Genomic DNA, 72,089 nt, shown 5'->3' with positions numbered 1-72,089 from the left:
AACTGGAAAAGAGCTCTTTCAGTCTGGCCTTGTAGACAAGCTTTAAGTCTTTACTGTGGAGCCCTCCAAGATGATTGGCCCTTTGAAGCAGCAACAGGCATAAACCTAGAGGGATTATGACCACAACAAGAGGCCCTAGCACAGAGATTCAAGTCAAAGAAAGCTCTAGCTTTTGCAAATATGCACTTGAAAGCATTCGATGATTAGCTTACAAAGGCAGAACCAATTAAATCCATGGACATTTTAATACTCTTTTCGTGAGACGATAATTAAAAGAGAACGATGCAGGGATGATATACATCAATAAAGCAGTTACTAACCTAAGTTAGTGGAAGAAATTTTGCTAAATGCCCAGGTCCAAGCCTTCTTCTATAGCAGAAGCAACTGGCAAAGCCAGCTATAAAGACTAAACTGTTTAAGCTGGAACAGGCGGAGCACACTACAGCCGCCTTCCCAGAACACTGCCATACTGACTGTCCAGGAGGAGATGGGAAGTAGAAAGGATGACTCCAGAGAAGAAGAGGGAGATGTAAACTTATGATTATATACAATATGGTAAGTCCTATGTGTACATAACATGGGCTTTTAAAACAATGCTTTACCTGTAATTCACAATGACCTTTCTATTATCCCCATTTTACAGATAAGGAAACTGAGGCAGAGACACATTTAATAACTTGCCCATTAAGTTGCTATATACAAGGTAGTGTGGAATCCCAGTAAGATGGGGAGATTGGTGATCACCAGGGAGGACTTCTGGGAAGAAACTTTGAACTGAGAGTTTGGGAGAATGAGCAAGAAAGAAAAGAAAAAATATTCTATGCTGAGGAAAGTGTAGGAGTGTCATACAGAGGCATGAACCTGTTTGCCATCTAAGGAAAGATAGGTTGCTATAACTTGGAGGTATAGCAGAAGATGAGGCTAAAAGTAGATCAAGAAGTTTCAGCCTCATTTTAGAAGCTAATGGAGTCATTGAAGCTTTTTAATTAGAAGAGTGAGATGCTCGATTCATGATTTGGAAAAGTGACTCTGTGCAGCTGTGAGAGGAGGGATCAGAGAGTGCCAGGATTGGCAGCCAGGAGACCAATCACCCAGGTTAGAAGCCCTAAGTCTTGAGCCAGGGCAGAGGTTATGAAAGTCAAGGGGAGTGCTCAGAGATATTTAGGAGACAGAATCTACCTGACATAGAGATTGATTGGACTAAGGGTAAGAAGGAGAAGAAAGGGTCTATGCTATTAATTATAAAATTTCTGTGTATGCCTCTGTTGAAACATATGTTGAAAAACACAACTGAGTTATCATCATTTTCTTTTAACTATGACATTTAAAATGGACTTTAGTGAAATCATAGGTGAAAATAGATGTTGTTTTATATGTCTTTTATTCATGCATTATTTATTTATTTACTCTTTTATCAAATAATATGCACCAAGCACAATGTTGGACACTGTGCTACATTGTGAATGAATGAGATTAATTTGGTCTCTGCTGTCACAGAGATGTTATGAGTCAGAGCCATTCGATGTGACAGAAACATAGACATAAATAAAATAGGTGCCTGTGTAATTTTCTGAATGATTTCCTAGGATGAATCTTATCTAAAACTTTATTTCCTATGCCACAAGTTCAACAAATGTATATTGAGGACCCATAATATAGCAGAGTTTGTGGCAGGGATAAAGAAAGCATGAATAGACGAGATACTTTTGAATAGTAATGAGTGCTAAGAAAACAAAAAAAGCAATAGCAGTGGCAGGGCAGGAATAAGGTGAGACTCTAGTTTGGGTAGTCATCAGGGACAGCCTATCTGAGAAGGTAACAAAAAACAAAGACCTGAGTGGCCACAACAGGAATCAGCTAGGCAGTATCTGGGGGCAGAACATTCCAGGCGGAAGGTTCAATCAGTGCCAAGGCCCTGAGTTAGCAATGAGCATGTGCTCGTGAGACAATAAAGGTAAGTGTGACCAGACAGAAAGAGTCCATGGCTTACATTAGAGTTCATTCTTGCTGTTGTGCATTGCGTGACCTTGGAAAAATGTACAACGATATGTATTTACCATTATAGTATCATGCAGAATAGTTTCATTGCTCTCAAAATCCTATATTTCCTTCTGCTGTGGATTTAGGCTGTAAGCATATTAATGTAGACTCTGGCTCTCATTTTGATCAGGTTTGTTTCTGGCTTCCATTGCAGCTTGTCACACAAATGATCAACCCTTTCTTCCTTTACTGTGGCTAGAATTAGGCCAATTCACAAACTGTGTTTTCGTTATGTGGGTGGTTTCTGCCTTTATACTGTCATTCCTGCAAAGACACCCATTAAATATTCAAACAGAAAGGTTAACTTAATAGAAAGTCTTCTCAAAATCTCCACCACTACCTTTAACCCCTGTGATTTCTGACGGTGTACAAGACAGGAAGTCTCAGGAATGGTCCAAGTGCCTACTTGACCTGTTGGGGACCTACGTTGTCTTCCATCTCAGGGTCCCACTTTACTCTTTATTGGAACTGGTCACACTAAGGAATTTCTCACACTATACTTTAGGAAATGAAAGTCAAAATGTGTAGTGTGACTACTCAGCTGAGCTTTCTCACATGGCTCTTATGTAAGTTCTCTCTCAGTCTCTTTCTCTCTCTCTTCTCCTACACTTGCACACCATTTTGCACTTCTCGAACTTCTCATCTAAATGGAATTTGTATTATAATTACTCTTTCATGTATCTCACTCCTTGAAAGAAAAAAAACTATACATCTTACCAATGTTTATAATTTAATAAATAATAATTTATAATAACATATTTACATAGTGAATCATATGTTATCTCTATTTTTTAAATATAATAAAGGGAGACTCCATTTAAAGAGGAACTCTAACTTAAAAAACTAGAGCATTTTTATAAAGTACCTTTCAAATACTGATTATCACTGCAAAAGACATTTCACTTATAACAGGTAAAAATGCATTGAAATATTATATTCAAAATTAATATATAAAATTGAGAAAATTTTATGGAACCCCGGGGGTTGTGTCCATGACTCCCAAGAGACTCTACTCCCAGTGAAAGGAGCACCATCCAGGAGTGTCAGCGGCAGAGGGACCAGGTCTGTAGACTCCCAGGGGTTGTATCAGAAATAATAACAATGATAGGAAGCAGTTGGATCTCGTTCAGTGCTTTCCAAACTTCTGCTGTCTGTGTGTTACCTTCACAGTGTTTGCTACACAAGCACAGCCTTCTTCTTATCATGATCATGATCATTATTATTATGAAAGCAATTTTTTAAAATTTCAATCTACTTGCTTTTTCTTACTGAAACAAATTTATTTCAAAGAAAAAGACATGTGACAAGTTTATTACACTAGTAGTTTTCTAATGTTCGTTATAATAAATACATATTTGAAAGTGTTCCTTCTTCTACCAAAGTCAGCTCAGGTAACTCACTTTGGAAACCCCTGGCTTATTGATAACAGGCTTGATCTTTGGAGTCATACAGGCTGGACTTCAATATTAATTTCTGCAACTTATTAGTCGAGTGTTCTTGAGAAGTTATTTAACTGCTATGAGTCCCAGTTTTTCTCATCTATAGAATAGGAATACTCAAACCTACCTCAGAGGCTTGTTTGAAGGACATAGGAAGTGATGTATGTAAGGCATTTGCCATGCAGCCTGCCACATGAAAAGGCCTAAACAGGTGGCCGGCGAATCATGTTTTAACAATTTGCTCTTATTTGAGAAGGACTGGGAAAGGCGGCTTAGTCTGGGCCAGTGGTGGGGAGATATGGGACAAGTGCCCAGAAATTAAGAATCCCTGAAGACCCATCAAGAGAGGCTTTGAGTGAGAATCATGGCACCAGGGTACTTAGCATACCCCAGAACTTGAGTCTGAAGGACTTTAATAGAAGCTCCCAGAAAAAAAATTTTAAAAGGTGGGGGGAGGGTTACTTGACTGAATACATTTTGGAAAAACTGAGTTAAGCAAAGATAAATATTTCTATAGGCCAGGCATTTTGAAATCTTTAAGTTTAATGCACAATGAGAATCTTCACTTCCGTATTTTTTTTTCATTTTCTTTCTTTCTTTCTTTCTTTCTTTCTTTCTTTCTTTCTTTCTTTCTTTCTTTCTTTCTTTCTTTCTTTCTAGAAAACACTATGAAAGTAGGGTGTGAAGAACATACTTTAGGAAAGTGTTTTAGACCAGATTTCCCCTGAGACCACGTAGTGGATAGGTTCTGAAACCTTAAGAAACGATGCATAACAAAACCAATTTCACCATAGGCTAATTGATATAAACAAGAATTAAGTCTCGATGGCATCTCATCAACATTGTGATGAAACTTCAGTTGAACAAAATGACCTATTTGAGGACCTTGAGACTCTCCCGCACAGTGATGAAAATTAGAATTTTAAATCCATAAATCCTAAGGATTATGGGGTGATAATGGTAGAAGACTACTTGTTTTAATGCAGCTCTAAAGACTATTCAAAAAGATAGTCTACTTTGTATTCCCTAGAAATGTATATGTGAATGTACACTATTGGGTATATGAACCAGGAGTAGTAGGAGGGAGAGATAGAGAAGGAAGCAAGGAAGAAAAGATTCTAGTTCAGGTTTGCGCGGCTACCCCACACAGATTGTTTCATCCCAGAAAACCCTCTAAGAACCATAAGAAATGCATCTTAGAAGTGCCTCAGAGTAGAAAGGGGAAGGTATTTATTTATCAGCTCCTATCTTCCATTTATCAACGGTTCACCGAAGGGGTGTTAATTCCCCCTCATTTCTAGGATTCACACAAGAAGTCAAATGGGTTCCTCTGGTGACTCACAATTCAGTAGACCCAGGGCAGGAGAGAAGAGGTGCAGCATGAGCCAGAGGCACAATGTTCCAGGTCACACTTGTGCAAAGCTGGTGGGAGCCCACAGAGAACTGTCCCTGTGGCAGTGGCTGGCATAAGAAACAGATGAGGCTGAGAGGATCTGAAGTGCTTACAAACACTCATCCCAGGATCAACATGCTGTCTCTTCCCTGGCTGCCTGTTGAAATGCCAACATTGAGCTCATTCCTGCTGAATAGAAAGGCATTCTACTCAGAAAAAGTCCAGGATATAAGGAAACGAAGTCTATATTTGTCTCAGGGCCCTACAATATAGAAATGTGCTCTCAGTCTCCATATCTCACTGCAGGTGTGAACCATCTGCAGCCACCTATCTTCCATGGCTTATCCATTCAGCCCTTGTGCACAAGTTGCTCTGTCCTTTGAATCCCTTAAACAAGGTTTTTGAAGCCTGAGCCTATATCTTAATGATCTTTTCATCCCAATCAAGCACAATTCCTGACTCCTGGTAGATTCCCAATAAATATCTGTTGAACTGAATGGAACCATCTTAGGTGAGCCCAGTTCTGAGGGCCCCCTGTGTGCCCAAAGTAGTTCATTTTGCATCTGTTCCTACACCTCTTCCCAGGTGGAGACTCTGAGAAAAGGAATCGAGTAATTAAGAGATAGTGGGAAAGAGGAGCCGACTAAAGCAGGGATCACCTCAAAGGCGTCACCAAGCTCCTCTTACAGGGAAAGGTTGAGATGAAAGTCAATTTGCAACCTGTTTACAGTTAAAATTATAATTTATACTACTTCTTGGCCTTGAAGTTTGCTCTCTTGTCTCATTGCTGTTAGAACACATCATAAGATAGTTTGGGTTTTTATATCCAGCATTTCTTGACTCAAAAAAAAAAAAAAAAAAAGGAAAGAAAAGGAAGAAGTAGGAAAAAAAAAGAAAGAAAGATTGATAAGACACAAAGCAAGACCATTAGCTAACTATCAGTCTACATGGCCTTCCTCCACAGTGGCTCTCCAGATCTAATAAAAGTTTCCGGAATCCAAAGGGAAGTCACTAAGAACATGATGGTCTGCCTTCTAAGAGGATAAACTTTTTGTTTTCAGCTGCCAGAAGCATGGAACCTCTAAGTGACTGACAGGAGCTCTGAGTTCAAGTTTTAGTTCCATCATGTCTGAGCTGTGGGATCTTAGACCATTCAATCTCACTGGTCCTCAGGTTCCTCGATGATAAATGAGAATCTAGACTGCCTGCCCCACCTTCTTCCATTTTCACTGAACACATTTAAAGCTCTCTTTATATAGACCTCTTTTGGAGAACACATCACATTGGATCGTGAGTATTTTACTATGAGTACTGGATCAATTAGTTTGATTAGATTCTGATAAGCAGAGAACAGGTTACAGTTCAGGTTAGTTCTGAGCTCCCAGTGCTTAGCACAGCAGATGCTCAGTAATTATTTGTAAAATAGAAGCTGGGGAAGTACGGGACAAGTTACTTAAAATCTGGGCGTCCATGCAACTTTAATGATACCCTTTAGCCTTTTGCCATTTCCATGCTAATAATTCAAGCCAGTAGAGAGAACTTTGTATGGACACTGAAATGGGTTAAATGTGGCCCCCCAAAATATACATGCAGGTCCTTACCCTGGTACCTATAAATATGCTCTTATTTGGGTGGGGGGAACAAAAAAGTACCCTCTATTTGTAATTTAAAAAATCCCAAGATGAGATCATCCCTATTAACTGGAGTGAGCTCTAAATCCAGTAACAAGTGTCCTCAGAAAAGACAGAGAGGAAAAGGCCATGTGAAGACAGAGGCAGAGATCAGCATTACACAGTCATGCCCAAGGAGCACCTGGAGCCACCAGGAGGAGCATCCAGGGGACCAAAGCCCTTAAGACACCTTGACTTTGGACTTCTGTGAGAGAATAAATCTCTATTGTTTTAAGCCACTAAATTTAGGGTAATTTCTTTCTGCAGCCACGGGATCTAATGCAGCCCCACACCTTGGAGGTTTGTCCCTGCCTGATCGGAGTTCCTGTTCCCACAGCAGCCATGGGGAAGCACAGTCTTCAGAGGCCATGGGCATTGTCACCAACAACTGGGGTCCTTGGAAGCCCAATCTCCCTGCCATGAACACAAGTGATCAAAGTTTCATTCATTGTTTTCAACTACCAGCTTTGGAGAGAGTTAGAAAGCAATGGAGAATTCAGAGTAATGTGATTTGTCATCCAGGGAAACGATTAGATGAGAAGTCACCAATTATTGGCTTGCTCAGCAGAGGGAAATGAAAAATAATTGTTGGAAATAACACAAAAGCCCTCAGAAACTGAAGTGCTCTCATTTGTGAGTCACCAGCATTTGAAAAATCTTCTGGTGTGAAATTGCTTCTCTGCATATTGCTAGAAAGGTCTGTATGTTTTAAATCTGCCAAAGGAAAATTGTGTTACCTGGATTTGTGTGACTGTTATATTGGTTGATATTCAACATTAACTAATAGCTCCTGAGTGATTAGTTGATTCCCTCTAAGCCTCAGTTTCCCCATCTGTAAACTGGAGACAATAGTTCTTGATTCACAAGTTTTGGGTAGAAATAAATAAGATAATTTTTATAAATGGTTAGCACAGTCATAGAACATAGCATCCAATAAGTGTATCCACTATAATTATTAGTCTTACTATTGTTGTTATCTGTGTCAGAAGATAGTGAAGCAAAAGAACAAGGTAGTTAAAGCTCAGGCAAAGAAGTAGACAGTTACAGGTTTTATGCTGGCTCCAGTACAGTGTGGTACTGAAAAAAACTACTAAGCCTTTATATTTTTATCTATAAAATGGGGTAACAACAGTTATCCATCTAAATCATAGAGTTGTTAGAAATTAAAGTGATGATTGTAAAGGATTTAACATAATGCCTGGCAATAGTCATTCAGGTTCCATCTTGCTCACTCTTAGGGATTAAATTTTATTTATTTATTTATTTATTTATTTATTTATTCATTCATTCATTCAACAAATATTTTAATGAGTGCTTATGCTTTACGGCAGACAAGTAATAGGGGTTTAGATGTGGACAAGAGAGTCACAGTGCCCACTGGGAGCTTACCTTCCAGTGGGAGAGGCGGTAGCTAATCATGAAATAGATGGAGGTGACTGCGTGTATCAGAAAACCATTAGAGACGGTGCTGTGTTTTTTTTGAAAGAAATTCATTGACATGCCTGCTGGAGGTAGAGTATATCAACTAAATGAACCTGGATGTGGGCAGAACCATTTGTGATCCCTTCTGCCCCTCCCCTCCGGTTGAGTAAAACATGAGAGTACGGTGCCCGGGAGACTCTGACATCGGTTGTGCACTCCAAGATTGTTCCCTGACACTCTCCACCTCTTTAATCGGGTTCTAAATAGGGGATCTATTTGAGGGCAAGCGGATTCTCTTTTGGTGCAAACCAGTGAAGAGCCAGTTTACATATTTACATCTAGGTTATAAGAGGCTGGGAAACAAGATGAATAATCTTGACTGCACACCCTAGAGCAGGAAGAGGACACAACAGGAGTAAATGTGGAAATTAGGGGCTGGGCCAAGTTTAACTAGGTCTTCCGGAGGTGAGATGAATCTAAACCACAGAAATGAGTTTCCTGCAAGTAACAATTTGAAAATAATGTGTTCAATATAATTGTGCTCAGTGTTACAAAAGCTGCCAAGACTTGGTGGAGTGTCTAACATGGTGAGAAATCAAGGCAAAGCCTCAGAGGAGGTGTTGCTTCCATCGTGATAGAAAGGATGAGATGGGTCAGCCCATGGAAGCCTACCTGGCGGCAGGAATAGCAGGAATGGGCTAAGGCTCTAGGACACTGAGAACCGAGTGGTGAAATGCTGAGCAAAGGAGAGAGTGATATCGGAGGAGATCAGAGATATATGCGAGGGCTGATCATGCAAACATTCGGAAGCCAAGGCAAGGAGTTCACATTAATGACCTCTTAAGGGCAGGACATCTCAGAAACCTATAGAGGGCTGGAGTCCTGGGATGTCTCACAATGATGAGGTGTCAGAATAGAGTTATAAGAAATAGAGTATACTACAAATATTTCCATGTAACAAATTAATACTTTCGTCACCAAAAATTACAATGATATCTAAATGTCTTGTTTACAAGATAATGAAAGGATTTAGTTTTAAAAATTGATGCATTCATAGTGAATTACAGGTTGTGTGGCCTGGAAATGGGATACATGTTTCAAGATGTATTATGAATGTCTTTGCTCCATCTTATGATATCTCTAAAATGTTACTTAAAGAAAAGGTCAGAAATCCACATTTAAGGGCCTTGGCTACATAGCCCTCTCATGCAGGTCATCCATCCCTGTTGCTGGCCCTTCGATGGGGCCTTCTTTTAAGGAAATTGAGCCCTAAGGGTTTGCAGGAAAAGATGAATTGTCTAAAGAGCCTGTGACTCTGTAGCACTCACCACTAAGCTGTGGCCAGCCACTTGCATAGTTCAGAGCCCACACCAAACGCTCACTAAATGTTTGATGAGTGAATGAGTAAAACTATTCACAAATGACTGGATGTTAGCACAGCTCCTTCCTGTACAAAAACCTATCCTATGGGACATGATTGACTTCCCTATAGCAAAAAAAAGTCAGAAAACAAAACGAAAGTCAGACACTATAAACAGTTTGGATGCCCCAGTCATGTCTTTAAATTGTCAGTTTTTCCAAAACTGTCTCTTTCCCTTTGCAGCTGTGGTTTGAAGTGGAGAATGTGGTTTGAAGTGGGCTTTAAGAACCAGCACACAACCAGAGAATTCCATTTGGTGTGTCTGCTGCCGAGCGTGCCTGAGCCCTGCTAACTTAGGCCCACAACCCCAGGCTTCTCACCTTAGGCAGAGGGTAGCTTTCAAAGAACATAATGTTACTCAGAACTGTGTTCTCCTTTTGCTGTGTGGGAGAGGAGGTGAAAAGACTTCAATGTTCAATCTCACATAATTTATAGGGATATCTCATCTCTGCTCTGAAACTCATTTATGGAAGTTGTATCTTTATTAACTTGCTATGTGAACTTCGGCAAGTCAGTTAACCTCTCTGGAATTCTTGATAAAGTCCAAATTATATAGAATTTACCTCGTGAGACTGTTGTCAGGTTTCCATGAGAAAAGCATTTAGTAAATGGCTGATAAATTACAGGAGCAGATCCAATATTTCTGGAGACTGAGGTAAATACAATGTGGAGGGCCCTCATTAAGAAAAGGAATTTAAAATCATTAAAATCAGGTACAAAGTTTTAGAAGGTGTCTGTGTAAGTAAGAAAACATGAATCTTAAACTTTATGGCAATTTTACCTTGGGGAAAATGATAATTAGATGATAATCAAGAATTATTAGCACAAACTCTTTGGGTCTTTATAGAAAGATATGGGCTTTAAGGGGGAATTTCTGACCATGCCGCCATCTCTCAGAGTAAAGAAAATTTGCATTTCCTAAGAGGGTCTAGGTGATTTGTACTGCCTAAAGTTCCCTTTTTCTCAAGGTGGCCTCAAACTTCAAGTTCTCTCCTATGAGGACAAGCCCTGAAGGAATGTCTCAGGGCATGATTTAATATGATTCAATCCAGTGAATGTCTCTGGCATACAATGCAAGAAGACATTGTGTTTTTTACTGTGAGGCTGACATAGGGGAGGAAGATTCAGAAGGAGCGTGGGGCAGGGTCCCTGCACTCAAAAACTTGCAGTCTGGCTAAGGAGATAACCCTGACACACAGTAAATAACCAGAGAGTATGATGTTTAGTATCATGGTAAAATGGAATTTATCAAATTCTCACTCTCTTTTCGGACAAGCTTAAATAACTCTTATAAAGTATGTCCTGGCCTCTCAAGCCCTCCGCCTCACTCATGTCATGTGAAGAGCACTCATGTGACATGTCTTCTATCTCCTTCTGCAACAACTCTTGTGTTGTTGTCTTGTTATTTGAGAGTGTGTGATATTGTTGTTGATGATGATACTGATGTCTCCTCAACAAGATGATCAGCTCTTTGAGGGCAAGAACTAGGTAATTCACTTCTGTATGATCCCACAGGACCTGCTCTGTCCTGATAGAGGAATGACTAGGTATCAAATGTTAAATAAGACATTCAGACTTAGCTCATAATGTGCCATGGGCTGTTAGAAAGAGAAAATGAAGATGTTGGTCAGAAGAAACAGAGACGCTCTCAGGGAGGAAGTCAGGTTCGATCTTCATGAACTTCATTTCTCAGAGTTGGTGCATTTCTCCCCAGCTATGCAGCTTGTCATTCCCACTTTTCAGCCTCATGTGCCAGTTTGGACTTCTGCAGGGAATCTGAGAGAGAGAGGCAGCAGGGTGATTTGCTAACCTGGAAAGGGAGGTTGTTCAAATCAGGGGGTGACCACAGGAAAGTGGCAGAGGTAGAAATTAAAAGAGGATATGTTGCAACCTCATTTTAAGCTTCCTGGGATAAACGAGGATAGGCTAGGGATCCAAGAGTCATCAGACATGAGGGGGTCTGGTGAAGGCCAGTGTAGAGTCTATGACTGAGATTTTTAAGGGCACACACTATGGAGACTCACTACAGCACTGGACAGAAATGAAAGGGCAAATCATGTGGTAGTCAAGAGAAGAACTTATTGCAAGAGAGCAGTGCTCCACTAAAAGCAACTGCAACCACGGCTTTACTCAATGAATGCTGCAAATGGGAGTGCGAATGTTGGGGGTTGGGGGAGGGGAGCTGACCCAGCAATCATTCTTGTCACCGCCGAAGGATTCCATCTCTCCAGGCAGAGCAATGTCCTCCTTATCCATGGATCTGGCTGTGGGCTGCCTCTGTATGTCCTGAGGTCAGTATAGGAATGCCTATCCTCAGAGTTCTCACCTTGCAGACACCTCCTGAGCCACTTCTGCTCAGACTCTTCCACCAGCCAGCCCATCTCAGTCTCTGAATCCTGCCCTATAGGACTGCCAGCAGGAAGGACAGCTCCCGTAGCCTCTGCCTAAGAATGAAACTTTTCTCTCATTGGAATGGTGCCCTTTTTGGCAAATGGAACAATGGGAGGAAGAAAGTGACACCAAGCCAGCCAATGAGATGATGCGAATCATCAACCCTGGCAGACATGGCATGACTGACGACTCTATAACATGAATCTCCTATCCCAGCCCAAGATTGTCTATATCTCTCATATTTACACTCAATAAATACTACACTTCTTGGCATTGTTATCTAAATATCTCAAAGTTTAGGCACATAGGAGCCACTCACCAAATCCTTACTGAACAAATTGGGAGGAGGGTTCCATTAGCCTTTCCCAACAATAAGACCCTAGGGGTTGAACACCTCCCCTGCTGTAGGAAGATCCCATTTTCTCAGTAGGCTGATTTCTTTCTATCACCTTCATGTACTTTACCCAACAAGGGCAAAGCTCCTCTTTAATGAAACCTCATTTGGCACTAGGTAGGCTATCAGGGACATCCGTTTTGCAGTATCTTCTCTTTTTGATTGTCTCTTCTGAAGGGACCGCTGGGAACTGCAAGAGAGGATTGTCGACAACCGATAAATGCAGTCTTCAAAGCCACTCATCCATTCTTAATGGACAGCCCGTTAATTTGAGGTCTAGGTCATGAATTTGAATGCTATGCACCGAACACCTCTTCAGCAAGAAAACCTGGTTTTGCCTCAGGGTAAATGGTGATTCATTAATTGTAATTAAATTAGGCTGGTGGCTTAAACTAGATGTGACAAAATGAAAATCCCCATATAAAACCTGAGATGCATATCACTGGCCTTCTGTCAATAACATCTAGTTTTTGTCTAAGTGGATTTAAAAGGAACAAGATGCCTCTTTTTTAAGGGGAAAAAAATCTGCTTCAGTTAAATAGGAAATAAATAACTTCTGAAAGTTTCTCTATTTCTTATTCACTCAGGGCCTGGTGCAAAAACCACAAAGGACAAATAATAAGCGTTTAGAGTCTTCCTACACTACTAGGAGGGAACCAGCAGCATTCTCAGTTTAGCCCCTTCTGGGTGACCATGAAGCTGGTCTACCCACCTTCATCTGGCCTTGGGGAATCATCGGAGTTCTCGTAGCATAACCAATATAACTGGCTTTTGAGACAGTAGATATATGGGTTAAATTCTTGAATGGAAGTTTGGAGTCCTGAGATATTGCGCCTTATTCAGTGGCTAGTTATTAACTTTGGGACTCTTCGTCCTTGAAGTTACAGCAGCTGGGGGGAAATAAATAAAACAGGACATGAAGTAAGAGAGAGTCAGGGCAGACTGGAACCCATGACTATCAGTTATTATAATCTTGATGACGTGGGCAACCTGCAGAAGTTGGCACCTTCACCTGTGGGACTGAACTCACACCTGGCCCTGAAGAGTGGAGTAGATCCAGTAGGACCTGGAGGAGCTGCAGGCCTGGGTGCTGCATCCCTGGGTGCTGCCCCATGCTGAGAAGGTGAGCCAGCAGGTCAGCAACAATATATATAAACTGTCAGTGTCGACAGACATCTCCAGAGCACAAAAAGGGCTGCTGCTTAACTTTGTCCCTAAAATCTTATGTAAATATCTCTTCTGGCCTACCCTAATCCAAAATCATACACGAAAGATAACTCTGGGAAACACAAATCCAGTTTAGCCAAGTTAACAAAATAGAAAGCCGCCAGTCTACTCCTTGTCTACATAGTTTCCATACACAGTTGTTTAAATACACATAGTATCCAAATGTTTACAACTAACATGATGCAGCTATTCCTCTTCCAATCAAAACATGTTAACCCTCTCCATAAAAGGGGACAGGAAATCATTTTCTTCATATATGGCTGATGTCCTTTCTTCTACTGAGTCACACTCTTTTTTGCTAGCCTGTAATTTACATTCTGAGCTATGAGATGAGCTACTATTATTAGCTACTATATTTTTCCATATTTATTGAGATACAGTTGTCATATGACATTATACTAGTTTTAGTTATATAAGATAATGATTTGATATACGTAAATATCGTGAATTACCAACAAGTTTAGTCGATATCCATCACCTTATATATTTTCAATTTTTTTTCTTGTGATGATATTAACACATCTATGTTAGAGAAATGGGAAAAGGGGAGACAAATTTGTCTAACATAGATGCAAATATATTTAGATCAAAATATGGAAGAGCTGTTTGTAACTATTTCAGTCTTTGTCCCTTCAACTTGTCCCTGGTTAGACTTGGTATTTAGAACTACCTTCTCCTATTGCACGTTCCATATTTCTTTGCCTTTGGCAATCACCTTGGCTAGAGGTGTTCCTTGTCTGGTAGGGTGATCTAAATCTTTATTCTTGAGGAGTTCAATCCTGTAGCAGTCCTACCCATAGTGAGCTGTCATAGCTTTCCATTGACTTTTGTCACAGAGAAGTCTAGGAGGGGAATTTACAATATACATTTTTGTTAGTGTAGTAAGTTCTTTCCTCTAAGGGACCTATTCCAGGAGTTCTGTTGTATGGGGGCTTGGTGGGCTGCAACTCTCCATTGCGGTAATTCAATCTAAGTTTTAGTCACCAGACACAGAGTATTTTCTCTTAAACAAAGTAAATAGACTGCTTATCTAATGCAATTCTCGAGTCACCATAATCAATTAGCCAAAGTCAAACATATCCTGCATTCTGCATTTACAGATAATGTAATGATAAAAACCCTCGTGTAGGCATCTTCGCATACTTGCATACTTGTGCAAGTATAGGACACATTTTTAGAAAGGAAGGCATGGAACATTTTCTTTTAGGGCTTCCCAGTTGCTGATTATTTGCTTATATATTTTTTCATCTGTCTCAACAATCATTCTTCTAGGTCTATAGTAATAATTAAAATCATCATCATTATCATTGTCACGTTTAGCATTTACTATTTGCCAGGATCGTTTCCTATAGTATCTCATTTAATCCTTTCAACTAGGCAAATAATAGGATTCCCACTTTACAGATGAGGGAATGCTCACAATTCCAGGAGCATATACAAGTGCAGGGTCTGTGGTATAAAGAATGTCAGAGGCTTGAGCCAGATCTCACGGCTAATGATTGGCAGAGCCAGGATTTAAACTTTCTCTTTCCCAAAACCATTTTTCCTCTCTGTTATGACCCAGAGAAAAGATAAATAATTCATACATCTCTTTTAATAATTTTAAAATTATTTTGTGCCCTTGTTATGGTCACAAACCTGATTGGAGACCAGACGAACAATGGGAACATTAAAAGCATGTGGACCAGACAGCTCAGTCAAATGGTTGCCCAAAGTTGTTTTAGAAACTGGGAGGTTTCTGGGAATATGGGGAACAGTAACATGACAGAATTGAAAAAATATAGCTTTTACTATTGGTGTAACTTTGCTCATCAATAATCCTCATTTCCCCATCTGTAAAATGGGGGAAATAATCAAATTTATTTCACAAAGATGCTTCAAAGGGTTGACAATATATCTAAGTGCCTAGTACCCTGTGAAGTGCTATACTAAATGTCATCATTAGTGCTGCAGCAGGCCTAATAGCCCAACCCCAAATCTGCAGTAATTAGGGTGTCCATATGTGCATGTCCTGGTTTATCTAGGGCATTCCTGGTTTATCGCTCTTGACACAGTGTCCCATTTGGTTAAACACTTTTGGATTATCAAAAGTAACCTGGTTAGAACAATAAGTTATATGGAAACGAACAATCAGTATTGGAACAAGTCAACTGTTCAGCAGGTGCAGAAGTAAACCACTAGCACGGCTTCTACTCCCTGTTACTCCACTTCCTCTGGAGAGAACTAAACCTAAGTGACTCCAGCCAAGAATACAGAGATATCAGAAAGCTGACAGTCCAGCTGATTTCCCACTGCTCGTTGGTAAACCAGACCCAGCAAATACCACGCATTACAAAATAGCAAATGCTTATGTTATACTAATTATGTGTGAGGCACACTAGAAAGTGCTTTATATTATCAACACATTTAATCCTCACAACAACCCAATAAGGTGGGTTATCATACCCATGTGACAGATGAGAAATGAGGAACAGAGAGAGAGTTAGGAATTTTGTCTAAGATCACACAGCTAGCACGTGGCAGAGATTGGATTTTTCAGAGTCCATGCTCTGCCTCTCACCTGCTTGAGTCTAAAGGTGCGGAACATCAAAAACCATTGTGGGCAGCATGTTAAGAGCAGGAACTCCTCCAGTGCCCTGAAGGAAACTAGTGAAATTTCAACCTTTAGATGAAGAGCAGCAATTCTTTCCCATTAGTGAACATGGTACTCTATAGCATGTGCACAGTGCCCCTATACATAACGAGGCGCTGAGGTGTCTTGTCTTTTAATGATTTGGAGCCAGGGAACATGCATGGGATAATTTGTGAAAATCTTCTCTGTTTCAATACTAATGAAGGTGTTGCCAAGGTAAGCTGAGTGAGTATTGCTAATCATACTGGTTTAAGAAAAACTTTTGCAACTCGCTGCTGTTGAAGGGTTTGTAGGGAGGAGATGGGATAGAAGACAGGTGAACGGCCCATTGCTTGGTTCTTTGAGCAAACACTTCGGGTAAGATAAACTCTGGAAGAGATGAGAAAGGTAGCCCTTTTCGATTAAATTTAGGTCATTAAGGACATTAGGGACATTTGAGTGATAGTGCTATTCTGAGCGGGCCATGCGATGTCAGATATCCTGTGCCATTTAAGCTTTCTTTGTACTCCCTAGCACACAAAAGTTTTCTGAGGAACGAGAAAAGACTCAGAAACCATTTTAAAATGCCCCAGGAATGTGAAGACCCTGGAAGAGACCTCGCAGAAGGAAAAGCATAAAAGATAAATGTATCAGAAGAATTGTAGTACAATGAATCAGAAGGAACTAGAAATCAAGCTGGTACTATTGAAATCCAGATTTTTACAATTTTCTTATTTAAATGTTTCTCCAATCATGCATACTCAATGTAAAGAAATGGAAACTCTGGTAGTCTCACTCAGAGTAACGACTTTGAAAGAAACTCTGTCCACCAGGCCACTTTTGACTACCTCACAGTCGATAGTCATATCCCTCAGGTTGTCAGGACACACCTCTCATGCAAGCGACCGTTAAGTCTCCCTTCTCACCACTAACTTCTATTAAAACAGCCAGGTTGACCTTTCCACCAAGAAACCCCACTCTGCTTCCCAGCCTCATATCTTCCTTTAGCTTAGAAGGAAGCATTTATAGAATGCTACTAGAGGAACCTTTAAGAATAGAGGGACAGTGGCAGGCACAATGAAGCAGTATCTCAGGGACAGTCATCCTGACTGTGAGCGGCAGCACTAGCTGGCAGTCTGGGAGGGGCTGAAGGGCTGGGAATGTGCCCACAGCCAGCTAGAGATCCCAGACCCTCAGTGTCAGCTTGTTGCTTGGGGAAGTGGCTTCCCAACCAGGGACTGTGTGTCTGGCATTTAGGCGTGGCTGTGCTACTAATGTTCATGAATGGAAAGTGGTCAGAAGTGATGCATGTCCCTTTTGGGCCTGAGTGGATAAGAAATAGATATGCCTTCCCCTTGCTTTGTTCCCCACTTGTCAGGGACTGGACAAGACTCTGAGACCCTAGAAGAAGCAGGAACCACAGATGGAAGGAGCCTAGGTCCCCGAATGACTATGTGGAGTAAAGCCACCTCCAGACAGGAACATCTCACTGGACTTTTGCATATGTGAGAAAATTGTCTATTGTGTTAAACCACTGAGATTTGCCAGTTTGTTTGGTTCAGCCCTGAGCTAATATAGTCACTAACATACTTAGAAAATGAACCCTGTAGGCCCCAGTGGAGTTCTCATTTTTGCCTCTGAACAAATGAGTTCTGAAAACACACAGTCCAGCATAGGACTGCCTAGCCACACAGAAATGACACGTACCTGCTTTAAAAATCCCCATTTTCTCTGGCCAGTACAGTGCCCCTCTCGCAGGCCTCTGTTAACCCTTCCCGTGCCACATAGTGCTAAGGGCAGAGGGGGACCAAAGGAACTTGAACCTTTCTGATCACCAGAGTTCAGCTGGGTTTGACAGAATATGCTCCTAGGCAGCCTGAATTAATAGCCTGTCCCGCCCTGAGGGAAGCTTGGTGAAGGTCATTCAATTAAAACTCTTCCCATTCTCACTAGATAAGCTGTTTGGGGCCTCATCTTTGGGCTTAGCTCATAAAAAGTGGAACAGACCACTACCAGTTTTATCATTTGATTTCAGTAAAAATTGAGCCCGAATGGATGAGTGTCAGGAAGGGGAGGGGTTACAGTGTTATTCCTCTGAGTTAATTTTGATTTTGAAAAATGTTCATGCTGGGGAAGATGTCTGAGCATTGCCTTCCTGGTTTCGCCTCCAGCTCCTGCAAGCAGTCCAGGAGCCATCAATCTCCTTCCAGCTCCTTTCTGGCAAGGCCTCTGCAGTACATCTTAGAATCCTGAGACTGGCCCGCGAGGTCTGCTGGCGCCGGCACAGGCTGCGTGTGTTCAGGTGTTCGGGGCGCCCTCTCATCACAGCTGCCCATGATACCCAAGGGAGAGCAGCTGCCTGCCTTTTCCTCGCTAATTTCTCTTCTGTGCTGAGCTACATGGGGGAGAGTAATTGCCTTCACTCTGAGCTCTGACATTCCCACATTCAAGCACCTGCTCTCCCACTGTTTTCCCAATAGGAAGACAATTTCTGCCACACTTGGTGTTTCCTTCACAGCAAACCTGCTGATTAGAGAGACACACTTTAGAAGAGACAGTTAGGAGCCGGCGAATATGGCCAGGGCCAAAGCAGCATTTTGGAAATCTGGTTGGCATTTTTCCTTGGTAAAATATGAACCATGGTGGGAATTACCCAGGCTGCTGGGCAGAGAGTAGGATTCTCTGGAGCTGCTCAGCCCTATTGCATTCTCATAATGTCAGTAGAAACAAATTAAAAACAACAACAACAACAACAACAACAACAACAAAAACCTAATTCAAGTGAAGAGGAAAACCAAGTCACAATCATTCAATGATACTATGCTCAATTTATCAGAAGATTTCTCCAAGATTTTTAGTTATTCTATTGCTACTAGAGGGCTAGAATTGATTGATCCCTTTTAGGGTGTGCATTTTCATTCTAGATTATAAAGTGTTATTCTGTAGCAGTTATTAATCCTGGCAGGGTCAGGGGGCCAGTGCAGACGCATCTCCCAAGAGAGGGGCAGGACACTCTAAGACTCTAATACTTCCCTCTCTAGAAGTAAGCCAAAGCCTTAAAGAAACCATAGATACAAGAGAGCCAGCTCTTGTTGTCTTCTTTTCTTACCCCTAAAAGAGCTATCATGTCTTAAGATTACCAATGTGTCCCAATTGTTTTTATTTTTACATCTATATTTCTTTTCTTTTCTTTTCTTTTTTTATATTTCTTAATCAGGCAAGTAATAGACTTTCCATGTGGAAACATTAGAGCAGGAGTTGCCAGACTATGATCTGCAGGTCAATTTGGCCCTCCACCTAGTTTTGTAAATAAAGTTTTATTAGAACAGAGCCATGTTCATTTGTTTAGCATTGTCTGTGGCTGCTTTCACACTATTGGTTGAGTGTTGAGTAGAGTTGAATTGCCACACCTGTATGGCCTGGAAAGCCTAAAATATTTACCACCTGGACCTTTACAGAAAAGTTAAAAAAAAAATAAGTAAAAAGAAAAATAAATCTCTCATAATCCCATTACCCAGATATAGCTAATGTTAATGTCATCCATGCCTCCCTTTTATTCCTATGGAAGCCACTCTTTAGCAAGTGTTTGGTGCAGATATTGAGACTGATGATGCCACACACACCAAGAGTGTATAAAAGATTGGTTATTTATATAATCAAGGCTTGTCTGGGAGAGTGGGAAAGAGCTCTCAAACTGGTCTGAAAATGACTTGAGATTGCATGGGACAGAGGCTGACTGAGGATTTTATGATGGGTAGGGGTGGTGCCAAGGTTAGCATTTCTGAAGGAAGACAGATTATATGGTTTGTGTTTTCCACTGGTGCAAAACGAGGGGGCATGGGGATTTCTTAGCTTTTTCAGGTGTGGGTAGGAGATGAGAGAGAGGTAAGGCTTAAAAGCAGTCCATAGTCAAACATTAAAAGACTCCTTATTATAAGTCCACATTTCCTGTCTCACTGCTCCTTTGAATCTACCCATCACATCCCCTTTCTGGTTTCTGATAGCAAATAAATGATTTTACCCTAAGTTTCCATTTCTCCTGGGAAGAATTCTAGGCTCATCCCATTACCATCCTCTTGTGGGCTGCCTCCTCCCAGGAAGAGGGCATCGAGAATGGGGACATTTCCTGGGCCTCAGCAAAGAGAAGGAGCAAAGAAAGGTGGAAAAAATATCTCAGAATCTCTTGAAGAGTCAATGCTTTTGTGCCTCGTGGCTCCCACATTCTGCCCTTTCCTGACTTGTCCCTTGAGATCATGGTTCCCAGGAAGAGCCAGATACCATCCTTGCTGGGAGTGAACAGCTGAGACAAGTTCTGCTTTAGGCCCTGGGGAAAAATTCTCTCTTTCTCTCTTCCTTCTCTTCGGTTTCTTTTTCCTTGTTATGGGAGTTGAAGTATCTATGGGTGCAAAATTAGGATGTGATCCCAAAAGAAAGAGTAAGAAGTTACTCAGCTGCCTGAGGCTCTAGGTCTGCTTCTGGCCTGCTTTATTTACATTTCCTTTTATGAAAAGATTTTTTTTTTATAGAAATGTTCAAACATACACAAAAACAAAGAGATTAGTGCAATGAACCTCATGTACTCATCATTCATCTTAAACAGTGACTATTCAATACTATCTTAGAATCTGTCCAACAACTCTGAGAAATGGGTATTTTCCTTTCCCTATTTTAGTGACTTGTCTAAGGCCACAGAGCTAGCGTGTGGCAGAGGCGATGGTGGTTCTCTTTGGTTCTAAATCCCGCACTCTTCCACTATCATGCAGCCTCCAGGGAAGGCTTTGTGAAAGAGGGAGAACTTAAATCGAGCTGGAAAGAGGACATCTCCAAAAGGACTGAGAGGTGAGTCCAGACTCAATGACAGAGATGAAGAAAGGGGTCTGGCATAGACACTGGCTGTGAGCCTCAAAAGGTATCTTCTGGGTCTTACTTCTGTGATGTTTGAAAGACTCACCCCACTGATTACCCCAACCACCATGAAAACACCCATTCTTTATGAAGAAACACAACTGGCATTCTTCCTTATTGCATGGCTGCTTGCTAAGTGGGGTCAACACTTCCTTTTAGGTGAAATTCACATTAGTACATGCCTTGTTATAAAGTCCCAGAGCGTATAGCTTTTCTCTACTTCCTGAGTGTACATGTAAGTGATGTCTCATCACCAGTATAATTTTATTTATTTATTTATTTATTTATTTATTTATTTATGCCACCAGATTGAACATGGCTCAGCCATTTTGGAAGGCTCTGTTTGCTGCTTCCTGCTTCGTTTTTTATTGAGTGCTTCCAAATAAGGAACAAGAGTCCACAGGAAAGGGAAATGAGTCTTTGAATCTGCAAGAGGATATACAAGACATCTTCAGCAATTTTGATAATAGCTTTGGAACAGATGGCTATATGATCTTGAAATGACGACAAGTAAAACCCTAAAGAGCTTTATTGTCTCAAGGAAAGAATAGTAAAATGGGGGAGGATAGACAGAAAATATACAAAATAAGAAGATGAATAGCCCACTTTCGTGTTGGTTTTATTAATTCGTTAAATAAATTAAACATTAAACAAGCACCTATATGTCTACTTTTTATTCCAAAATATAGATATCTTATATCTTTATTGTATATAAGAAAAAACTATTGTTTTTTAAAAACGTAGCCATGTTTATAATATTTACCCTAAATATGTTTGAACTTTAATACATACATGAAAAATATGTACAACCAAACATTTTTTTACTTTCTAAATTTTGGAATGAAATTATGTGAATTGTGACTCCTTGGCTTACATTTAAAACAGAAAAATAAAAATTTTCAGATCCAATTTATTAAAGGCAACCAAAAAAAAACCCATTAAGTCATCTGCCAGAAGAATTTAAAATTTTTCAGTGCATTTAAGTCAGTTTCTATTTAGAAAATCAACACACAAATCTAGTCAAGTTTGGAAATGTGCATTTTGGAGTAAAGTGTGAATATTGTTCCCAGATAATGAGAGTGACTTCAATTGACATATTCCAGGGAATGTCAGTTATACAGATGAAGTGTTTTTCTAGTGACAGGTCTTTGGGTTTGAGATGAGTGAGACACACAGGGAGGAGTGTAGCAGGAGAAGAGAGTAATTTCAGCTCCAACGTGTTTTTTTTTTTCCTTATGGTTTTGACAGAATAGAAACATGTGAACTTCTAGCTCATCTCTTCACTCTAGTTAGAGAGGAGGTATATGGATAAAGGATAATGCTTTTTATGGCAAGATTTTGACGTTGCTGGGATATTTAGGGATTGTGTATGTCCTTCAAGAGGGCCTTTTCATATAGTCCTCTAAGGACTGGGAAGGAAGGATGACAGGTCGAGCAAAACGATGTGAGCCAAAATGACACACAGGAGACGACTTAGCATCAGGCTTATAGGTTTTCTGGTGGAACCGAGAGATCTGAACAATCTATACCAGACAGAGAGCCACGTGGGACCGGCATAAACGAGTTTCATTGCTGCTGCTCCCAAATTGGCCAAAAGCTGCAGGTTGAAAGAAAGTGAGCCTTTTCTGCCCTGGTCGCTGGTAAGTGTATCTGGCAACACACAAACTTCCAAGTACAGCCAGACTGTTTAAGGAGTGTGGTGCCACAGTGGCCTGATTACAGCGCTCTTGAAGAAATGACATCCCAGGCGCTCTTCATGTACATGAACTATTCTCTAGTCTCTCTCCAGTGGTACTGGTGTCATGATCCTGCTGTTTCAGTGTTGCTGTGACCATACCATCACATCGTAGACTAGTGGATATTGTGCTAAACACAAAAGACTAAATTGAAACAGATATTTAAAGTTAGAATTCAATAATTCTTAGAAAATACATTGCTGCTATCAAATGACTATGAGATGCTATTTTACTGTGTAAATGTATGTTTGCGTTTTTTGTTTCTTCTGGAAATAAAGACCCTGGTTTTTGGCCTTCTATGTCGAATTTTGAAATATGGGTCAATGTGAGAAAACTAAACATTTTATAATAAATATTTAAAAACATTCTTCTACTACAGTAGAAGTATGAGCAAAAGGCAAGATCAAGCAATGCAAACACACACACACACCAATACAAATGGCTAATATTTATACATGATGATGTCTAGCCTTCATAGAAATCAAAGAAATGTAAGTCAAGACAATGATGAAGTACAATTTTTTCCTTATCATATTGGCAAATATAAAAAACAATAATGCCAAGAGTTGGTAGGTGTGTGGGGGAGGAATAGATATTTTCTTTTTCTGGCATTTGGAATACAAATTTTATGCTTCTGAAGGATAATTTGAAAATATGTATCAAAATCTAAACATACATATCTTTCACCTAGTGAATTTGCTTTTAAGAATTAATTCTAAGGATGAAATCAGACAAGCATATTCAGAGACTTCTTTACAGGGACTCAACATAGCACTGTCTATAATATAAAATAATAGAAATGTGTTAAATGTTTATCAGTGAGGATTTCTTAAATATATGGCATAAGCCAAACAACAGACTACTATGCAACCAATATAAAGCTATGGAATTATATTATGAAATAGATATGCAATGTATTGTTAAATTAAAAAGAAAAATCTCCTCGTGAACTAGAAGGCACAAGACAACACATTCACTTTCTGGTGGGTGGAAGGCTACACACCAAAATGAGAACAGTCATAACTGTCTTACGTGGGTGGGGGGAAGAATTTTATGCTTGTGTTCTTTCTCTTATTTATAGCTTTCTTAATTCTGTAGGTTTGTTTTCTGACTTGTTCACTTCTGATTCATTTATTCACTAAATTAAATATTACCATATGTCAGATACTACACTAGAAAATAGGGTTACTAGAATATAGTGAATTGATACCTCTAAATACAAATCCTTATCTTTATAACACTTGCATTTTATTACAAGGAAGACAGAGAATAAACAAAGTCAGTATAAACCCAATAGCAAGTTAGATAATGTTAGGAAAAAAGGGCTTTGCTAATACAAAGGAAGGAAAGAGATGAGATAGGGAGCTTATCCATCTGCTTCCACTCTGGCCCTGGGCTTAGCACAGTGTGTGGTGCAGAGAAGAGCTCGATAAAGTTTGCTGAATGAATTTAAGAAGAGAACTCTAGTCAGGGTACTCTGTCCAGGGTACCATGTTGAAAACACACTACAAGACCTTCATCCCTGGCTTCTCCTCTCTTGGGTCTATACAGGTGATCTATCTTCCTTCAACATTTTTTTTCTGCAGACTTGGTAACATTTCAGCTCGTCTTATTCCACACCTTTCCTTATTGGATCATATGCTAGTCAGGCCTCTCTGAGATTGACATATGTTCCTTGGACTAAATTTGATTCTTTCTCATCTAGTTAATTCCCAATTATTTTGCAGGGTTGATCATCTTTTTGCATAACTGACCTCATTCCTATGCCGATGCTTCATTGTGTCACATTATCTGCTTACACTGGGGAAATCCTAAGTTTCTCCAAATAACTGCCACAAATTAAAACACATCCAGCATTTATAAATGTGTTCTTGCTGGGTTCCCTCTCTTATTTCCTTAAATTTGTATTTCTTTAAATTCTGCTCTTGTTAATTCTCTATGACTTTTTGTCCCAGGAATAATTTAATTATAGAAAGAGGCTGCAGCAAGTTAGAAAGAAGAAGAAGAAGAAGAAGAAGAAGAAGAAGAAGAAGAAGAAGAAGAAGAAGAAGAAGAAGAAGAAGAAGAAGAAGAAGAAGAAGAAGAAGAAACACCCAGTAAATAATGAGCATTGCATCACATACATAGTGAACTTCACCTGTTAGTAAAAATGTTCTCATGTGCACAGAGATAAATATCAAGGGCAATTTGGATCTTTAAGCTTGGCAACAAAATTTAGGATATAGAGGACAAAGAAATATACATTTAGCAATTATCTTCCACCTGTCTTCACAAATGAAATGGGTGAGGTCTTAATAAGGGTTTCAGTCTCTGAGAGTGGCAGATGAAGAATTAGCACATCCATAGATTAATATCAGAAATGATCATGATAAGCTTAAAGTATTAGTAATGATCACTGCCTAATGCCTTTTTTAAGCAGATAAGCATGAATGCAGTTTTGAAATTACATAATAAAGACTGTTTAAGGATATCCTCATAGGAAGTTGATTGCTTGAACATTTGAGCCTGCTGCCAAAACAAAACAACAAAGACTTTATCAGATCCTACAGCCACACATCTAAATAGTCTGTCAGTGGTCTTGGTTTGCAGTTCTCCCTACTACACTGGAGAGGGTATTACATATTCTCCCCAAATTCCCTACAGCTATATTCTCAAGTCTGTCACTGCTATTGGGTTTAGAGTTTCATTTACCCCCAAGAAATTGCTTCTTCATCGGTAAAATGGGTATGTTAACATTTGCCACCAAATTGGCTCTCTGAAATGATTTGTGAGCCAGAGAGGAAGGATTCTTGCTAAATTCCCTGAATTTCCCTGTATAAAAAAAATATTTAAATAGCTCATGTGATTGAGAAGCTCAGTTTTGACAGAGAAGTAAGTAAGTTTTAGTGATGAAGACAATAACCTTTTCCTTAGGTCTCGGAAAAGGACAAAAATATTTATTTATTCGATGTCCTTTTTTACATACATTATCTTATTTAACTCTGACTACACTGTAAGAAAAGTTATTATTATTGCAATTTTTACACATACAGCTGAGACTCAGAGACAGCAAGTAACTTGTTCAAGGTCACACAGCTAGTGAATGTCAGAGTTAGAATTCAAACCCATATTTCATTGATTCTACCTTATACCCAAAAGGACAGTTTCCTTTTCCTAGACTCCACTTAAAATGAATGTTCCTTTAGATTGTGTCATATCCCCATATTCCTGTCCCAAAATTAAGAGTCAGGTCTCTCTATCAGTAAGATATGCGAGGCTTTCAATTAGTTTGTTAGCACATCCCAGCCTATCTCAGCATATCTATTTGTCCACTTGGCCAGGCATTTTTCCATTATTTATGCCTGAGTTCTTGTCTCTCCTATTAGAGTGTAAGAGGTACAAAGATGGCACCAAAATTAAACTTCAGCATGCACTGATCCTCAGAGAAGCACTCCAGTAACAGGAATAAATAGCACGATGTCCCCAGTCTTGAGATGTTAGACCTGAGATGTTAGGACGAAACATTAAATACATCTCATTCTGTTTACTGAAGTTTCAAGGGACAGAAGTTTATTCAAACCAGCTTCAAATGAAGGAGGAGACTACTGCATTTTCAGAGAGGTTTCACGAGAATCTGAGCAAGGCTGAGCAACTATGCCTCCAAAAGGGCCAAAGACAGGGCTGTTCCTAGGATCAGTTTTTATCTCTCTTTCTCTTGGCAACTTCTGCTTTCTCGCTACTTTCTCTTCTCTTTCTGAGTATAAGCTGTCTCATTTTCCGCATGTCCAGTAATGGTTGCCCCAGCCATATCCCTATGAAACCATTTACCTCTAGCACGCAGCCCACAGCAACTTCTCATTCTATTTCTCAGTCCAAATAATTGACCCAACTCATCTTTTCAAGCCAAGACACATAATCCCAGGTCACTGATTAGTTAACGGATGGGGCTCCTCTGGCTTAGAGGCCCACCCGTAGTCCAATTGGCTGCAGGAGTGAGGGTGCATGTCTCCTGTTCCATCCCCCACTCTCTTTCTTTCTAAAAGAAGATATGTAGATGGGTAGACATCACGAACTTTGATTAATGCACATATGTTCAAGTTCAGGCCTCCCTCTTCATGAGGTGTGTCTATCCATCTCTTTTCCGAAGAGATAAAGATAGATCAGATCCACTACCTTAGCACGACTTCTAATTAAATTTATGCCATTCTCGGCAAGGGTATGTATGTATGGAGGAAATAGCAGAAAGAAATAGCAGATTCATAGAACCTAAACTTTAAAGTTACAAATTCAAGAGATTTAGGAAGGAAATGACTGATACATAATCTCAGTTTTCAGCCTTGTTCTGACAAAAGAAATATCAGGTTGTATCAATATAGAGTCACTAAAATAAGCACGTGGTAGACAATCTGGCATTTTTACGTTGGTTCAGGTTGAGGCTTGAGAAATGGGTCTATCTCCCATAGGTTGCATTTAGTCAGGAAAATACTTGAGGAAACTAGCTGCAATCTTAGGGTTTGGGGTTATTTTAGCAACTAAATTTGATGAGCAATGGGTTCATCTGTTAATATCTGAATAGGTCCCACCAATACTTCAACCATTAATACTTTATCAACACAACAGTAGAGTGAAGGGAACTTAAAATATATTATTATAACCTAAAATGCACACATCTCACATCCTTTTCAATATTCACTTTGCAATTCTATTACTGATTGTCTCTGACAGCAGGTGTAGTACAACTTTATGGGCAGTCTTTTCATTTTATGAAGCTCTTCATCTGAAATATTAGAGAGCTGGGATTAGTGATTCAATAGATACAAGTTCTATCATTCATAAATCTTTTATCTTAAAATTGAAAGCATTATCTTTAAATGTGTTCTACAAATCTTTCATGGGAATAGATGGTCATTTATGAACTATATGTGAGATGACTGGAAGAAGTATACTTTATGAAATTTTTGGACCATTAACTCTAGATTTTGATTTTTCTTCATTAAAAAAAAAATGATACCTTTGAATGTTTTGAGAGTGTGATGGGAAAATGAGTTTTCTCTTTGTGGTCACTGAGGTAGGTCACCAAGGTGATTGAAGTCTCCCAGAAGACTTTTAAATATTTGAAGCTGAATATACTTAAGAGTGTACCAAATGAGCAGTACTTTAATTTTTATTTATATTCTATTTTTGGTATGGTTGTGATTATAACCTCACCAAGATGGGTGATCAGTAATGAATGTGTCCTGTTGGCAGATCCCTCCAGGGCTCTGATTCAATCTTTTGAGTTATGGGATGAGGACAAAATGAACTATTTTTCAAGCTTGTAAATATGTGACAAATGACAGTGCAAGAACTATTGATTCCAATCACAGTGATACAATGTTTCATAGTCAAGACTGACTCTGGCTTTACAAATTACTTGCAAGTTGAGCAGCAAACCCATGCACAACACGCTTCAACCTGGATCAATCTTCAAGAATATTCGTGTCAGTATTCGCTCCAATTTGAATAAATTCCCAAAGTGAAATGGACGTTTTTTTTCTATTTTTTTTCCATTAAAAGTTTGCTGTTGGGTTTTCCCCAAATCTTAAAAAAGAGAGAAACAGAACACTTATAAAGTCCCCAGCGACTCTAGGCACAATTACTTGCTTTTGTCTTTATTAATTAGTCATAATCCAAATATAATCAAGAAAAACCTCTTAAGAATATGAATCTTACAGCTAAAACCTCATAGCTGCTGCCTAGTCCAGCACTCACATCTTATTTAAACATATATGGAGACTGTATATATATAGAATTTGAGACACTGCGGTAGCCATTGGGTTCCTGTTTGGGGCAACTTGATCTGGTTATTTTTTTTAAATACTCTAATGCGACAGGTATTTGTATATAAAATCCTCCTCACTTGGATAATGAGCACACACTACTGTGTGTGAAGAAAACTTTTCCTGAAGGATCAGTACATGAACCCAGTAAAATACTTTGAGGAGGGGGGCAGAAGTCAATTTTGCAGCCATCGTGAGAAGGCGGCATCTGTACCACCCCACCCCCAACCCCATTGTGGAGCACCATTTTAAACTTGCCCTCAGGTTGTCATGGTATATTTTATGCAGGACTGACCTTCGCAGAGACTCTGCATGCTGATGTATTATTGACCTTCTTCCCCACTGCTTACTCAAACAGGCCATCTGGGTACCAGGACAGCACAGGGAATCTGTCCAACTTTCCAGATCAAGAAAAAAATAAATAAATAATGGGAGGGTGGAGTTGCGAAGGGAAGGCTCTTAGCTTGTACTGTGGATTTGTTTATTCGGATATAATTTGTGTGGATCTGGCCAAGGCACAGTTTCATTCTTTGTCTAACCCACTGGTCTCTTAGCACCTCCCCTCATTGTTCATCTCCATCAAAGTGCGATGAGCCACTAAGCAAGAATGGAGGGCAGAGACAAGCAATGCCACCACCAGCCACTCATTATGTCATGCTTCTGGGGAGGCCAGAATTAGCCCAGTGTGTGTGGATGGCCACTGAGCCTTGGCAGACCCCATTTTGGCCCAGTGGGCCTCAGTGAGGCTCACTTCTTCCTTTCACCCTCTACTCTACCCCAAATGGTGCTGAGGATCTGATGCCTGGTGAGCCAGGTTACCATTGTTAGGGGTCTGGCCAGCAGCCCTCAGATCCCACCTGGTTGAATCACAAAGAACCCATACTTGCCAAGACAGGTCAGCCACATTTACAGCTTCCCCAGCGAATTTTCCCTCGGCTGGAATCCGTTTTTAGCAGCTTCACTTGGCTGATCAATGGCGTCCTTTCAATGGTGATATTGACTTAGGAAACCAGCTCAGAATGTCAGATTCAGTTCATACCAAGCTATTCTCCAGAACCTAAAGATAATTGTGAGTTCTCTGTAGCATGGAACACTACTAATGGCAAACGGTTCTGCTTAACCTCTTTTCTTGATCACCAAAAAGCTCCATGTACTCTCCTTTTCTAGTAGTTGGTACTATTTGTTTACATTTTAGTTGAGGAGGATAGAGGTATTTTTACATATATACAATTTAAATATTTTATATTAATAATAGGGGGTTTTTTTGCACAAAATATTTAGCACTGTTTGTTTTGCATTGTATAGAAATGCAGTAGGTGTTAGCCAAGAACAAGCCACCTCCTCCCTGAAAGCTGTCTCTCTCCCCTGCTCCCATCCACTCCCTCTCCTCTCCTCTGTTCTTCCTCTTTGTAGAGATCATCACAATATTCTCCTTAACGGAATTTGCTGTTCATTTGTGTCTACCTTTTTGAGAGTATGAAGGGTTAGGGCCATGTTTCAATCATCTGTGCCATGTCAGCCCTTGCCTGGCACACAGGATGAATGCAATTAAATATTTCCCAAATAAACGACTAATCATAACTAGCCTTTATTTAGAATTCAGAAATGTACCACACACTTTAGTTATAATCATTACAATCAGAGGAAGTAGGTACTACCCTCGTCCCCATTGTGCAGATTGGAAAACTGAGGCCAAGAAAGGTTAGGTGGTAACTAGAAAGGTGTGAGTCAGGATTTGTACTCAGATGATCTGACTACAAGAGCCTGAGTTCTAGCCACAACCCCACACAGTAAGGGATGGATGCTCGCCATCCTTTTTCATACAAATGAGAAGTTTCTGGTTACGTTTTTGGATTAAGTAAGGATTGTTCTACTCCATCATTGAGTATATTAGGTTGTGATAGTCATTCAAAGACTCTGGGGAGACTGAATACAAACTATAGAATAAACTCGTTCTATTGTATTTACTTAGGCTTTTTTTCTTTTTTCTTTTCTCTTCTTTCTTCTTTTTTTTTTTTTAGCAGCAGAATCTGAGAAGCATCAAGCACAAATTTAGGAGGTACGTTAATTTCATCTTCAGCAAAATGGACCAACCTAATACCCAGACCCACAGGGGCAGTGGATATAGTTTTAACATCCAGCCTCTGCAGTAGACAGCACTCCTCCCAGCATCCACTCTTGCTATCCATGTTACTGAATAAACAATGCAACCTTTCTGACCCTCAGTTTCCTCATCTGTAAAATGGGATGTATAAATAGTCTTTCCTCAGAGAGTTGCTGTAAGGAATGAATGAGACAAGACATATGAAACACTCAGCACATTAACTGGCACATGTTTTGGAGCTTGATCAAAGGTGAATATTCATATGATGGTGAAATGTCTGAATATCTCTAAATGATTATTTAAAGTAAATAAAAATTAGCAGGGGTGATATAGGCAAGAAAATGTACAAAATGAAAAAGAAAAAATATCTGTTCCATACTACTGAACTGCACACTTAAAAATGATAAAAATGGCCAATTTTATGTTTTATATATATATTGCCATAATAAAAATATCTGACTATTATCTTCCATATAATTTATAAGGCAAAAAGTAACTAACTAAGTAAATAAATAAAACAAAAACAAAATTGCTACTGCCGTGGGAATTTCTAAACTATGTAAAACAATGTGTTACTTATTATTATTAATGTTAAAATTTTTAATTAGAATATTTTTATGTCCAATCAAAACAGGGGTAAAATGGTGAAGACGAAGGAGAGGTTCCAATTTCCAGGTATAAAACAAGTAAGTCATGGGTATGTAATGTACAGCATAGGAAAAATAGTCAATAATATTGTAATCACATCGTATGGTGCCAGATGATTTATCATGGTGATCACTTCTTTAGTTATATAAATGTTAAATAACTCTGGTATAAACCTGAAATGAGTACAATATCGTATGCTAGCAATATTTTAATAAAAATCTTGCTACCCTGAACGAGCCCGATCCCATCTGAACTCAGAAGCTAAGCAAGGTTGGGCCTGGTTAGTACTTGGATGGGAGACCACCTAGGAAGACCAGATGCTGTAGGCATGAAAAATAAAAAATAAGGGATTGTAAGCTGACAAGGTCCTGTGAGGTCAACCAAGGGTTGCCTCAACTAAAAAAAGAATAAAAAAATTAAAAAATCTTGTAAAAAGAATGTTTTTGTGTAAGTAATGATACAATGTACCCAAATTTTTATTGGTATTTCTAGGACTCTTTCATATCTTCTTTATATTCCCAAGAACCTAATAGTCTTTCAAATCATTTTTTTTTTTGCAATTATTTTTATTGTCATGTTGTTAGTAAGTAAATGTTTTCAAAGCACATTTTGGTCACATTTTCATGACCCATTTAGGTTGATATTTCCCATAGTCTGGAGCAAAAGATGAATTTGAGGTGGTGCCTTACTGCGTCTATTGGTGCTTGTCTAGAAAAGCCCAGTTTCTTGAGCTCAGAAAAACAAGAACAGAACACAGACTGAGAGCCTGGCACAGGCAAGGAGCTGGCTGGTTCCAACTTAAGGCTATGGAGTCCCAATTTCATGCACCTGCCTACTTCCCCTTTAACACACTGGCTTATCTCATACAGAGTAGTATTTGGCATCCTGACGTCTCTGAGACCTGCCTTTAAGTCTAACATGAGGCCATGTGGGGGATGCTAGAAAGTCCAAGAGAACTTCCAATAGCTGAGAGGTTAAGACCAAGGGGTAGGGGATGGAAAGCTGGGCTGTGGTAAGAGGGGTGAAGGGTGGCCTTGTGGCGTGTTGCAAGTTCTATCCGTGTCAAGAAAACGGCATTTCCAATCTTAGACCAGAAAGGGTAGATTCAGGTGCCCTCATGATAAGAGCTCAGCAATGCCAGAGACATTCTTTGGAAGGGTGACCTATAGCAGGGGTCCCCAATCTTCGGGCCATGGACCTGTCCTGTTTCTGCGGCCCGTTAGAAATTGGGTCGCACAGCAGGAACGAGTGAAGCTTCAACTGTATTTACAGCTGCTCCTCAGCACTAGCATCATCACCTCAGCTCCACTTAAGATCATTAGACATTAGATTATCATGGGAACACCAGTCCCTGGTGCCAAAAATGTTGGGGACTACTGACCTATAGGATTTAGGGTCTCTCATCTCTTCCCTTTACTCTTCTAACATCAAGTATACTTGAGTAATGATGACTGTCTCCTTTCTAATGAGCACGGTCTTCAGGAAGCTTGTGATCAGCTTAGGGTAAAAGGAAGGGCCATGTTGCCCCCAGTGGTTGGTCAGCCCCTGGGAGATTTGACTCAGGCATGTCGTGCCTCATCAATTGAATAGAGGGTGTATGAGGTAGGGTGTTAAGGTGGAAATTGGTCATTACCCTCTATGTATGTGGTATTTCCCAACCTGGCTTGTAAGCAAAACTTCCTGGAATGCTCTTAAACATCCAGAGACAATCAATCAGAAATTCCAGAGCTGTAGCCCAGAAATCTGTGATTTAAAAAATAATGAAAAATAAACACAAGATATTCTGGTGATCGATCAATTTAAGAACAGTTGGAATAGACTCCAGATCCATTCAGTAGAATCATCAAAACAGAACTAAATATACTCAAAGTGATGATAGAATGCTTAATGGCACTTCCTGAACCTGTCCATTTATTCAACAGCATCACGGAACACATTTCTATTGAATACCTACTATATGCTAACAATGGCAGTTGTGAATATAAACACAGCCCTTACTGAGTACTTAATGTAAACTATAAATGATACCACATATTGTAGCACTCTTGAATTTGGTCTTCTTTTGTGTGAGAACATCGAGACTGTATACCCATCTAGTTTAGAAGAAGAAAAATGTCAAACCAGCTGCTCAGCAAAATGTAGATCAAAACGTAACTCTCATACCAATTATATGGCAAACAGTAATGTCTTTGCTAAGTAATATGGGACGTTCAAAGAGGAAATAAAAATACTCTATCCTGTCAATGATTTAATAATAACCACAATTTATTAAACACCTACTCTGTGCCAGGCATGGTTAGACATCTTCATGTTTAGTCTTCATAATAACGTGGGGCCTGCCTCTCTAAAACTCTGCGTAGTGTTGTTCTTCCTTTAGTCACAACATGTGGGCTTTAGTCTTACACATCCCTACTAACTTAGTAGGGATGTGTAAGACTAAAGCCCACTTGGCTAAGTTACCTATTTTTTCCGAACCAGTTTTATCATCTGTAAAAATGGAGATTATATAGAGTTGCAGAGTTGTTACAAAATGAAATGAAATAATATTTCTGAAGAGTCCAACAGTGGGTGTTACAAATAGCAGATCCTCAGTCAATGCTAGTTCCTCCCTGGGACTAACTTCTCTTTCAGGAGAGTTTGTACCCACTCTGTAAACGTCAGTCATCTCAAATGGGAAATAAAACTAAAATTCTCAGTTACCCAATTCTCAGTTATCTGAAAGTCATACACCAGATAGAATTGAGTGGGAGAAATACAGGTAAATTTCAAGTAGTGGCTATGCCCACATTTAAAAGATCCTCGGTCAGATTCCTTCAGCTCTATCTTCACAATTTACCTCTGAGCCACCTTTCTGGGGTCTGTATCTATCTACTCCCCAATTTTCATTCAGGCTGATATGAGAAAGGCTTTTGTCCTTCAGACTCAAGTTGTCAAGATCATTTTCTACTCTTTTGTAACTCATGGTTGGCATCCACATCCATCCAATTGCCATTCATATTGATGTCACTCATTCATTTAATTTTAATAGTGTGCTTGGCATCATACTGAGAACATCTGTCATCTGCATGCTGTCATCTCCATCCACAGTCCCAAACCCTTCATTCTGACCTGGCTCATTTCTCATTTGGTTGATTTCCTTCTCTTCTCTTTGGGTCTCTATTTATCAAATACCACTAGCATTCCAGCTAATGTACAAAGCATACAGAATTAGCGTATTAGTGCCAATCAAGGCCTTAAAAGTTATCGAGTCAAACGCTCTCAATATTAAAGAGGAAACTTGAGGCTCTGAGAGGTAAAGCCACACAGGAAGGGAGATAAACTTAAACCCAGGTCTTCTGATTCTCAGAGGTGCTCTCACACTGTGCTGTATTGTTGCTCTGTGTGTTTATAGTGTTTGACAGTTCCACTAGCCATGTTCATGGGATTTGATAGTTCCACTAGCCAACGAAGCACAAAACCAGGACCAGCAGAGCTAAAAATAAAGAGTCTAAACTTGCTGCTTGATAAAAATAAGAAAATAAAATATTTTAGAATATGTATACATATCTAGGAAGGTACTCATTGACTTTCTTCCATTAGTACCTAGGGCCACAATCCAAAGAATCTTCTGAATAAATTATAGCAAGGAATGGGAAACTACCACCCATTGGCCAACCAGCCAAGTGCCTGTTTTGTACATAAAATTGTATTGGAACATAGCTATGCTCATTTATAAACATATTGTCTATGGCCACTTGAGCTACAATGGCAGAATTGATAAGTTGTGACAGACTCCTGGACTCTCAAATTCTAAAATATTTACTAACCAGTCTTTTACAGGATAATTTTGCCTGAATTCTAGATTAGAGGATTTTAGTTTTATGAAAAGCTAAAATCATTCAATCTCCTGGGTAGGGTTTTCTGGGAAAATCATCGAAGGTAGTAGCCAGCTGGCCTAGGATACATGGTCACAGTTAGTTCTTACCTCCACTTCTTTTGGTCTTAATTTTTGAGCTCCTTTGATGCCACACAGTTGAGCCCAAGTCTTTTCTACCTCTGCAGGCAGAGGCTCATAGATATAATTCCATGCACCTGTACCCATCAGTACATGGTGATCTCCAGCAGGCCTCCCAGCCTCCAATCTAAAGCCTCCAAGCCGCATTCCAGGCACTGTTAGTTCTCTTTGCTATGAGCTAACTCTCCAGGACACACACCCAGCCAGGCCACGCTCTCTGTGTACAATGCTCCGATGGCCCCACCACCTCTGATAAGGCTGTTCCACCTCAACTGCACATCAGAATCCTGGGGTGCTTTTTAAAAAGCACAGATGTCCAGTATTAAATCTGAAAAGCAAGTATTTCTTTTGTATGTCACCTCCTTAGTGAGGGCATTCCTGCCTGTCATATCTGCAGGAGAATGCCCCCAGTGTTCTCTGCCCAATTCAATCTTATTACCTTGTTTTATTTTCTTAAAGGCATTTATCAAGATTTGACAGATGGGAGTTCGTTTACTTTTTTATTGTCTGCATTTTCACCAAATAATATGAGCTTTGCGATAGTGGGGACTATGTCGCAAGCACCAAGAACGTTTGACTCACAGCAGCAAATCCAAACCTGTTGGTGAAATCTATTTGAGTGGTCTTCCCTGATTTGACTGCAGTGTCTTCCCTACTTTACCTGCCCAGCTCTGTCCCCTCTTGCCCCCACACCTACATTTCTCTGTACCATCCATTTAAAGTGGTCTGAGAGTACAATGTCACCTGGGTACTGCCATATGCCTCCTCCTTGTACTCTTTGCTTCCTCCGCCTGGATTGTCCTTCTCTCTCTGCACTGGCCTGGTGAGCTCATGATTGCTCTTTCACAAGCCACTTCAAAGTCACTTTCTGTTCCCTGATCCAGGTAAGCAGAGGTGATCACCTCACCTTTGAGCTCTATTACAGAGCACCCCAATGTTGGGTTATTTAATACATGAAGAACAAGGGCATTCATTTGTATTCCCAGAGCCTAATACTGTACTTGGTCATACTAAGTACAGTAATAAATGTTTTTTGAATAAATTAATGGTTTTTGAATAAATTAATAGATGCACAGAAAAAGAAGAAGAAGTAAGGGAAGAAGAGGAGAGAGAGTGAGAGAGAGAGGAAAGAAGGGAAAGAGGGGGGAAGAGGAAGAGAGAGAAGGTGAAAACCCAGTTTCTCCAGGCATCAGCAGCCCTGAGTTTACATTCCGGGTTACAGTGTTAACCCAGCCAGCTTTGTGTTGTAAAGCTAAGAAGGCGGCAGCCCCAGAAACATGATCTGTTCAGTGATCTCTTTTAAAGATGCTAGTGTTTATTTCTGCAGTCTTCTTAAAGACATTGCCAAGAAAAAGAAGGGATAGATCTTCCTAACCAGAACTTGGGGAGATGTTCGAAAACCCCTTTACTTGGGCACTTCCTGATCCTAGACTTGTTAGCATGGTGAAGGAGAGCAGCAGAGAAAAATGCTAATGGGGGCCAAATGGTCTCAAAATTAACTGGCTTCAAATGTTTTTATAAAACCTCTGCTCTTCTCTAAGCCATATTCAAGGTTATCATCTATGTTTTAAATGAAATGTTTTAAATGAAATGTTTTATACTGCCCTTACAATATAGCTAAGTGAGAGACTAATATGGGAATATTTTCCTCATATAGGGAAGCAATGGAAATTGTTTTTCTCCATAATGAAGCATTGCCCTCTCCAGTAAAAAGAAATTTTCACTCAGGTTGGGGATGCACACAGAAAGAGACTGCCTATTGAGGAGATTGCTTATGCTCTGAAAGGCATTTTGCTTATGGCTATTTCTGATGCTATCCCTATAAGAATATAGCTCTCTTATGAATGTGTTTTATGAGTTAAAAGGGTGACATTTCTTTATATTAATGAAATAGAGTTAAGTTCCAATCAGGTGAACCTGACATAAATATCCAAATCTAATTGATAGAGTTTTCACATTCTCTTTGATGATAAAAAATGGCTTCCTGATGAAATGAGAAATTCTAGCTGCTTCTTAGAAGAACAGTTGGGGGGAAAAAAGAACATAAAATAAAGATGTATTGCAGAGGAGAGCAAAGCTATTCAAGTTTCACATTTTTCTTAAATGCACATGACAGGGCTCCAGTGGAAAGCCCTCTGGGAAATAATTTACAACGGGTGAAACTAAGGCTTGGATAAGTTAATTGAACTTGCCCTGAGTCACTCTGCAAATTTGTGGCAGAAATGGGATTTGAACCCAGAGCCACTGAGTTATGATGCTGTTTCTCATCTCTGGAGTGACCACATTACTGCAAAACTAAACATCAGAAAACCTAGATGCTGAAGTTCAATTTCACCACTGATTCTACCGAGCCACATCCCACGGTACCCTGGCAGTCTCGTAGGTTGTGCTACTAATTGGTTTAAGAATGTGCGATTAGATTACAACCATTTATTTTCACAGCTTTGTGTTTTAATACTGTGCTTTTTTTCTTTTTAAAGGGAGAAAACTTGCTATATCAAGTACAGTGAAAGTTTTCTAATTTAGGCCCCATTATACTGATGATTTGTGGCAACTCCACCCAAACTGAAGCTGAATTTTGTGCTGTTTTCAAAGAAAAGATGAACTAAGCAAAGTAATAGTATAAAGGACATATTTAACCTACTTAATATACTTGTGGAGTTTTAAGGGTATTGGCAGGGAAAAGTTTGCAGTGAATATACTAAATGATAATAAAAATGGCCGCATGATAAGTTTCTGTTGCCAGACCAAGAATCAAGAGGTACCATTACATATTATTGACTTTAGTCTCTACAACAAGCCTGTGTAATGATTCTGTTTTACAGAAGAAAACTAAGAGATTGTTTGACTTCTACAAGGTATCAAGGCAGGGAAGAGGATTCAAACCCAGGTCTGCCTGGCTTCAAAGCCTGTGTTATCTTCATGCAATATTGCAACAAATACTGGTCTTCTGGGGATCTTGGGCCACATAAAGATCTTATGAAAGGTGAGAAATGAAACACACTGAAAATGTTACATATGATTTTAAAGACCTGCAACTCAAGAATGCCTCTCCTACAGCCTATTGTAAATTTCTTCTCTTTGTAAAAGTAGGTCATTCATCTGTAGCCATTTTGTTAGCAATAAATTTTTTAGATAACTGTATTAGAAAGCAACACTTTTTAATTTACAAATAGATTAATTCTGACTTTTCATTATTTATTTTTAGTTGATATTAGTAAAATCTTGTTGAATAAAGGTGGAGCTGGGTATATCTTTAACACTAATTGATAATGTATACAATGATTTTATTTGGGCAATATCTTGATTGTTCCACGAACTGGTTCAATGCAAAGCTGGCAATCAGCCTGGTAGTGGGGTGGCAGTGACATGTCAGAGTCCAAAGAGAGACTCCAAACTGGAGGCTGAAGTTAGTGCCACACAGATCTGTATTGAAGCTTGAGGCAATAAAAAATAAATAATATTATCATGTCTTAATTTGAGATTTTGATAGTTTGTTCATCATAATTTTTTTTTTTTGCTTCAATCTTGATTTTTTAAATATTGTGTTAAGATACTATTTATCTTAGTTACTTTTGAATTTGGGGGCACTGCCTTAAATTTTGCAGCTGAGATGAAGACCTCATTTATCTCACCTTGGTCCCAGTCCTGGACAAAGTGCTGGATGTGGCCCTCAGAGTGTTTTGTTTTGTTTTGTTTTGTTTTGTTTTTTTTAAATGGGACATTACCCATGAAGATCAGTATTTTGGGCCTCCCTTATAAAAATGGGAATGCCTGGCAACATTGGACCCGCATTTCCACATGGCAAAAATCCATGTGGCTTAATCCAAGCACAGCTGCTTCCAGTAGTGGATAAATGCTGTCCTATTCTCCGCAGCCACACTTTCTGGCTAGTTCATTACTGCCTGGTCCCTGTAGGATTTGAGTTGAGCATTCTGAGACTAGACTAAATGTACAAATGTTATTCTCGAACCTTCAGGAAACTTGTTCTGCCATCGCCCATAACATTCCTTCAGGATTACTGATGTGCCACTCTCAATGTTAAATCACAACATAAGATCACTGGCAGCAAGATCCTGGGGAAAAAAACTCTATTAGTCAGCACTGAAGCATCATAGATCACAGTACTAGTGTGTACTTCACATGTTCTCCACACAGAGCAAACTCGTTTTTGCATATCGAGAGCTTAACAAATACCTTTTATCGTCATTAAGATTTTTTGAGCACTTACAATGTGCTTAATTCTGTGCTGAGAGCTTTACATATACCGTATTATGTAGTCATCACAAAATCACATAACATACATACCATGACATACACACATACATGACATTAATATCCCCATTTTATGGATGAGGAAACTGAGTTCCTAAAATATTAAGAAAATTTCCTAAGGATACTTAGGTGGCAGATGGAGGAACTTGAGCAGACTCAGATAGATGACACTCAAAATGCTACACTCTTTGCCATCGTACATTCTGCCTCTCTGTGGCCTGTTAACTTGCTAAATTTGCTAATTGCCCTTTGCTATCAAAGACTCTAACATTTCACAGGCACATGGAATTTGATCTAAGTGCACACAACAGCTGCCTATTGTATTAAATTGATTTTAAGAGCCTATCTTCCTTGTTTTTGTGCCTTTTTATACTAGATTAATTTTTCAAAGGTTAATCACATGACACTTATTTTAATTATGCCTCTCTAGTATGACAAATGACAGCATTTGACTTCTTGTTGCCTTCCTTTGTATTCTGTGACCAATGAGATTATTAATAAATGCCTTTTTATTATGTAGTCATGCTGTAGGTGCCCACAGGGCACAGGCTGGCCTCATGTATTTTATTCTGGGTGCAGTGTCAGCAGGGCCTTGCGGATTTGCTAATGAGCTAAATCCGGTTAGTGCCACATGCCCCGGACTGCCAAAGATCTTTTAAATACATCACTGCTCTCAGAGACTCAGCTGGGTTCAGTTTGAGAGAGATTAACTTCTCATTCCAATTAATGGAGAGTCATACTGTTGGGGAGAGCTGCTTATGTAGCCCCAAACCCACGAGCCTCTGACTGATAAACCAGTGACCAGGCAACAACAAACCCAAATGTAGGAAAGGATGGCGACAAGAAGGAGTTTTTTTATTATTATTTGTTTTGTGTATGCCTTAGAGGCCACCATCTCCTTAATGGGATGGGTAGTTAGGAGAAGGAGAAACTGTTTTGTTTCCCATGTGGAAAATAGATTGACTTCTATAAAGAATGATGGAAAGTTAAAAAGAAAGGAAGTGAGACATTTAAAATTCCCCCAAAATAAAATCTAAAACATGTTAAATAGTAAAAAATAATAATAAAAAAAAAAACCGAAAAACCATATCCTGTTTAGATTAAAATGATCTCACCATAGTTCTATAGGAAGACAAACACGCTGGCCCATCTGAAGAGAACTCCAGAGGTATTCCTGAACAGAAGAAATCAATGTGCACACCCTAACCACAAGCCCATCTAAAAATCAATGAAGTTTTTTTTTAAAACAAAACAAAACAAAAACAAAAACTTGTTTTACAAGAGAATGTATTCTCTGTAAGTCATGAAAACCCAAGGAGTTATATTGGGAGGGGGAAGGGTGATAAATCTGTTTTCAAAAGGAATGCCCCATGCTTAAAGATCAAGTAGCATAATCCTTGTTTTAACAGAAGGCAAAGATAAGAAAGGATTCTAATGTATAAATGCTTCCAAATGACAATTGTACACACACACCTACATAATGGCTTTAAAATGGCCTCTCTATCTAGAGGCAGCCAAAGGCAAAACTTGCTAGGGGAAAGGATTTGAATGAACATGTAAAGGGTCCATAAATGTGTTTTTTCAAGAGTATAATTGCTTCTTTATTCTTACTGTCTATTGGGGAGTCAGAGTGGCTGACATTGGAACATATAGCAGAGCAAAGGTTCTACTTGAAAAAATTATAGATTTGATGGCCAAGTGTTTGCATATACGTGAATGTATAGGGTTTATGTGTAAAGTTGGTTTGTGGGATGGTTGGTATGGGAGGATGGATACAGGCACGGACCAACCAAAAAAATCCTGAGGATCTCCATTCTCACTTTTTACCCTTACAGCCATAGTTAAATTTTATGACAGAATCCTGTCTGTTCCCTCTATTTCTGAAATGGGAGTTACTTGCCATATGGATCTCCCTTTTCCTTTCTTTTCTTATTAGGAAAAGCAGCCTCAGAAGGATTCACCAAGTAAGAGGTAAAAATGTCTCCTCTCTAAGGGTTGGCTGCCCCTCCCCTGTCCCCTTTCCTGCCCATGGGCCTGCACTTCTTGCTGCCCTGGACCACACCGGGGACTGATAACCACCTTGGGCCCTTACCAAGCTGCCTTAGGCTCAGTGGCCTGTGGGCCTCTAGAGGGCCAGGTCTGGGTCTTGCTCATCCATGTGTTCTCTGAATGTAGGACACAGATGCTGCTTGGTCAGTAATGCTTTGCTAAATGAGGAAAAATTCCAGTTAACTTCTAAAAATGTGTTTATTGGATCTGATAAAGGGGAAAACAGAAATGTTTGTGGTATCCATTAGGCTGCATAATTTTATTTTTTAGACCAGGATAATATTTTTTTCCATCAACAGATCAAATATATATATAAATATATATATTTATATATATAAACACCATTTTCCAACTAATTAATAAAAATCTAAGATATAAATTATTTTCCTGAAATGTGTTTGGCAACAAATAAGCAAACAAAAATCTAGTGCCAAGAGAGATATCATTGATGTATTAAAAATGGAGAGCATAGTGTAGTTGATGAAAACAGATGAACTTTTAGGTTTTCAGGCTAGTCTTTGAGCAATGAGGTTCTGCCTGAAAAACTTTGGTGGGGGTAATAGCATCTTGGGGTCTGGCCTTGCAGGTCTAGAAACTTCAGGTTGGGGCCATCAGAGAAATAACCGAGCTTTGAAACTTATGGTTTGCCATCCTCCAACTCATGTAACACTGATTTGTAACAGAGATTTAATTTACTAATCTATAATACAACATGTCTTAAGTGTTCAGTATTTGCCAGACATTGTCAAATGACCAAGACTAGGTCCCTATCTTTCACAGGGCTTGCAGTCTAGTGGGAGACGGGCATGTGAATACTTACAGGTTGTCAGTGTGTGGTTCCCAGACCAGCAACAGTAACATGAGCTGGGAGTCTGTTGCAAGAGCAAAAATAACTCCAACCATGAGTCCTGCTCAGTCAGAAACTACAGGGTAGGGCAATTTGTAGCTTAACAAGCCCTCTAGGTAATTCTGAGGCACAGGAAAGTTTGAAAACCACTGTTCTCAAATTACAATTTAAGATAACAAGCAGTGGTTTTCAAGGCTGGCTGCATACCTCCTCTATCAATTAAACAGAATCTCTATTCATTCTTCTTCAGTTACTTTTTGTTCACCTGGCTTTAATCATATCATTGTGTTAACTATGATCATTCCAGAGATGCTATGGGTAACATTTATGATGTCCGAAGATCATCCTGAAATTTGCTCTATTAGATTTTTCTTAGATCCACTTTTTTATTTTTAGCTCATGGTCTAATTGAAAATCTAAATTTATAAAAATCATTTCACATGTCCAAGAAGTTCTGTATGTCCCTATAGATCTTCTATTTGCAAATATCTAATTCTCCCTTTTGAGTTTTCTCTCTCTAGCTTGAAGCTTTTTTCTTGTTCTGGTAACTCCCTCTGAGGAAAAAAAAAAACAAAAGCAATAATCAGTAGTTGCAACTTTCGAGTAAAGATTCCAATGTAAAAGAGCTAAACTGAACATAAAGTTGCAAAGGCTAACTACATTTAAGTTTCTTTGGTTGGAATGATGATGTCAGGTCAGTGTGGTAAGCCTGGTTGTCTCCAACTGATAAAATCTGATTGGAAAGAACTCTGTTCACCACAATACCACCACTGTCACTTATCATCAGGAAAATGCAAATTAAAACCACAATGGATAACATCTCACACCTGTCAAGATGGCTATTACCAAACAAACAAACAAACAAAAACGGAAAACAACAAGTGCTGACAAAGTAGTGAAGAAATTAGAACCATTGCACATTGTTGATGAGAATGCAAAATGTGAAGCTGTTATGAGAAACATTTTGGATTTTCCTCAAAATATTAAAAATAAAACTACCATATGATCCAGTAATCCCACTTCTAGGTATTTATCTGAAAGAATTGAAATCAGGCTCTCAAAAAAATATTGGCCCTCCTACATTCACAATAGCCAAAATGCAGACACAACCTGAATATTCATTAACAGGTGAGTGAATTAAAAAATATATAGTATACAATAGAACACTATTCAGCCTTTCAAAAGAGAAAATTCTTTAATATGCAACAACATGAATGAACTTGGAGGATATTATGCTAAGTGAAATAAGCCAGTCACAGAAAGATAGATATTGCATGATTACGTTTTTATGAGGCATCTAAAATAGTCAGATTCATAGAATCAGAGTGACATTGTGGTTGCCAGGGACAGTGTAGCAGAGGGGATGGGAAGTTACTAATCAATAGGCATAAAGTTTTAGTCAAGTAAGATGAACAAGTTCTACAGATCTGCTATATAACGTTGTACCTATAGTCAACGATACCGTATTGTACATTTAAAATTTTGTTAAAGGGTGTCATGTTAAATGTTCTTTCCACAATAAAAAATAAATCAGATTTGCATTTGTATATGTATACAAATATACATATACAGATTTGCATTTGTATATATATACAAATATACATATACAGATTTGCATTTGTATATGTATACAAATATGATGAATAAAAAAATCTGAAAATGGAATTAATAATAAAGCTTGGTAGATAAAGATCTTTCAAAACATGGCATCTATTGAGGAGAAAGTAGTAAACAGTGTCCTTGGTGGTTAAAAAGGTTATGAAACACCGCTCAACGTTATCAGTCACATGGGCCTGAGAGGAAATGGTTCTGAGTATACGATGTATATATGGAAGAAGGAAAAAGTGCTGGTTAAATACTAAACCAAGAGGAAGGACAGGGCTCTTCCTGCTTGTTTCCCTTAGCTCAACAGATGGAAGTTGGAGCTCACATGGACCTGACCAAAGCAGAGCTGCTGAGCTAGGCGTGTCCCGCAGCCTGTTGCCTGGGGTTTAGTGGAAGGTTCTGCAGCAGAGACTCTAGGTGCAGGATCTTATGAGAATGCAAAGTTAGATCCAGGAGAGAAGTGTAAGATCAGGTCGCGAGTTTATATAGAGCTGGACAAAGAAAGAGAGAGAGGACCCAGAAATGAAGTCAAACAAGACAGAAAAAAAAAGAAGTTTAAGCTAATCCTCAGAATAGCAAAGCTGACAATTCTCTTAGGGAAAAAGGTACAGGAACACTGTGGATCCTAACAGCAAATATTTCAGTTTCCTGTATGAGTTAATTGTGAATTGGCAAGTCTGAAATCTTTTTTTTTTTTTTTTAATTCCTCTCTCACTTTCACCCAGACCTACCTATGGATGTTGCCATCTTTTTTTAAGGACTGGTCTCTGAAGGCGAAGCATTTCCTCCTACGCGTTCACAACACACCCCTGGGGCCTGGCCTCTGGCTCCTGTGGGGCGTGACCCAAGGACCTTCTATGTGTAAAGCAGACATGCTAACCACTACTCTATGGAACCCCCTCCAAGTCTGAAATCTTAACTTAGAAGAGCCCTCCTCAGTGTGGGAAAGATAACCTACACAGCCTTGAGCACCATTTGAGTAGCGGTGGACAAACCTACCAAGAAGTGAGCCTTACCTCTAAATGAACGCTATTGCTCACTGGGGTTTTTTCCGAAATGACCAGATTCATTTTGCTTAGGTTTGCAATGGCAATAATGGCATTACAAATACCACCCATAAAACAGCTGTCATCATCTGATTCAATTTTTTGACATATGCTTATATTTTGTGGTAGTTTGAAAAAATAGCAGTGAAGTTAATGCCTCATTACTTAGAACCTCTAAGGTTAGATCTTTCAACATAAATTTAATCATAAAAATTCACTTACAGCTAATTCACATATTAGAACAATTTCTATCAATCATCATTTGTGCGCTTGCAGATTTACATATGCCTCATATACTGTCCAAACCCTTGTCTCTCCAGCCTCACAATTTTAAGCAAAACCATTATAGTTGCAAAGCCAAAGTACAGGAAATATAGCTGGAAACTGTAAGGAAAAGGAAGAGTCTGATTCAAACTGGAGACTTTCCCTCAAAGACCATGAGAGGGCCAGAATGGGGTGATTTTCAGATCTAAAAACCCAAGGAACTCAACTTCTCTGCGCCTCAGCCTGTTCATCTGTTAAATTGGAGTATTACTACCTCCCCATGTACATCACAGGCTTGTTAAAATGTCAGATGAGAATTGTCATGGTCCTGCACTATGAAGGACAGTACATCCTCAGAGTGATCTACAAGAACAAAGTCCTTTAGCTCTTTTTTTTGTCACGATGTTGTATGAATGAATTCCAGCTATATTTGAGAGGGTCTGGTGACCAAAACACAATGACAGAGATTTTCAAGTCAGACAGAAAGCCTGGTATTTTGCTGGTGTACTAAAAGGAACAGGACCTCTTTTTTCTTACCTAAAGTCTGAACAAATGCAAAAGTAAGTGTATGCAATAAAGCATTATGGATAAGATTGTATACAACTATGTGGAGCCAACTGTATATAGTTCTCATTGAGATAATATTAATTATAGGAATAGCCTTTACTTTGTATTCACTTGTGGTGTTTATTTAATTTCATCCGGTCTAGGAGGTAAGTATGGGTATATTCACTTTATAAATGAGAACTCAGAGACTCAGAAAGGTGAAGTGACTTACTTAAGGTTACATGATAAGGGAAACAGATAAGTGGTAGTGTTGTGGCTTGACCTTATCTTTTTTTTACTTTGGAGCAAATGCTCTTAATTGTTATGAAATTTATCTACAGAGTTTAAAGTCGGCTATTTCCAACATATTTTCTTCTCAACTTCAGAATGCCTTAAGCTCAAGAATTCTTTCACATGTAGTTATGTATAGCTACCTGAACTGGGAGACTTTGCTATAGACTGAATATTTGTATTCCACCCACCCAAATTCATATGTTGAGACCTAATCCCCAATATGGTGGTTTTTGGAGGTGGGGCCTTTAAAAAGTGATTGGGTTATTAGAGTGGAGTTCTTATAAAAGATTACCAAAAGAGCTCCCTCACCTCTTTACCATATGAGAATACAGAAAAATGACAACTATTTATGTACCAAGGAGTGAGCCCCAACTAGACACGAAATCTATCAGTGCCTTGACCTTGGACTTCCTGGCCTCCAGAACTACGAGCAATAAATTTCTGTTGCTGCTCATATTCAGTCTATGTTATTTTATTATAGCAGCCTGAATGGACTAAGACACTCTACCAACTATTACAGTCAGAATTCAGGTATATAGAAATTCTAATCTAAAAAAACAAAAAACAAAAAACAAAAGCTGCATTGACCCTGTGAACTTGTCTCCTCTCCCTCCCAGGGGTCTCACTAAAAAAGTAATAAAGGGAAAACAATAAAGCCTTAACAACTAAGAAAATGGGAGAGTTCATCAGTGGGAAGTTTTCTAAAAGTTAAGTAGATGAAACAGTGGTTACCTGATGATACAAAAGGAGAAAACTATAGCCCAGAATGAGCACAGAGGGTACATCTAAGGAAGATACCAACAGTCTGGCAAAATCACAGAAAGGTTCGGTGTGAGAAACACCAAGAAAAACAAAAGACAAAAGTGAGAGCCAGGGTTACATGTGAAACTTTAAACACTGTAGCTAATTCAGTGAAAGAGTGAATCACCACCTCCCTGTTTCCTCTGCTCTTACATGCAGCACCTGCAAGACAGTTAGGCATCTGCCCCATAGGCAAATATGTCAGAAGACTTCTCTTTTAAGAAATTCTTTAGATGATCCCAAGAGAAACATTTCAATTAGTTTTTTTTTTAATTTAGGAATTCCCCTGTTACTGTGAGTTCTGTACTTTATCACCCTTAAAAAAAAAAAAAAAAAAAACCCAAAGTTAAATAGCTCCACCATAAAAATACAAATTCCCAATCAGATTTTTGTTATCTCACTTTTAAATATAAGCAAACAAGCTAAAGTCATCAGATATTTGAGGACCACCCTCCCCCTAGAATGTTAAGGAGAAAGGAAAATAAACAGTAGGAAACATGGCCCCTGGAAAAAGAAATTAGGAGGGCAGAGGAAACTTTACTTAAAAGAAAAAGAAAAAAAAACCACAAACTGGAATTGAAACCCTTAGAGAAAATAATGCATCCATAAATTGATTTAAAAAAAAAACAAAAACAAAACAGAAAAACCAGTTGTCAGTTTCTAGAAGTATGTTAAAGAAAATATTTTGGAGAGGCTTCCCTCTGCAAAACCCTAAATGATGTGTAAACTGCAAGATATATACCAATGCATTACTGAGCTCACAAAAAGGTGAGGGAACTCCCCTAATGGAAGCTGGAACTAGAATAAGTGAATAGATCCAGAAACCAGAATGTTAAGTGAGTAGAAGCTCCCCAAATGGCAAATGCCACAAAGAAGAACCCAGACCTTGGGCGCTAATGGTAACATGTGGAATGGATGACTCTTACACCTGTGCAAAGTTGGAGCTGAATTTGAAAACTCCACATAAGCTGGTACCTTGAAGGTGGTGCAGACTCAGTGATGATAGCTAGATAAAAATTTTCCTGGTGCAAAGTGATCCAACAAGGAAACTTGTATTTATCACACTTCTGGACAGAAAATAACAGTAATGATAATAATAATAGCATCTCCTGAAAAATTTTAACTATAGATCCACTCTCAAATGAATTTAAGACTCAAATTTCTACTATGTATTCAGTCATGAAAACAGCGTGCCAAGAAATTAAATAAGTGGTTCCAGTATAAAAGTGCCCCTGATAGTTGTAAGAAGCGAACACTCTTTTTTTATTTTGAAGAATGCATTATAAACCCAGACCACTTGAGATATCAATTAAGTTCAGCCAAATACAAGCTTACAATAAAAAGTACTATAAATGTAAGGAAGTAAGTTGCAAGGGCTGAGAGTCAGCAGAAACAACTAACCACAAAACTTATAGACTCAAGAATCTCAGATATTGAAATGATTAGACTGACTCTAAAATAGCTGTGAATAATTTTAAATTGGTATGAATGAAATTTGAACAAGGAGCAAGATATTATTAAAAAAATGACCAAATGACTGGTAAATAAACTGTATTAGCTTCAAAAAAATTTAAAAAATGGAATCTTTAAGGTTTAAAACTCACCGAATACCTTAAAAACTAGATTAGCATGGTGCTGGAACACTTGAGCATCCACATGCAAGAAAAAAAGAATCTAAATATAGACATTATATTCTTTATAAAAATTAACTCAAAATGGATCATAGACCTAAATGTAAAACACAAAAATATAAAACTCCTAAAAGATAAGAAAATCTAGATGACTATAAGTTTGATGAGGACTTTCAATACATCACCAAAGTCATGACCCATGAAATAAATAATTAATAAGATAGACTTAATTTGAATTAAAAACATATGCTCTGTCTTCTTCCAGAGATACCTGTCAAGACACAGTCAAGAGAATCAGAAAAAAGCCACAGACTGGGAGAAAATATTTACAAAAGGCATATCTGATGAAGGACTATTATCCAAAATATACAATGAATTCTTAAAACTCAACAATAAAAAAATGAACAATCTGTTTTTAAAATGTACAAAAGATATTGAACAAACACCTTATCAAAGAAGACATAGATAGCAAATAAGCGTATGCTATACAGGCTTGTAGCCTAGAAGCAATAGGCTGAACCAGATAGCCTAGGTCTGTAGTAGGCTATACCATCCAGATCTGTGTAAGTGCACTCGACGATGTTTGCACGATTAACAAAATCAACTAATGATGCATTTCTCAGAATGTACCTTCGTCGTTAGGCAGTGCACAACTGTAAAAGTTACTACTTTGATCATTTCCATGAAAATACAAGGATCTTAAGCACATTAACACCTGCACTTTCTATTTTTGAATGTATTTTAATTTTGTGTTAGAAATGGATACCATGCCATATGTCTCATATACTTTTTCATATTCTCTATTCATTTTTTTTCTCTTTTATTTCAGTCTGGATATTTTCTATAGATCTACCTTCTGATTTCACTAATATGTCTTCTTCTGTGTCTAATATCCTATTAAATCCTTCACTTTGATCCTTAATTTCAATTATTATGTATTTTAGTACTAGAATTTTTATTTAACTTTTCTTTAATAAAAAGTTCTCTGGAGAATTTCTCTATTTTGTCTTTTCTTGACTTATTTATTACAGTTATTTTAAAGTCATGTCTGATTTCTCTAATATCTCCATCACCTGTGGGTCTAATTCTACTATCTGATATTTTCTCTTAGTTTTTGGTTATTTGATCCTATATTCTCCTATGCCTGTTAATTTTTTATAGAATACTAGAAATCGTGTATTTAAAAATTATAGAGATAATTTGAGGCTCTGGTTGGTGTTATCTTTTTCCAGAGAAGATTTTTGCTTTCAGACAGGTAGTAAAACAAGAGAAGAGAGCCTTAATCCATGATTGAGTCTAAGCCTCTTTGAAGTTCGATTGTACTCTTGTCTGTTTGCTGGTCTATTTCTGGTTCACGCTTACTCCTAGAGTGTAGCTTTCTAAGAATTCCTAAATGGAAGTGTGAAATTATTAATAGTATGGCTCTCCCTCGGCCCACCCTGAACTCTAATTTGTGCTTCCCTAGTACCACAATACTGATAAAACTGCATCTCAGCTTCCTAACAACTGAGCTATCACTTTTTGTTCTGCTTTGCTCTTAGTCCCAAATCCATTACAAATCAGCAAACTCCTCAAAGGGAACAATACTGTAGAATCTTCTCTTCGTTAGCTTTTCTATTCTGTGAAATTTTTTTCTCCTTAAATCCTGGCAGGCTTGGAAACTCTCTGAGGTCTTCAAATTGATGCTCTTGCTTTTTGTCCAACTTTTCTAGTTATTATTCGTAAGAAAACTCATTCACGAAAACCAATTCCAACATTAGTGGAAGTCATTTAAAAATATGTATTTGTTAATAAAGTTGAAATACATCATAAATTTATTCTGATACTTCCCATTCAAATTCAAGAATACAGTATTTTTCCTTAATATCATTGATCTTATATCTGTATCTCCTTTCTCCCATGACAAAAATTATAGTTGTTAATAATACTAAGATAATTATTTACTTGGTTTATTCTACAATATATATATCATAAATAACAGTTGGATAATAAAAGCGCTAACACGGTCGATAAAAAAATGATTACTGAAAACAGTTTAAGGATTTTAAAAATGAAATTTATTTTCACCTAATTGTATTTTATAATTATGTAAACTATTTACAAGATTCTAAAATCAAATCTTTAAAGCAAGGTGTATTACAAAAATTCTACCTTCTCTTTCTGTCTCATCTTATTCTGTTTTTCCCCTATTTTTAAGTTTCTTCATTCATTGTTTTATAAAACAAAAAATATGTTGTAAATTTTTATACAATTTCCTTTTCTTAAATAAACGATAACATAATTTGTACATTTTTCACCTTAATTTATTTCACCTGTCAATATATCCTAAAGATTATTCCATTATAGTATGTAATGACGGTCTGCCTTCATTTTTACAGCTACATAGGTCTCCTTTGTTAATTTTCTCAATTGGTTGGCTGTTTCCAATTTCATTTATTATTATTTAAATATTTATTATTTTATTACTTATTATTACTATTTAATTTACGTATTTGTTATTGTCTTCCTTTTACTTGCTTTGATCTACTTTGCTCTTATTTATTTAGTTTTTTAAGGTACAATTTTGGGACAGTGGTTTTAAAGAGTATCAGAAGCCTCAGGTAGATTGGAATGATAGAGTAGATTCATCATGTAAGAACTTCATTCACCCTCTCACTATGTCCTCTGGGAAGTTCCAGAATACACATCTTTTATCAAGGCTGTGAGAACTAAATTTATGAAAGAAGCCCCATTATCTTTGAAGGGCTCTGTGCAATTTTCTGTAAATCAGGAATGATAGTGGGAAATGATACCATCAAATGGGGATCCTTGAATTTGATGCAGACGAGTTTCCGGATGGCAGAAGCCAAGTATTTGCACTTCATTGCCAAAGTCTATGTGAGCACAGTTACTGTGACAGGCAATACAGTCAAAGCAATAATGAAAAGGTTTGAGCCACATAGATCAATGCTGGCTTACTGATTATGGTGTTCCTAGAATTTAACTAGAGAGGCCAACAACTGAAGCCTCACTTGATTGGTGTAAGTGGAAAAGCTGTAAGTCTGGTGAACAGGAAGTCTGACTTGATTCCCACAATAGAGAGTCATGAATTCTCAGGATTGAGGCATTTCACAGACCTAAAGCCCCTTAAATGAGATAGAGGCTGGATCCCTTTGAGGAAGGATCCTATTGTGCCACCAACAATTTATACTGTGTGTCTTCCTCTTTAGTCTTCTCCAAAAAAGCTATGTCCATTTACCAGAGGGACTGTGCATTGAAGAAGGGGATTACTGAACAATAGTTCTGAGATGACAGTAATTCCTGGAGGCTCAAAATGCCAGTCTGAGGGACACCAGTCACAGTAGGGTTTATGAAGGTCAGATGATCAATAAAGTTTTGGTTCAGGTCCATATCACTGTAGATACAAAGTGATTTATAGTGATCCACAGTGATCCACCTGCTTCTCACAACCAATACACAAGTCTATGCATGTATATTAGCTAGTTTTTGTTATCAGCTGGTGAATGCATTCATACTCAAAGTGCAGTTTTTCAAAAACAGAGTATAAACTAAAGCATATCATGGTTATGATATAATAGGTAACATTAGTCAAACACTCATGTATCCAAATATCTAAATGATGAATTTTGAACTAAAAAATCCTTTGGATATAATGACCAACATTTTTTACCTCCCCACCGGACTTCATAGTGATGGGAAGCATGCTGACTGATAGGAGCTTTCTTTCAGGGAGCAAAGGAAAAGCACCAGAGATCACAGTTTCAGAGCTTCCCCGTATTTCACTGTCACAAAGATACTAAAGTGTGCCATAGATAGGAAATGAGATTCTAACTCTTTAATTAAACACAATATGAGAGGCACAACTTGCCCCCTCCTCTTTAATAACAGTGCAGAACTTCTGTGCTTACTAGTAGTCATGATTTTCAATGGTGATCTCCAAACCCGATGCTTACTTTAAGCCACTGTTTGAAATGTACTTTGTTTCCTCAAATTTTTCTTATCTAATAATCAGGATACCCATATATTCTGATTTTTCCATGATGGTCCTACATTACGCCTATGTCTTGACATCTTGTCCAAATTCAGCACTCACCTCTCTATCAAAAGTATCACTATCTGGGGATAAATTAAACAACCAGGCTATATAATTCAGGGGAGCCTTTACCCATGTGAAGTCTCATGATGTTTTTTGAAAAGAGGAAAATAAGTAATGTAGGAGCCTTGGCTATGAGATTGATAAAAGATCAAATATTTTTTCAGTCAAATAAGATAAGGTTAGAGACCTACTCTTACCCTCATGTGTCTGAGTCCATAAAATGTGACACAGGATGAGATTCTCACCCCAGTTGTCCATAAGAATGATTTCTTATTGCAGGAGATGGACTTCAACCTTATGGTAAATTAAAAAAAAAAAAAACTGCTAAAGTCTGTTTTTGCTCTCACTTTTAAACCAGTTTGGCAATAAATTAATCCCATGCTTGTCCTTTTTGTAAGTTATCTTCAAGTCAGAAGAATGAGGGCTCTTAAGTGCTGCAGGGGTGCCAGGGGTCCGTGTTCAAAGGTCTCCTTTTCACTAATCTGTTGTAGGTCTTGAAGTGACATTACAAAGCACCCATCATTGCCCGTGTCACAAACTCTCGTATATCAACATCTGGAGCAGAAGCAGTGAGGTCAGATGCTTCTGGTGGGAAGGCAGCTACCAAGTTCAGACGAGACTACTTGTTAGCACAAACGAGCCATTACATGAGATAGGGACCTTCAAACTGAGAGTAGCTGAAGAATGGTCATATCAAACTTGGCTTTGTTTTCCTTCTAAAATGATGTGTCCTTTTCCCTTCCCACTTCTCCACTATGTCTGTGAAATCTCTTCCCATTCTTCAAGGCTCAGGTAGACTGCAACTCATCCAGAAAGTCTTCTCCTATTTTCTCAGTTATGCTCTTGTAATATTTTATGCCTTTTTCCTAGCTCTTACCCTTTCTTCCTAAAATGAGTCTTAGCTCTATGCATGCCTGCATCTCATTACCGAGTGTAAGCACCTTGAGAACAGGAGCATGTTTTGTTCATCTTTGAAGCATCTCATCATTCTCTAATGATGAATAATGCTAAACATCTTCTCCTGTGCTTATTTTTCATCTGAGTATTACCTTTGGTAATGTCTTCAAATCTTTTATCAATCTTTAATTGGGTTGTCTGTCATTTTATTATAGACTTAAAAGAGTCCTTTATATATTCCAAATCAAGTCCTTTATAAGATATAGGTTTTGCAAATATTTTCTCCAAGTTGTGTGTTGAAATTCTTTAATTCTTAAGAAGTACGATTTATTAATTTTTTATTTTATGATTTATACTTTTTGTGTCTTAACTAAGAAATAGTTGCCTAAACCAAGGTCACAAAAAAGTTCCTGCTAGATTTTCCTCTAGACGTTTTATTGTATTAGCTCTTACATTAGCATATGATCCACTTAGAGTTACTTTTTGTGTATGATTAGATAGGTTCAAAATTAATTTTTTGCACATGTATATCCAGTTGTACCAGTATTATTTTTTTTAAAAAAAATACAGTCTTCTTCCACCTCCATTGAACTGCTTTAACGCCAGTGTAAAAAATCAATTGCTTATATATGTGTGGGTCTACTTCTGACTATTTGGTGTCATTGATCTATATGCTTAATCTCATGTCAGTATCATACTGCTTTGATTGTTGAAGATTTTTAGTAAGTATTCAAAGCAGAAAGTGTGAATTTTCCAAAAGTTTTCTTTCTTTTTCAGAGTTATTTTAGCTATTCTAGGTACATTTTAGAACCTGCTTATTACTTTCAGAAAAAGTGTGCTTACGTTTTTGAATCTATAGTTCAATATGAGGATAATTTACATATTTATCATAGTCTTCTAATTCATGAAGAGAGTATACTGCCATTTTTTTAGGTTTTTTAAAAATTTCTTTCTGTAACATTTTGAAGTTTTCAGTATATAGATCTTACGCATTTTGTTATAATTATAAGTATTTTTTTGATGTTACTGTAAATGTATTATTATTTAATTTGATTTTATTACTAATAAATAGAAATATATTTGATTACTGTATATCATCTTTATTTTCTATTACCTTGTGTTATGTTTGGAATTGTGTCTCCCTTAAAAAAAAAATCTTGAAGTTTTCTCGATCTGTATTTCATTTTGGATAGTTTCTATTGGTGTTTTAAAGTCCATAAATTTTCCTTTCTGTTCTGCCTAATTTGTTTTTTAGTTCCCTCCAGCATATTTTTTGTATCAGGCATTTTGGTTTCTATATTTCAACATTCTATATGGGGTTTTTTTTTGTATCTTTTATATCTCTACTTAACATGTTCAATTTTTCTTCTAGCTATTTGACCGTATGAAAATAGTATTTTCATGTCCTAGAATATAATTTTATCATCTACATCATTTCTGGAATGGTTTTGTTTTATCGATCTCTCACCTCATTGTGGGTTATATTTTCCTTTTTCTTTGTATACCTTGTATTGTTTGATTGGAATGCAAGCATCGTGAATTTCACATTTTTAAGTGCTAGATATTTTTGTATTATTACAGATATATTTGAATTTAGTTCTGGAATATAGTTCAGTCTCTTGTGAACAGTTTGATCCTCTTGGATCTTGCTTTTAATCTTTGTTAGATAGGAGCAGAGGAGAATTTAGCAAGGACTAATTTTTCCTCCTGAGTACTCTCGTTAATGCCCCATGAGTTATGAAATTTTCTTCTCTTGTGGGAACGGGATCAGGAACTGTTGCTGCCCCATGTGCACTCTGCAGATTACTTTCTCTAATCCTTTCAGTTGTTTCTTTCCCAAGCCTCAGGTGGTTTTGTCACATGCACATGCTAATTAGTAATGAAGATTTGAGGGGACCCTCTTTACATCACCAGAGCTCTTTCTCTGTAAAACTCTCTCCTCTTTGGTATTCTTTCTTATGACTTCTAGCCACCTTAGCAAACCTGGAGTCCCAGTTTCATCTTTTCAGCTCAGAGAGACTGCTAGACTCTACCTGAGCCCCTCTCCCTGCACCACCGCCTGGAAGCTCTCTCCAGGAAATTAGCTGGAAAATCATACAGCTCGCCTCATTTGTCTACCCCTCAGGGATCCCTCTCCATTGTTACTTAATGTCTAATGTCCTGAAAACTACAGTTTTGGTTTTTGTTTTCTTTTTTTCCTTCTTTCTTTCCTTCCTTCCTTCCTTCCTTCCTTCCTTCCTTCCTTCCTTCCTTCCTTCCTTTCTTTCTTTCTTTCTTTCTTTCTTTCTTTCTTTCTTCTTTCTTTCTTTTTTCCAGATAAAAGGGTAAATACAGTCTCCGTTATTTCATCTTCCTCTTGTCCAGTCAGAGAATTAAGCAGCCAATGTATTGGGTACAACATCGATATCTAATTGAAGTCTCCCAAGAAAAAAATAGCAGGAAAAGGATAGGGGAAAAGTCTGTAAGTTGGGTGCTCCTGGTTTTAGAAAATAAGGAGTAAGTGGAATGTTAGTAGGTGACAGGAATGGGGGAGAAATTGAGTGGTTAAACTGATTAGCACACATCGATGAGCAGGATTTTTTTTACCAGGAGAATTCTGGCTCTCCCTTCTAATTCTGAGGAATTTGGAGTGGGAGAAAAACCTGTCTCTCCTTGAGAGGCTGATGGCAGTAACATCCTCAAGGAGTTGCCAGGTTTTTGATGGGAAAGAGGCGATAGAAATGTTCAGTAAAGAGGGCAAAAGAGCTTGTTAACCAGTTTTTTGAGATAAAGGTGGAAAGATGGGGACAGAGGCAGTTTGGATAAAGAAGAAACATGAAAGGTACTGGAGAGGATAAATAGCTAGAGAACCTGTGTTCAGAATAGCCATCTGGCTTTCAGGAATATGAAATGTGGTGGGTATAACCAGCTCAAGGTTGCTAACAGAATGCACCTTCCACTTCCCTGGCATCCCAGGAGTCATTTATGAAGCTTGCAAAGACTGCCCTCTAAGTAGGTCTCAGGCTCAGATGGATGAAATGACTTCAATCTTTCTCCTAAGATCTGATTGACTGAGTCCCAGTAAGAAAGCTTCGGCTTCACTCAGGGGCACTAACATCTATGCAGTAGTGAGCAGCCTGATCTGAGGGTAGAGAGTAAAGATCTGAGTGGTCACAGGGCTCCAAGAACAGTCCAGGTAGTTGCTAAAAACTGGCAAAAGAAGAAAGGGAAACAAGGTCAGTTCCAAAATTAGCTATAAAGACCAAAACAAGTTATTTAAGACAAATGTACTAGGACTAGATAGAAGTATGTCTTGCATGTTTTCCCAGAATGAGAGAACTATGTGATGCTCAGGTACACTCATGTATCTCATGGGACTCTTTATTAGATCATATCATAGCATTGGCTGGTTATTTGGTTCCCTGGGTCATATATATGAGGAAGTACTTTCTAGTTATCAGAAGTGAAGAGCGCTCCATCATGAAGCAGTGAGTTCCGTATCAGAGGCAGCTTATGTCAGCCTACAGGGTTTGGAACATAGAGCGAGCTTCTTCGTGTGTGTGTGTGTGTGTGTGTGTGTGTGTGTGTGTGTATCTCCACATATATTCATATATAAACATAGTCAAATACATGTTTACAGACAATATTTTTGCCTAAAACATTAAGAAGAAATTTTTGCTAAAATCATAGAATCATTTCAATTTGTCTTCAGAACAAACAGAATATTATGAATAAACAAATAAATTAATTAAATGTAAATCAATTGACAATAAATTAGAATGAAAATATATAAATCAAGTTAAAGGAAAAATTAAATGTAATATATTTTATCAATTCAAAAATGGGTATTTTTTTTCCAATTTTAATATTTCTGAAATCAGACTGCTCCTTAAAAACGAAGAGATTTCACAATGGCTATCAACATGGCAGTGGTTTGGTTGAGATTGCTTATACCAATGGTTCTAAAGATGTGTCTGCTTCCCCCACCAGCAGCATCAGCATCACTTAGGAATCTGTTAGAAATGCAAATTCATAGGCCCCACCCAGACTTAACTGAAGCAGAAAATCTGATTCTGTTGTCTGAGTTTTAACAAGCCTCAAGTTTCAGAACCACTGGCTTATATGCTTAAAAGAACATAAAAGTGCTAACATCAAAACCTACAGAGCAGGTATCAGGGCTTGAAAGACAATCTAGGGGACAAGAATGAAGCACTCTTTTAACTTCTAAAAGCCAAATAGTTGTATGGTGTGAAAGAGGTAAATCAGACATGTTTAGCAATATTTCCAAAGCTAGGCTAGCTCTACATAATTATGAAGTCAACCTAGGAGCTCACGACAAATGGTTTTAGTTTATTTATGTATTTCTTTAAGAAATGCTACATCTTTAATGCACTTGATGGCATGAAAGATGATACTGTGTCAAAAAATGTTAATTATAGCTGACTAAGTAAAAAAGAACTTCAGAAGAGTAAGACTAAATGTGAGGAAGTTTTAGAAATATCACAGCTACATTTTAAAATATTTTCCTTTCCATGTATGCATATGGATGATAAACTACAAAACAAAAACAAAAACAAAAAACATGTTTAGTGGAGTCTAAATAAGCCTTTTCAAGAAGTTTAAGATAAAAATTCTAAGTGATCAGAAAACAGTATCAATTTAATTGGTAGCCTTTCGTCTTTTTCAATATATATAAAATAATGGTGCATCTCACAATCTATGCATCTTAGTTTGATGAAATACAGTAAGTCATGTAAATATTAGCCCCTGCTTCTAAGGTACTTACCATTGCCAAGTATACTTTGTTTGTAAGAAAGGTCCAAATTTTATAAAACTGTAGCCCTCTGATTTGTTGGTTTCATGGAGAAAATGAGCAGGGTCAGAGAAAAGAAATGAAAATTCTTAGAGGAGTTAAACAAGTTTTCCAGGTCTCTAAATGCTCCTGTCACATTGCAGAAACTACTAGAAGTAGGTACAGAATATTGACCAAAAGCACATGTTTCGGATTCTAGCTAATCTCAGTTCAAATCCTGGCCCTATCATTAGTTAGCTATGAAGTTTAAACAATTGAGTCTCTGAAACTCAATTTCCCCTCCTATAACATGGAAATAATGTTCATAGGGTTATAGCAATTATTGAGATAGATAATTCATATGAAGTGCTTACAGAACACCTGAAGCATAATAAGTACTCAGAGATTGGGAACTAATATTATAATTGCCAGCATCTGCAGTGCAACCTCACTTACAAGTTGTTTTCAAGACAGCTGCCCAAGGGGACTCTGCCCAAAAGAACAACAAAGGGAAGCCTTTGGCGACTCACAACCACTTATAGACCTGCTCAAGAAGGGTCAACCCAACTTTCATTCTGATAAATGAAACTCTCCTCTCTGAAAAATTTCAAAACCATGTCAGAACCTCCAGAAAGTAAGTCAATTAAAGAGTCTTTCTAAGCACATGCTACGTTATCAAAATGAAAATACTTCTTCATTAGGGAAAAGCATTTTAGAGGTTATAATTCTTATTGATAGCGAGGATATTTGAAGAAGCTGAATAGTAGTCAGAGACAGACATATTTTAAAGCCACTCGTCCATCCTCAATTGAATCAACAAGGAAATTGTTTTTCTTTCCTGAGCCGGCATCCAGATCATCACACAAAAAAACTTGCATTGAGTCCTCAGTGAGCCTCTTGCTTGATAAATAATATAGGCACATATAGGCACAGAAAGATCAAGAGAGCATCTGGAAGAAGTGATGTCACACAGGTTCAGGATTTATTCTTCTCCTCTGTAGAATGTTGAACACTGTCATGAAGTTAGGAACTCAGAGTTGTGGGCTCTGATCTAAATGATAAGAAACATACATCTCTTTATCCAAATAATATCTGTCTCTTGAATATTTTGCTGTATAGATTTAGTTAACTCTCTGAACTATAATTTGAAATCTATAAACTGTAAAAGAAATGTATGTAAGTAAAGTATGTTCATATATGATAGATAGATGACAAAGATAAATAGAAATATAGATAGGTGATAGATAGACCATAGATGATAGATAGATGATAGATAGATGATAGATAGATAGATAGATAGATAGATAGATAGATAGATAGATAGATAGACAGACAGACAGACAGAAAGAAAGAAAGAAAGAAAGAGTCACAAGGCTTGTAGATTACCTGGGATCAATTTTTACTTCAAACCAATGTCCCCTGATCCTACCATTTTCTGTCTTGTTTTCTCATTCTCTCTTGATTAATAATAAAATAGTAGTCATTATGGGAAAAAAATTTCACTATAAATTTAAACCATGATGAAAACTGTACTCCCCAGAATGTTAATATATTCCAGAGTGAAATACAGACATATTTAAGAGCAGTAGTGTTTTGGGAAAATGTTGCTACTAAAGATTAAGCTAATTGTGCTATACTACAGTGATATTAAAGAGTGAGGTTAGTTTGCCAATCTGAGGTGAGCTTCCGATGTGCATGTACTTTCACCTTGGGTCCAAGGTCTCACCTCGGCTTTTCAAGTTCATAACTTGTTTTAATTGGTTCCATCAGGAATGACTATATGCTTAGTGTCTGACTTGTTTTAACCAAACTCATAAGTGGCCGATTTGGAAACCAAATGCCAAATCGTTTACAATGTGGAAAATTTTTCCAGTGACCAGAGCCCCTGTGCCAGTTCCCCACAGCATTTTCTGTATTAAGGTACCCTACTAACAAAATAATTAATCAGAAGGTTGTTTCTATGTTATAGAATGTGGGCAAGAATGGCATTGAGAAATTTTACATATTTTTATCCCTACAGACCCTTGTCCAATAACCGATAATGTCTATTAAATTAAAGCTGTTATATTTCATATGAGATATTGTTTACCTAAAAAGATATTTATCTGTTTATCAGAACACACATTCTTATGCACAGTTCCTTTGAAAGTGTCAGATTGGATACATATTGGTTTCTGGTTTCATAAGGAAAATATCTACAAACTATCTTCCAATGAAGGTCACCTCTGCTGATATTCTTATCTACGTGCTCTATTTTTCCTAGTTTCCGTTTACAAATATAACCTTTGGGGAAACCTGCCTCATATTTTGATTCAGATATACTCTATGATATCTTGACTATAAACTACACAAAATCTTAGAATCAGATTATTAGAAGAATCTTATTAGAAGAGGCTTATTTTTTTTTTTAGATTTAGTAATTTATTTCTTTGTTAAATTTATTGGAGTAACATCAGTTAATAATATTATATACGTTTTAAGTGTACATTATCTGTATATTGCACTGTGTGCTCACCCTATTTTAAAGACCATTGGACCTAACTTCTCATCTTATGCTTGAATCCTCTCTGTCATGTCAGCCTTTGGGGTCATTTGGAGATTATTCATTTATGCATACTTATGGGAAAACATCATCATGACCTGATATTTCTGCTGAATATGGAATCCAACAAAGACATAAACTCATTGTAAAAATAATTGCTTTTTTTTTCAAATAATGTCTTCACCATGAAGTTTTTGTTTCTTCAGTTGATGAGAGAGAAACCACGTTTTCTTTTTTTTTTCCTCAGCTACCTGTCTTAATATGGTTTCCTGTTTTTGGCAGCTGTTCTAAAATGAAAGTGTCCTGCTGCCAATATTTTCTTCCTGAAATGAACTGCTTTTGATGGGGAAGTGAGCACTGATGTTTAAACCAGCACTGACCCCCATCAGTCAGGCAGTCTTCTCAACTCATTAGGTCCTGAGGGAAGTTTGGATTAAGAATCAACAATATAGATAAACCAGAAGACAAGTCTTGTGGCCAGTGAGAAGCTAAAGTGATCATTTGCAATAGCAGAGTCCTAGAGCTCCCTGCCTGAGGGGTCACCTAAGAGACCTTGAAAATAGAACACATCAGTTCAAGAAAGAAGTACTTAGATGTTGGGCATATGGATTATTTAGAAATGCTTTGATTTCTTAGATTGATGTGCTGTTACAGAGGACAGAAGTGAATGCAGATGAAAAGTCAGACACAAGTGTCAAAATCAGAAACCTATTGCTCAGTAGAGGAGAAAAATTACAGAGGGTTTTAGGATGGGGAAACATTGTTCACTGACTTGCTCTCTCTTTTCATTCCCCACAAAAGAAGGTCCTTTGAAAAATTAAAAAGAGGATTCATTCATATTTAACATATATCTAACTCTTCGGCATGCTAATATCCGACAAGGGAAAATATGGTTTATATAAAGTAGATACATAAACTAATGTTTAATGGGATGTTTCAATATGATATATGTGCGTATATGTGTATACATATACACATACGTATACACATACACATACATACACACACACACACACACACACACACACACACACATATATATACACGTAAGGCAACTTTCATTATGAGTAGTGTTAAATACTAGAGATATAAAATAAATATATCTTGATTCCTTTCTTGAAGAAGATGATGATTTTAGTAGAGGAAGAAAAAGATGATTACACCATAATGGAATGCACCAACGAGTAGGATTAAGACAAAGATGGTCTGCAAACCCATAATCTAACTGACTTAAAGAGGATGAGATCTGAAAAGGTGGGTTGTTGGAAATGTGTTGCTTCCTTCTTCATCTTTCTTTTCTTTAAAATAAATGTTATTCTTTAGAACAGTTTTTGATTTATAGAAAAAATTCAAAGATAGTATAAAGAGTTCCCATACATTCTGCACCCAGTTTTTTCTTATTATTAACATCTTACATTAGGATAGTACATTTGTTATAATTAATGAACTAATATTGATATATTATTAAGTAAAGTTCATAATTTATCAGATTTTCTTAGCTTTTCTAAATGTCCTTTTGCTATTCCAAATTCCACCCAGGATACCACTTTACATTTAGTCATCATGTCTCCTTAGGCTCCTCTGACTCTGAGTTTTCTTGCTTTTGATGACCTTGAAAGTTTTCAAGTGTAGCAGTCATTTATAAAATGTCCTTCTATTGGGATTTGCCTAATGTTTTTCTTATGATGAGATAGGGGTTATGTGTTTTTCAGAGAAGGGCCACAGAGTTAAAGTGCTATTTTCTTCACATCGTGTCAAGAGTACATGCAATCAACAAAACTTTTCACTGGTAATGTTGACCTTGACCCCCTGATCACCTGGCTGAGTTACTGTTGGTTAGTTTTCTCCACTGCGAAGGTGACCCCTGACCCCCAGCCCTTTTCCATGCTCTTCTCCTTGGGAAGAATTCGCTGCACAGGCCACACTCGAGAAATGGGGAGTTATGTTCCACCTCCTTGAGGGTGGAGTAGCCTACGTCAATTATTTGGAATTCTTCTGCACAAATGTATCTCTTCTCTCCCATTTATTTATTTAATCAATTACCTATTTATATCAGAATATTTATTTTAAACTTTGAGTTTAATCCAATACTTTATTTTGTTGCTTAAATTGTTTCAGGTTTGGCCATTGGGAGCTCTTTCAACTGGTTCCTATGTCTCTTTGACATAACCTCAACATTCAGTTTTTGTTTTTATTTTTACTTTTTTTGAGCACTTTCTTATTTTCTGAAACTCCAAGATGCTCCAGGTTCAATATGCATATTTCTTGCCACTCTTCTATTTTTTGAAAGTTAAGTATAGTCAGTTCTGTTACAAGACTATTTTGAAGATGAGAATCAATATGATCGATATATTAGGGAATAATTTGAGTATGACAATTCAGTATTTATTTATGCATGACAGCCAGTAAGGTAAACCTAAAACTGCACTCTGCTAAAACTAGCTGCATAAAAATAACAAAATGAACAAGGGCACACACCTTAAAATAGCTAACAGCTTCCTCAGTTCACTGCAGGTGTATGAGACACACCCATTTACATGTGGTATTAGAACTTTCCACCTGATTTCACGTAACCCTCCCCCCCCCCACTTCACATTTGTGTTTTTCGTAACCATTGAACATTTATAAAAATATGCTACTGTCTTTATGAGGGCCCTATCTTATTTTTATCTGTGCCATTGAACACGTTTTTGAGTGCTGTGTTCCGGTGCCCGTTTTGAGTTTTACACAGCACAGTGAGTTTTAGGAACATGGATGTCATGTAATAGCAGAACTGACTGAAGTGTTGCTAACTAAAGAGAGGAAAAGAAGCATCTGGGCAGAGAAGGCATGAAACTAAGATACTTCACTTTACCTCATTTTGTGTTGTTGGTGTGTAAAAGGAGATGCTGACTTGAGGCCTAAGGATAAATGAAAGCAAAAGCAAGAGCAAGCACTTGGTACAATAAATTCGGACAGTCATCCTATAGCTATTATAACTTCCTTGGAAAGTTGCGAGCATTGAAGCAACTTGTAAACCTGTGTCTTATGTAAATTTTTCTGTTCTGGCTACTCAGAAGAGGATGGATTAGAAAGGCTGGAGAACCAGGAGAATTTTGTCATATGATTAAGGTCCAGAATACAGCAATAGAACCTGAGATGAATTAAATCAGAGAGGCTAGCGAAATATTTAGGAGATACAGTTGACAGAGCTGGATAAATTTTGAGCATGGTGGGTGGGGGTGAAGGGCAGTTAAGGGTCATCAGACACGAACACTGGGGTGGATGGTCAGTTGAAAATATAACAAGAGGAAAAACCTGGCAGGGGCTCTAGAGTGGAGGATGGGTTTGGGAGATGGGAGTTAGTAAACCTGGTATGTAGAAATAGAGCTGTCTGGCATGCAGCTGGATACAAGTCTGAACTTGGAATTTATAATACGTGACTAGAATCTTTTTAAGTTTGGGGAAAAAACACGTAAGGAAGAAATGCAATTGCGCATTGTGTTTTCACATAGCTGTCTTTTTCTCATCTTTCAGTTTTACCTCTTCAGAGAGAACTTTCTTGACTACTTGTCAAAGTCCTTGGCAGCTGACCCTAAGAAAAGGATTCTTTTGAAAGTAATTATTTAGAAAATTATTTAGAAAGAGAATGAGGGAATTGGAACAGAGATGAAGAGGAAGTAAACAAAGTCATCACCTCAGCAAAGGTCTTGTGGGAGAGAGCTTCCAGTGATCTCCCAGGGGAACTCAGGAGTATATGTTTTATCTCAGATTGTCTCCCTAAGAGGCAAGAAAGCTGGCCTGACATTCCCAACTCCACAGTTACTGGTTAAGCACTGCCCTGGGATGAAAATTCACAGGCACTACTGGATCTTTACTGTGCCCAGGGCAAAACAGTACCATAGCCCAAGGACAAGCTTTCAAAGAACTGAGCTGTTCACACAGTGTACTAAAGAGAAGCAACGGTGGAAACAGAAAAGGTTTAAAAAAGAAAGAAAGAAAGAAAGAAAAAGGAAAAAGAAAAAAAAGAAAATGATTTGAGGGGATCTGGACAGGGTACAAACATTGTAGACTAGGAGGGCTAAATACGTCCCTTAGACCAAATCCAGTTCGTTGACTGCTGATGTTGTATATTATGCTATAATTTATGTACCATAAAATTCACTAGTTTAAATTGTATAATTTCATGATTTTCAGTGTATTTACAGAGTTACACAACCATCACCACAATCTAATTTTAGAGCCTTTTCATTATACCTGAGAGAAAGCTTGTACTCATTCTCTGACCCCTTCATTGCCTCCTCATCCACCCCCAGCCCAAGGCAACCACTAATATACTTTCTGTCTGTAGATTTGCTTATTCTAGAAATTTTTTATAAATGGAAAGATACGATATGTGATCTTTTGTGACAGGTTTCTTTCACTTAGTGTAAGTATTTAAGGTTCATCTGTGTTGTAGCATGTGTCTGTATTTCATCCCTTTTTATGGCTGAATAATATTCCTTTGCATAGATATATAACACTTTTTTTTTTTCCATTTACCAGTTGATAGATGTTTAGTTGTTTCTACTTTTTGGTTATAAATAATGATGCTATGAACATTTGTATACAAGTTTTTGCATGAATATGTTTTTTTCTTTTTTCCTCCCAGCTTTATTGAGATACAATTGACATATAACATTGCATAAGTTTAAGGTATACAACATATTAACTTGATACATTTATATATTGCAAAGTGATTACCACCATAACACTACCTACATCACATCACATAATTACCATCTCTTTTTTTGTATGTGTGTGGTGAAAACATTTAAAATTTACTCTCTTAGTAACTTTTAAGTATTTAATACAGTAATATTAACTATACTCACCATGCTGTACATTAGATCCCTAGAACTTATTCATCTTATAATTGGAAATTTGTGCACTTTGGCCCATATCTTCCCACTTCTCTCATCCTCCAGCCCAATGTAGCTACCATTCTACTCTCTGTTTCTATAATTCAGCTTTTTTAGATTCCACAGTCACAAGAGAGACCATATGACCCACGAAACCTAAACTATTTGCTATCTAGTCCTTTATGGAAGAAGTTTGCCAACCCCTGTTGTAGACTATACCACCCACAGTATAGTCTAGCTATAGGGCTACAGCTAGCTATAGGGCCTTTGGAGAGTGGAGCACTCACTAGTTCTCTGCCCCATCCATCATCCTTCCAGCTCCCAAGAGAATACTTCCTTTTTTTTTTTTCTTTTTATGATATTTCCAGCATCTAGCACAATATCTCACATATAACAGGCATTAAACAAATCTAGATGTATTTAGTGAACAAATCCAAATGAAGACAGCACAAATGAAAAATTTTTGAAGGACATTTTAGTGATAAAAAATGATGATCACTCCAACAGAATCAAATTTCCTGCTCTACACACGGTTTTAATGCTTTCAAGTTTTTGTTAATGAAATTCACATCTTTAAAGCTTGTAGATTTCTTGGTAAAATAACTTAGACTAATAGAACAGATTATGTCATTTTTAAAAGGTGAATTAAGCTTTGTCTGTTTCCTGCCCACCCTTTCCCCATCTTTATTAGTTTAGTGATCTTGTTCTAGAGGCTTTATTCAGACTAGTTACAATTTTAACCATTGGATGTATCCAGAAATGAAAATATTGAATCCTTTATGAGAAGCACTGAGTGTCGCAGAAATAAAAGTGTCTCAGCTTTCTGACATATTGAACAGAATGACAAGATAATAAAATTGGATGTTTCCTAACTCAGCATCACTGAGGCCCCAATACAATAGACCACAGATGCTAAGGTGTGAAGCTAGACCTCAAATCCATACTCTGAAAAAAATTCGAAAACTGGTTTTGAGACTCTAGGACTCCTCAAGAGATCATTGATTAAATAAACCAACAAAAAATCACAGCACAGAGAGATGGAAAGAGAAAGAGAGTGAAAGAGAAGAACGTTGTAAGAGGGATGTCTTTAGAGAAAACTGAGCTACAAACAAGCCCCATCTCCCTGCTTCCCCGCCACTCCCATCCCAGGGATGTGTGTGTGTAAGGGAGTGGGAAGGGGGTTGTCTGTCCTTTCGCCTCCTGCCCAGTGAAGGAGGTTTCATAGGAATACTTAGAACTACTCTCCCAGAGTTTGCTAGAGCAAGGCATGTGGGCTATCGGCATGTTTTCTGAGATGCAGATGTGGGGTGATCTAAGACTCACTCAAGGGTGTCACCAATACGAGGTGAGTTGGCTTCAGCAGGAAAAGACTAACACACAGCACCAGATTTTCAGGGGCTAAAGAAGGGCCCATCATCCTGAAATAGAGCTGCTTCTACCAGGGTCAGGAAACAGAGCCTACTGTTATTCTTTCCAAAGAGTCAGTTTTAATAATCTCCCTGTCCCAGAAGGCAAGATACCATCTAGCCTTGTACGAACTCTCCTGCCCTGTATGTCTGTCCTGCCCCGGCTTTGTCCACGTGGACAGGGGACAATATAGCACTGGCTAGACCTGGGAATGAAGTAAGTAGAGTAGAGAGCCTATTCTCTCCTCACTCACTTCAGGCATTCAGCCTGCTATTGGTCCCAGTGCTGGGACCATAACCTGCATTTGGAGATTTTATTATTCCATGGTTCAGTCCCTTTAATTGTTAAATTGAGACAGTGTTTGTTACTTAAAGGGCCTCTAGGACTCTCTATTATCTTAGAGTGAGCTATAAAATCAGGAAACTTCTAGGTTTCTTTTGGTGGCAGGGCCAGGCTACTCACATAAAGTGTAAGTAGCTCAGTGGGGAAGGAAAGCGATAAAGTTGTATTTTGATTATATCAGAAGTTGCGTTTCTTCAACACACTTGTCACACACATATGTTTGATTCTATCTCAAGATGACATATATATTTGCCAAATTGATTAAAGACCACTTGATACCCAAACAAAATAGAAAGTAAGAATTTGTCCATGGTGCCTAACTTTTGATTCATTGAGGAAGTCTATGGCTCAATAGATGTCCTTATTGTATATAATCTCTCCATATTTCGATGGTCAGTAAGATCATAGAACTGAAAACATACTGTTTCCTTAGATCACATGTCACCTCTCTCAGGAAGTCTTCCCTGAAAGTCGTTCCCCACCTTCCCCACTCCAAGACCAGCCACAGTTCCTCCTCAGTGTTGCCAAAGCACCTGAACCTTCCCCTTATCAAAACTCTTATCACTTTGTATTATAATTATGTTTTCTTGCCTGTCTTTCCTGCCAGCCTGGGAGTTCCTTGAGAGTAGACAGTATATCTTGTTCACTGATATATCATTGCGTAGGGCCTGACATAGAATAAGTGTACTTAATCTATAACGTTTTAAGTCAAATATTGCTTAATTAACTCATTTATATCTAATGAGGTATGATTAAGTGTAGCCACTGGCTTACCCCTCCAAACACCTCCAAAACTGATGATAACGTGACACAGTGGGGAAAGAGTGAGGAATGGGGACCAAGCAACACCAATTCTGGTAAGCTGGAGGCGGCTCATTAGAATCTCTTCATGACAAATCAACAGATGATGGATCAGCATACCTCGTATTCCATTAAAAGTCCCATGAAAGCCTTTTTCCCCCTTACCTGTTCCTGTATTTCTGAAGCAAAGTTGGATAAAGCAACTTCTGTGCCTTTGAGCAGCTTTAACTGATGTGGATCGCTGACCGATTGATGTGGATGCAGCAATCACTATCAATTGGAAGGCAGCTGAAGTAAGAGGATCGGCCATCCTGCAGTCTAGTTTGCCAGCCCCAAATTGCTAGAGCCTGGACAATTGATCTTTGCTTCTTTAAATGATCAAACTGCAACCTATTCAAGATGTATATGGTTTCAAAGGCTCCCAAATGCTGATGCTGGACACTGCTAAAAGGGGAATAATGAGCCTAGCACCATTAAAGTTGGAGTCAATTAGCAGAGTCAGGAGACTGACATTGTGTGTTTCTAAGTATAATTTGCATCCTTTGTATCTATAATAAAACCTTAGTGATTTTCCCATAGCTTGATCATCCCCTGAGGAGTTACTTTGTGGCTCAGTGGAGGAGTGTCAGGTGACATAAGCAATACTATGAGGTCCCCGCCCCCAGAGATTAAATGCCATCCTTAAACTTGCACCATCTACGCTTGCAAGCTAAGGACTGTTTACTCTGGATCACCTTTCCCAGGTGTATTTTCAGCATTTTATTATCTAAGGAAGATAAATTCACATGGCCTCGTAAATGTATTTGGAATTTGGAAATCCTGTGTTAGATAAAGACGTCTCTTGATTTCAGGACCTTTTCAATTTAATGTGTATTATTTGCTTAATGTGTATTATATATACATGTATTAGAAATTTCTAACGGAGGAATAATATAGAACAAACATTTCACAGTGAACATTTGGTCATAAAACATCTAGTGGATTGTATTCTGAGAAACACACTTTGGGAAGTGCTGCCTTAGGGAAATACCCTAGGGATGGCTTCACATTATATTCCCAAATCCCTGCTGTGAAGGAGTTTTTAAAAGTACATATGTTTTCTAAATAAACTTTTTAAATTTTAGAGTAACTTTTGTTTCAAAAGAGTTACAAAGTTACTATGGAGTTCTCCTTTAACCCACAATCAGTTTCCCCTAGCATTAACATCATGCATTACTGTGATACATTTGTCACAACTAAAAAACCAACGTTGATCCATTACTATTAACTAAACTCCACTCATTGTCCTGGACTTCACTAGTTTTCTCCTAATGTCCTATTTCTGTCTCCCACCCAGGAGAACATTTAGTCACCATGACTCTATAGTCTCCTTTGGTCTGTGACAGTTTCTCAGATTTTTCTTGTTTTTGATGACCTTAATTATTTTCAGGGGAGTGCTTTTTAGTAGCAAGAGAGATCAGGGAGGACTAACAAAACCAGAAATCTTCTGGAGGGAAAGGGAATGAAGAGAGTTCGAAGGGACAGAAAAAAATGCAAGAAAATGCAAGAAAATAAAAAGGCGGGAGACAAAGTTTATTGATTCCTCGGTTTTACAAGATCAACCCTGACCATAAACTAATTTTATGGCATATATGTATGAAAAAGATAAATGCAAATCACATTTTAAAAATTTATATCATTCCTACATATCAAATTGTATCATTTCTCCTAAAACTCTGTTTAGTATAGCTCAAAAAAAAAAAAAAGGCAAATATCAAACCAAAAGTAGAACTTAATAAAATTTAGGACTAAGAAAAGCAAAAGTGGCTTGAGATGACCAGCAGGAAGGAGTTTGGAGGTTACAAGTGTCAAAGGGTTTTCCATCAGGATGACAGCCCTTTGACTTGAGTTGGTAGCTACTGAAGTGCTATCCTTTGTTCTCTCCTCTTTCTTCTCAGAAAGAGATAGTTTTGAAAGTGGGAAACAGAAAACTCTTAGAAAGACTGGCTCTTTTCTTCGTGGGCTTGGCTTAGGGAGGGAGAGATAATGGTTCCTAGTGACTATTTTTCCTTTCTCTAAACCAAGAGAGCAGTACATTTTCCCTTATACCGGTCAGACTGAACAGGCTCTAGGAAACACATATGTAAATAAGACTAGAGAGACATGGGCATCTCTTACGCCAAGCATGATCACTGGCCACAGTAGCCATGATGAGCAGCATGAGCAAAAAGACCAGGACCTGGTGGCCAGTGGCCAGGGTAGAGTTTCTTAGGGCATCTAATAATATCAGCCACCTCATCCGCACCAGATCTAAGACATGGATGAGGTGGCACATATTATTAGTTGCTGTGATGGTTAGTGTACACGCTAAAATGCTGTAACAAAGGCAAACAATACAGTAATTTGTCAAAAATAGAAATAATCTGTCTCTCTCATGTAATAGTCCATAGGTGGGCAGGCCATTGAGGGCAAGTAGTCAGTTCTGCCATGTTCAACACTGGGTCTGAGGCAGCTGTCCCAGTTTTTGCTATTTCCATGCTAACAGGAAGAGGACAAGTGGCTAGGTAAGAACACAACCAATCATTTTATGGGCAAGGCCTGTAGGAGGTACACATTATTTCTACCCAAACACCACCAGCCTGAACTTAGCCACATGGCCACATCTAGTTGCAAGAGAGGTTGGGAAATATAGCCTTTAGTTGGGTGGGCATATGCCCAGTTTATGTTATACTACCATAGCAGGAAGCAAGAACAGATACTGTGAAACAACTTACTATCAAAACTGCATGTACATTCTGCATTCTTTCTTTGTTCTAGTTGACAGTAGCCGAATATTGTTCAAGAAAGCAATGTGCACAGCTAATTGCTTATTTTTCAGCCTCCTTTGCAATTACAAAATAACATATGATATAGTTCTGGCCAATGAGAACAAAAGCAAAAGTCTACTGGGAGTTTTAGATAAAGCTTTGGCTTCCCTGCTAAAGGAAAATAGATAAGAGTTGATGCTGCCTTTCCTAACTTCTCTTACCTGGAACGCAGATGTGATCATTGGAGCTGCTGCTCTTAAATTGTGCCCATAAGGAAATGTCGAGAGAATGACAGAGACATCTATATTGAAATTAATAAACTGCTGGACCAATACTAACATTTGCTGCCTCTGGACGTGTGGCATATGAGAGAACATCCTCTCCCTTTAAAAGCTTTTGTTAGTTAGATTTTCTGTTTCTTGTATATAATTGCATTATGTGGCTGACGGATGCAGAAGATAAGTAGCTAGAACCAGAGAAATTTTGAAAGCAAATAAGCAGACAACTCAGCTTGAAAGAGGACCCCATAAGAAGGCTGGCCTGATACAGTGTGATATTATGCACAGAGAAGTTAAATGTGAAGAACAAAAATGATTAGAAAAGAAGCCGTGCTAGAACAAGTCTCAGGATATTTGCAGCTAGAGCAGTAAAGACTCTAAATATAATTATGGGGTATTAAGAAAATACAGACAGAATCTGTAAATCCCTCAAAGCATATATATGAGAGTGAAGAAGCATATAGAAGTAAACAGCAAATTTACATACAGTGGATCAGAAATAGAGCCACACACGTGACTGGAAAACTATTAATATAACTTTCAAATGAGAAGGGGTTGGTGAAGGAATACAATTGCAAAAGTCATGAACCACAAAATGAATCTTACATTAAATATCTGTTATTAGCTGAAATGTTTACTATAATATTCTAGGGAGGAAATCTGTTTAATTGTTATTGTTGGTAGTTCTGAGTTATTTTACATGTACCATGTCATTTGATACTAACATCAACATTATGGG

General features: G+C 38.1%; 1 pseudogene; it reads left to right on the top strand.

Annotated features, from left to right (window-relative positions):
• Positions 1–31,408: 31,408 nt before the first annotated feature.
• Positions 31,409–31,527, top strand: LOC118600899 (annotated as a pseudogene).
• Positions 31,528–72,089: the final 40,562 nt, after the last annotated feature.

This window comes from Rousettus aegyptiacus, unplaced genomic scaffold (genome assembly GCF_014176215.1).
Source record: "Rousettus aegyptiacus isolate mRouAeg1 unplaced genomic scaffold, mRouAeg1.p scaffold_m13_p_3, whole genome shotgun sequence".
In the NCBI taxonomy this organism is placed as follows: Eukaryota; Metazoa; Chordata; class Mammalia; order Chiroptera; family Pteropodidae; genus Rousettus; species Rousettus aegyptiacus.
The sequence above is the reverse complement of the archived record's forward strand: the minus strand, read 5'-3'. Positions and strand labels throughout refer to the sequence as shown.